At 37.7% G+C, this 60,312-nt stretch overlaps 2 protein-coding genes across 2 annotated transcripts; one reads left to right on the top strand and one right to left on the bottom strand.

Annotated features, from left to right (window-relative positions):
- Positions 1-8,024: 8,024 nt before the first annotated feature.
- On the top strand, positions 8,025-24,162 carry Mlp84B (Muscle LIM protein at 84B). Its single transcript, XM_066744479.1, has 9 exons — positions 8,025-8,254; positions 10,246-10,367; positions 11,562-11,724; positions 15,693-15,819; positions 18,155-18,251; positions 19,341-19,425; positions 20,268-20,564; positions 21,658-21,978; positions 22,117-24,162. Exons 2-9 carry the CDS (start codon positions 10,253-10,255, stop codon positions 22,391-22,393), a joined length of 1,482 nt encoding a protein of 493 aa, XP_066600576.1. The 5' UTR covers positions 8,025-8,254; positions 10,246-10,252; the 3' UTR covers positions 22,394-24,162.
- A 179-nt stretch (positions 24,163-24,341) lies between these two features.
- On the bottom strand, positions 24,342-59,506 carry LOC136784053 (paired mesoderm homeobox protein 2A-like). Its single transcript, XM_066744523.1, has 3 exons — positions 59,029-59,506; positions 45,598-45,791; positions 24,342-26,554 (listed from the first exon to the last, which is right to left on the bottom strand). Exons 1-3 carry the CDS (start codon positions 59,384-59,386, stop codon positions 26,144-26,146), a joined length of 963 nt encoding a protein of 320 aa, XP_066600620.1. The 5' UTR covers positions 59,387-59,506; the 3' UTR covers positions 24,342-26,143.
- Between the last annotated feature and the right edge of the window lie 806 nt (positions 59,507-60,312).

Below are 60,312 nucleotides of genomic sequence, written 5' to 3' on the forward strand. Positions count from 1 at the left end.
CATTACCAGTTGCCAGTCACACATCCTATCCTACATCAATAAATTCAAATATAATCAGATACGTATTATATAATTTTTCCTTGTACCTTATAAATCTATTTTTCAAAAATTTTAATTAGTCTGGATAAGAGTAATAGTATCTGCTTTTTTTATAGAAGCGCACAAATTTACTACATTTACTTGAAGGAACTATAATAATTATTTAGCCAATATTATTCACATATATTTGCATTACTTGTATTAATTTTTTTCTGGTCCTTTTACACGCAAAGTTGAAAACCCCTATAATAGACTAAAGGTTTTGTTTCATTAAGAATATGGAATTTTACGTCATCTCAGTGGAAAAAATGCAGCTGAGTTTGGAGATAACGAGCAAGATAGACAGAATAAGTTATAATAATAATAAGACCAAGGTCAACCGAAAAGAAAACATGCGATAGTAAACGGAGAGAGAGAGAGAGAGATCATAAACTTTAAAAGGCCACTACAAACAAATTAAAAAGGATAGTGGGATGATCGAGGAAGGAGGGGGAGGGGTTGAATTGTTTCATACCCCCTACAGGATGTAACCATAATTAGCATCCTACTCGATTCTAAAGGCCGAAAATCCAAATTCGAAAGGCTAAACAAAAACTTTTTCAACCTCGACTATGGGTGATACGTTATAGATGGTGTAAAAACCTAATTACCCTTACACTCCCAATCTCCCTTTTTTTGAAGAGTGTCTGAGCTGTAATACAAAAACGCATGCATTTAGACCTTGGGACAAGGAGTAATTAATGCCAAATGACCTCTTACCTCAAGGTCACAGTTTGGGCAGTAGAAGGAGATTGAGAACCAATTAGGAAGCTTCACCTAAGAGACACGTAATTTACAAAAATAAAAAAATATGGAAGTCATACGGATCTTCTCGAAGTATTGTCCTTCTAAGGGCTGTCGCCAGATGGATATGCACGAAACATTTCCTGGTTACTAAAAAAAAATTGTCACGAACCCTCATGAATATTGCAATGTTAATTTCTGAATTGATTGTGCTACAAGAACATGTGCTTCAAATTAAAATAATAAATCTTATGCTCTCCCGCGCGTAAAAACATTGAGGGTCGCAATCAGTTGTACGAGTCCCTCATAATATCTTGGAGACAGTATCGCAGGATAGAGTCGCCATTGTTAAAAACTGAATACTTCGTGAGCCTATTATGCGATAATATTATTTTAAAATTTAAAATATCAATCACAATTTACTTTTATTTATTTATTTATTTTCAAATATAATCTATTATAATTATCGACTTATATTTATTAATAAATTTTAGAGAATGAAAAATTTTTTCTGCGGTGGGACTCGCGAACCTGGAACCGATGTTAATCTCGCGCGCAGCCTCCGACATTTGGTCGATTCGGCTAGCCTTTAAGTTGTTTGACACAGGTTCGTTTATTTCACTTAAACTATACGATATATTCTTCTATTATAACTGTACACGCGAAAATAGTCTTCAATCAAAATCGAAGTTTGACTGAATGGACTGAACGTCGGACAGTTGTATGTGAGATTGAGATCGGTTCCAGATTCCAGTCACACAGTGGAAGAAATTTTTCATGCACTAAAATTAATTAATAAATATATGTAAGTCGATACTTTTTTATAATAGATAATATATGAAAATAAATAAACTAATAAATAATATGTTATCGATTTTTTGCATTTTAAAATAATAGTATCGCGTACGCCTTTGCTTTATCATTTATTTTATTCTAATATTATTTCTGTCAACATTTTGAGTTTTCAAATTTGAATTTCAGATTCATAAATCAGCGATCCCCAAAACCTCGCCTAGTGATAGTTTCAAACCGATCACTGAAATAGAAAAAAACGTGCCACAAATAGTTAAAGCCCTTACGGAGTAGTCAAATCCGTTTCAACTTTCGAGCTCAAGCTAGCTACCTCGTATCGGTAAAGTAGGCAAGGGCTTTGGTTTTCCTTGTACGTGCTGACACCTTTCCAATAAAAGTCCAACTGGCTTTGAAAAAGCAGCGGCAGTAGATCAGGAGGCTAACGAATAAATGCAGTTTTGTACTGTACCCCCAGAATCTCAAAAGCTTTTAAAACTTAACAGTCTACGCATGAAAGTCACACAATAATGTTCTTGTACACGCACTCTATATTAATTGAATTTACCGTGACAATTTAAAATCCCATAAATTCATAAGTTAATAGGAGTTATAGTTTAAGCTATCGTCAAATTACGTCTCGGTTGAGCTGTCAGAAAATTGGCATCGCGTTAAGAAATATTAAATTCGTTACATTGAGTAAGAGTGGGATATTTCGGCGTTTACCTTGAAAAGTATTCGTCATCGTTTCTCTATTGATATCCGAAAAACTGGGCCGTTTGCCTAATTTTCGCGGGTGCCTCCTGCATTATCAAGTTACGTATTTTGGCCAAACGATAAATAATAACTCGGCAGAAACGTAATGAGCGCTAGCGAGATAATAATACGAGGCATCCTGTATATACGTACGTATATACATACGAGATGCTTTCGTTTCCCAGAAGAATAGCAGCCAATAATTTCGGAGAAGTCAGAGCGAGTAAACATAAGTCTTTAATTTTAATGTGCGCGTTCACGTCCATGACCGTGACTCTGTGACGAAAACAAGCCCGGACGGTCATTGGTGCGATACGAAACGAACTGCCAGGAAATATGGCAGAGCGTAATGCATTGGTCCGGGTAAAGATGGAGTGGTTAGAAATAGGTAGGAACGCTGGATTCCAGCGGGTATATTTAATGAGGAAAGCTAAGTAATGGCTGTGTTAGCGAGGCTTCTCAGTTAGTGGCCAGGAAGTGGATATAAGTATAGATATAGACCGAGGATGGCCTAGTTACCACCGCAGTCGCCGACGAAATATTAGAATAAACCCACGCGCGTAATACAATCCCGATGGTAAGGTAACCAAATTTAGCATGTGACTGCCAGACGCCCTCGAGACACATCGGCGAAAGATGATTCATCCGAACAATATTATCTATACCTATACCCTTTCGATTACTTAATGACCCGATTGCCCGAAAAGTGTAAAACTCCTCTGTGTCTCGCTAATTTACCTCGAGCCTTCTTGCCTTCCTACTCTTCTTTCGTTATTCCTTCCATAGTTCCATCCTTCTTTCCTACAATTCTATTCTCACTCTCTAAAACACGAGCGGACGAGGCTAGAGGGCGCCACGCGGTACTCGCATCTCATCTAGCGGCGGCAGTCGGCAGTCTCGGCACACTCTCGCCACCACTCGCCACCAGTCACACACCCGCCCGACGCACACGCCTCCCTCCGATATAGTCCGATTCGAACGTTCGCCGTTCGGTTCGACCACGTTTCATGTTTTATCCAACCTCCAGTCTCTCACACGTTACACATATTCTCCTTCGTTATGCCGTTCCATTCGCGCAATATACACTTTCATCGGAACACAATGATGAAAATCGATCGTTGAACACTGGACATGCATTATCAAAACCCGTGGTTGGATTCGGGTAAAGTAAACGGCCCTTGTCGCTTTAGCACTGACCGATACAAACCGTTGAGGTTAACTCAATTTAGGTTATAACCGATCCCTTCATCTTCATCTCCAGCAGCAATAACCGTTAGAGGGATTGCAATGTAAAATTTAGTATTACATTTAGATAACGATTGATTTTCCACGTTGCTCAGCAAGAATCCAAAGACTTGCTGGTTAAAGAAAAGCGCGTAACTGGTAATTAACACTAGATTACCGGAAGGAATCAATTCGTCTCTCATCCGTCAAAATAGGGTATAGATGGTGAGTATAGGGTAAGTAACGTATCCAATACATAGAGGATGACCAATCGATGGACGATTCACTGCCAAAATGATTATCGCGATATAAATTTAAGAAAAATTAAAGCTGCCTTATAGTTTTTCTTTTGTTTTAAACAATGCCTTTAACTGTTAATACATATCAATTACTTTTCCAATTAAAATTAAATTTTAATACTTACTACCAGTAGAGTGGTCCATCTATTGTTGTTTTTACTTATTTGTGACAATTTTGTCTGATACAATCCATTTCACACTACTTACAATGGGTTGAATTATTTTTCATTTGATTAATTAATAATTTGTTTATTCAATTTTAACATTTGCTTCTAAAACGAGACATTATATTTTAAATATACAGCTTTGATGCACAACAAAATGCTAAACAATCTGTCTGTTGAGCATGTTACCATATATATGGATTTTTTTAACAACAGGGTGAAAAGGGGAAGGAAATAGTATTTATTGTATGCATTTTATAATTTTATTAAAAACCAATACACGTCTTTAAGATAATTTTTGAAGTTTTTCGAAATATCAGTAGTAAAATCGTAAATGAGTAAAATTGACTTTCTCCGGCAATCTATAAGTGTTAAGAAAACGGATATGTATAGTAAGAGTATAAGAGCCAGAGTATAACGATACACGTAGCAGTGTCTCGAGAAGCAAAGTAAAACTGCACTGATTTCTCGTTACCTGACATGTCTATGATTCGATTAGCATCGTCGCCTATTCTCTCTGCATCGTTCCTAAATCAAGTACCCCATCAGGAGGACTCGTTGAACAATTCATTCATCCGCCAAATTCGGATGGTTTATGTATTCCTGATACGACGGAGCGAGGGGGCAATGATCCCGGAATCGATACGACATCCGTTTTCCGTTCGTTTTTATTTCCGCCAATTCCGTATTTGATTCTAAATCAGATTTGTGTGTGTGTGTGTGTGTGTGTGTGGGCGTATATATAGGCGTGTGTCGAGATTATCCTGCTTCGTACTACTTCAAAAGGCATATTTACTGTAAAAGAGAACCTGCCAGAAATAATCCAGTTGATTATTAATCGCATCGATTGCTAACCTCTTTAAGATTCTCAGAAATAATTAACTCGCAGAAGTTCACCATTTTAATTACATCACCGTTTCACTCTGGATATACAGCGAGCCAGAACATTTTTCACTTATAAAATGATTCTGCATTATTTTTTTTGCACATAATTATGCAAAAAATGCAATGATCAGAAGACTTGAGAAAGGAATATTAAAAAATCATCCGAACCTACTAATTCTTTATCCCCTATGATGAAAATTATAAAAATAAAACGTTATCTATTTAGAGAACCTTAACGATAGAATTTCAATAAATAACAGTTCTTCCAAAGTAGCCCCTGTATAGCGTAGGCTTAAGAGTAACGTAAATCGATGGTCCAAGCATCGTCGTAGACCGAGAACATTTGCATGGGTACGCAATTCGTAGAGTCTTTTTCTACGAAGATGCAGCATTGGGTCACTTGAGACTATTATCGAGTCGAAGTGTTTTTCCGAGCACGAACGGCTCCAACGAGTCGATGGCTGCACGTCGATGACAAGTTGAAATTTTGACAAGGAAAGCAGCCTTGACCAATCGTGCAAGGAAGAACTTTGTGGGTGCGCGTAAGTAAGGGGTCTGGTATAACCGTCAACCTCTCTATATAAACCCACGTGCGCGTATACACATTCGACTAAAAATAGAAATTTGAGCAAGTTGGTATTAATAGAGGATGAGTGTGTTCTCTCGCGTCGAGTCCGTCGTGGTTCTCCCTGCTTTTCTCATTTCCTGCGAAGAGCCACGAGAGCCCCTCCTCTTTTTCTGCTCCTCGTCCACCCACCGTCAAAAAGGATCAGGGCCGAAACCACGTGTGTTTCCCAAAAGGCGCACCACACTCACTCGAGCTATTTTCATTTTTAATGCTCTCCCAGCATTTTTTTTCTCCCATTCAGTTCTCCTCCCCCTCCTCCTCCTCCTCCACTTCTTCTTCTTCTCCCTCCTCCACCTCTCAATCTACACCAGGCTCCCCCCCCCCCTCCCAGCTAATAAAAATGGCTCCGTACCAGCTCAGCTTGTAATATCATATTACACGGAATACACTCTCGTGTTTTGTATCGTGCCAGAATCTCAAACGGAATAAGCTACGATTTTCCACGGTTATTTTGCGTCCGCCGACTCGATACTCTTGTGAAATAGTAATCGACGTTCGTGGCCAAGGTTCTGAGTGGCCTTAGCAACAAATTGCTACGACGACCAGAAATCAAGCGGGGGGGTCTCTCTCTCTCTCTCTCTCTCTCGCGAGAACGCGAGTCGCGCGTTGCGAGACCGCGGTCCGCGCATTGGCTGGATCTCTCGATGCTTCGTTCGTGCGTTATCGTGGCTCGGCTCGGTTCGGCTCGGCTCGACTCGTCTCGTCTCGAGTTGAAAGCAACGAAAAGGGGCCAATGCATAATCGAGGATTTGGCCACGTTTCCTTCATCATCCACTTTTATCAGCTACGACTCGCGTTCCCGGAACCACCCTGTCACGTTCCTGCCACATTCCTTGACGAACGTCGCTGGAACTCTCTACCAATATATTCGTCGCATCTATACGCGAACGTTCCAATCTCACCAGTGGCCACACGAATTTTAATTCCTCGATACGACATTCTTCTAAAAATTCCTACTCGACTCATACCTCTAATTTTAACTCTTTAAAAATAACAGCGTTCATATAAAAATCCGAGGGATCGTCGACTATCGGAGGATCCAACGTGTACAAAAAATATTATATAACGTTTCTTCGGAGTATTTTGTCAGGATCCCAAGTTGCTCTTCGTGAATTATACTTTTTATTGCCGACTCGGATTTTCATCGGATCGAATGTTCTCCGGCTCGCTCGCCTATGCGACAAATGTCAGACGCTTTTTAAAGAGATTATACTGCAGGTATACAAGCCATCTCGAGAATTATTATTGCGAGGTGATAAATAAGCACCCTGTTTTTCATACGGAATCTCTGGTCGTCTTAAAAACGACAGGGGTCTGACAGATACTCCTCCTCTTCTACTTAAAACTGGATGAGTTATCAGCGACGATAGGTCGACGCGAACAGCTCTGACAAATATATCGTTGGAGCAATCAGACTTTTAACACGAGACACCGAATAATTCTTATGAATTTTCTCGGATAAATAAAAAGCTTCTTCCCTAAATTGGCCTCATCGCGTGACATTTCATTAAGGATCAACGATAAAAACTAAAGACGATGCATTTATAAATTATCTTGTTTAATTTCAGGTGAAAAGCTGTTGCTGGTCTTCGAAGATCGCTGTCGTGTTGATTGGAGGTATAGCTGCTGTTCGGCTGGTGTTCGGAGCAGACAATTTTATATTTCAGAGTGTATTAGTCTGCGATATGAAGAGAGAGAGAGAGGGGGGGGGGGAAGAAAGTGTTTTGTTTCTGCACTGATGCAGTAGTGAAATAATCTAGAATGAGAAAACATATGCTTGTCTTATTTCAACTGATTGCACCATTTCAGTAGTGCATCGAAAAATAACAAACTCATAGAAAAACAGATATAGATATAATTATGTAGAGAGAGAGAGAGAAAAAATGGAATAAAACATAGAATACATGATTATTCAGCAGCAGTTAGGATATCCTCACTATACGAATAAAATATATATATATATATACTTTGACTAAACTAAGCCTCTATACAATACTAACATGATATTAAATTAACAAAATAAATAAGGATACGATATGATGCAGCACAGACCTGAATCACTTGTATGTTTCTCTATAACCAAATTAAACGAAAATTAAAAATGTGTTATAAAAATAATTACAGTAATAGCAATAACATGAGCAATGTACAATAGATTTAAGAAATAACAAACGCGTTATTCGTCGAAGATTAGAAACTCGCAGTCTAATCTTAAATAAGCGTTGTGATACGAGAGAGAGAGAGAGAGAGAGAGAGAGATAGAGAGTAATCTAGCAGTAACGTGTCACCATGTTGAAATGGTCCCCCTGAGAATTCACGAGGGTTTTCTTATAGGTGAATCGCCGGGTGCTCCGGTTTGCTTGGAAGATGAGTGGCGTTGCTCCCGGCGTAGACAGCACTGACGTTCCGATGCACACGTGCCGTGTGCAAAGTTCGGTATGACTAGGACGGACTCGACGCGAGTTGGCCCATTCGAATCCAGTATTAGTGCGGTGTAGAGTGCTTCGTGTTGTACCTATCACCTCTACCTCTTCCTCGAGAAGTCTCTCCCGTTTATTTATCACTACGAAATAAAAAGAAAAACACGCGTCTCGCGCACGCAACTTTATCCTAATCTTCAAACAACCCTGTTTCTCCGGTACCGGTTTCGGTCTCGGTTTGCTGTTTTGTGTGTTGATAACGTTCTGGTGAGTACCTTTTAGCTGAGATGCTCTATTCTCTTATCTCTGAAAACCTTTCGTTCGACGATGATAAAGGTTGCTTTGTTATTTTTAAAAACGTTGATGGTAAACCGTGCTTCAATTTCTATTATTATTATTCGAGAGAGAAGGGAGGATCTCAAGTGACGCAAACATGTCGATCTTTAAAAGTGATTTTTCGGCCGTTTTTTCGTGTGGCTTGCTATTAAGGAACTCTATTAGAATCTTTGGAATGGCACTGATTGTAAAGTGTAAAGAAGAAGAATACTGCACGAACAAGCGGAAATTGGATATATATACGAATAGTGTGAAAGCGGATGTAATCGTAAAGAGGAAAGGGATTGAGATAATTCGCTGGTGAATCAAGTTTACCATTGCTTAAAATATTTTCTAATCGATAAACATCAACACGTTGCATCAGAATTTCGCTAGAGTGACGGCCACTCTCAGCATCTGCTTCCCGTTTTATTACGTTATCATGGATCTTCCACTCGTAACTCGAGTAAAAATAACCGCGAAAATATCGCGTCGATTGCTCTTTTGCTTCACGACGAAATTCTCTCTCTCTCTCTCTCTCTCTCTCTCTCTCTCTCTCGATAGTTAATAGTTGAACAATAAAATAGGAGAAACGATAGTATTTCTGGTTTAATGGTGAACCGTTCCCAGGCAAACGCGCAATTTTGCTCATAGGCCAGTTCATTTAACAGCCGATAATACGATTAATCCTATTCGATGGTGAAGGGGCTTAAGAGGTAGGGGTGGTTTTCGGCATTGGGAAGCTCTAAGGGTAGGGATGATTCGGAGGATGAGGGAATATGGTGGGAGTATAATGGCGCCCGCGCTGTGGAGGATCTGCCACCTTCCCTAATACGGCCTCGCCAGCCTTGCATTTGCACCAATATAGAACTCTCTCTCCTCTCTCTCTCTCTCTCTCTCGAGTTACTCCGTCTCTCTCTCTCTCTCTGCTTTTCTTAATATACATAATCTCTCTTCCCTCTTTTTCGTTTATTGCTTTAAACGATTACTCTGTCTCTGTGTTAAACTTTCTGCTATACCCCACCCCCCCCCCTATACTTCCCTTAATACATAATCCCCCCCCCCCCCTTTTCTTTTATTACTCGTAACGATCACTCCATCTCGGTTTAACTTGGTGGAATATCCCTACCCCTTTCTCTCCCCCCACCCAGAGTACTCTAGAATATATATATATATATACAAATGGTGTGGTGTTAGTTTTCGTTGGCTTCCCCTAAAACTTTCCTCCCTCTATCCTTCTTCCTCCTCGCTCCACAGCGCTTTTACCTTTTTTATTTGTTCTCCACCCTCTTCCCATCTGTCTCGAGTAAAGCAGAGTGTCTCGCAGCATCCCCACCCCTAAATTCCTCTCTTTACTCGATCCTGCTTTCTTCATCTCGCGCATTCCTCCTCTTTCTACCTTTTTTCCTCCACCCCCCCCCCCCCCCGCGCACTCCCTCGTACCCTCCCTCCCTCTTCCTTTTTCGGAGACTCGCGTGTACGCGAAGCAGCCGTTACCGTTAAGCTGATCACGGAAATAGACACGACTGCCCCGACGTTAGTGTAGAAACACGGATTGTTTACGTTCCTAAGAGGTGATTAGGTAACAACCGGCTAACCGTTCCAGCGATGATGCCTCGCCGCCCTCACCCCGCTCGACATCCAACCACCTCTCTTATTAAAAGACACTTATTTTCGATATCTGATCTGATTAAGCGTTTATTTAATTAACTTGGATAATTACATGTTATAAATTTAGTTTTATTCGTGAAATAATCGCAGGAAGAACGATGGATAATAGGCACCACTAATCTATATACAGTTTTGATTGATATATACTTAAAACAATCGTATGGGAGAAAATGAATGATAAATGTTTATGGAATGTTTTAGAGTGACGCTAATTACGCACTTTTATGGCAAAGTTTATTTGATGAAAATTCATATCGATGGGTTATTTTCAGAAGGAAAATGCCTTTCAAGCCAGTAGAGCACCCCAAGTGCCCGAAATGCGGCAAATCTGTGTACGCCGCTGAAGAACGAGTAGCAGGAGGACTGAAATGGCACAAGATGTGCTTCAAGTGCGGTGAGTAGCTTGGAACGTGATTATCTCTCCTTATTTTATTACAATTTCCCACTGACTATCTACCACATTCAACCCCTCGTTTAAAATTCAACCCTTGTTACGGCTTCCAACCCTATATTTATATATTTGTACAATTATTGTTACCACTCTCGAGAATAGTAATTCTCCCCACGATTTATTTTACTTAACAATAATTATTATCGAAGAGCAATAAACGAATTTGTTAGGTTCAACGAAAAAGTTCCTGTAATTACAATTATAATGATTATAAATTTGATAACGAGTTTAACAGCCACTTTAATGAATATTACGGTCAAAGTTTTTTCACTGTTTTTCAAAGTAACGCAATTAATGGTTATAGGCTCGATAAAAAGTTTAGACTCGCGATGTTACGGCTTGGTAGGATGGAAAGTTTTGAGTTTAACGCGAAAACTCGAGTTAGTCCGTTAGCCCGGTGTGTTTCGTGTCGGTAAACAATTGGGATCTCAATAGAGTATTACGCAAAGCCACAGCGGGATTCTGACCCGGCTCTATTCTTAGCCAACGCTATTAATGTCCCGCCTCTGCCGAGGAAAGTTTATGTTGACCTTAATTAGCATTAGTTGGTGATAAAACATTTTCAGCATATACGATAATGCTCGCTTTTAGGGGCAAAACTAGAAACACGAAGCAATTATTTTTTCGTCGTAACAATTGTACGACTTATTTTAATGTCTTTCCCTTAGGGAATAAAATAAGAAGAAGAAAAATTAGATCCCCTCCTTGATCGATAAATCGGTTGGTTTTAGACTTTTAATTAGACGAACTCGTAACTGCCCCACGTCCTTTCAACCATACACCAAATTCAGTATAAGAAAAAACGATCGGCAAAGAATCTTCGCTCCAAGTCCAGTGGTTCAAAATTAACGCGTCTTCGTTTCGGCTGCATCTGCAAATTCATCGAAAGAAACCCCTAAGAACACTAAAATCACTTAGCACAACGGTAGAACCTCGATTGTCCGAGCTTCGTTCGCCAACTTGAGGAAGCACCCCTTTAATGAATAAAGTTATTAAAGAGGGAAGTGACGATTTTTCACATAGAATTGGATTAGGCGAAAAAGTATTTTTATCGATGTCGATCAAGTATATGTATAGGGAAATGGAGGTTCTACCGGTGTTTGGAGGAAAGTTTGCTAATCCAGAGGGGTGTTGCAGGTCTTTGTGGAAAATTGCTCGACTCGACAAACTGCAGCGAGCACGAGGGTGAGCTGTTCTGCAAAGTGTGCCACGCTCGCAAGTTTGGACCGAAAGGATACGGTTTCGGCGGTGGTGCCGGTTGCCTGTCCATGGACCAAGGCGAACACCTGAAAAGTAGCGAGTGAGTGCACCTGCGGTCGTCCGACACCCCCTGTTGCCCCGCACCCTGCTGCCCACCACTACACTCACATACGTACCCCCACACCCCCTTAAAACCCACCGTGCACAAAACGAGCTCCAACACCAAAAACCCCCTCGTAGCGGTCTCCATGCTACTATCATCGTGACAGCATGATCCTCTTAATGGTACACGAAATAATCCAGGAAGGAGCAGCCAAAAACTACCAGCAAATGGGACACTTGTTCGATATATAAATATATATATTTATATAGAGATCTATGCTTAGATATATATTTCTTACTCTCCTTTCTCTCTCTCTCTCTCTCTATCTCTATCTCTATCTTTCTCTTTCTCTTTCTCTTTCTATCTTTCTGTCTCTTTCTATCTCTCTCTCTCTCTCTCTCTCTCTCTCTCTCTCTCTCTCTCTCTCTCTCTCTCTCTCTCTCTCTCTCTCTCTCTGTCTCTCTCTCTCTCTGTCTCTCTGTCTCTCTTTTTCTTTCTATTTATATATCTGTCATTCTATCACAAACACACATAAGAACGTGTAATATCGACTAAAATCCCACATATAAATCACATATACAAACATATTGGCAGCTCTGTCTCTTCTTTTACCATATACAATCTCTCTTGTTTTGTCATTATCATTGTTACTGCGAATTCATCTTCAGTCAGTTATCCCGTTACGTGGAGGAGATCCCATTTTGCACACATCCCACTTTTATCCCCTCACTCCCTGTGAATTCTTCTAATGGTCAGTCTAACACTCGCAAGGATCTCTAACGATCCATGCGTTCTTTTACGTTGATCCATGATTTCCCAGTCTTACTTGTAAATTGCCACATCTCTGTTACCTTGCTATAACGTGAAGGAGATCTCATTTTGCACAATATCCACTTTTTTCCTGGTCCCAGGGAATTCTAAAATTCTGTCTTGAATTTGCGCAAAGATCTTTAACGATCTATGCGTTCTTTTACATGGATCCAAGGTTCTGGTTTCTCTTAAAAACCGTGTATCTCTCCATCCTTCTTTTTCTATATATTTCACATTTAATATTTTATTATACCTTCCTAAATCCAATTTATCCTTTTTATCTCTATTTCTGCCTCCCCCCCCCCCCCCTATCTCTATCTCTATCTCTCTCTCTCTCTATGCTGCACAATCATACACAAACATAAACACACACACACACGCACACACACAAACACGAAAAGAAACAAGCACCCAACATATAAACCCTTGCCTGTGCGACGGGCTCGGCACTAACTAGCCGAGAGTCCCTCGATAACCCTTCAATTTTGTTCTTCCTCTCTGTGCGAATATACACAAACGCTAGTTTATAGGATCATTTGTACCATCTGTAATAAGAATCATTAAACGTGAAAAAAAAGATGAGAAAGAAAATCTGAGAAAAAAAAAACCGTTGTGTCTTGTCATTGATGAGCTACACAAATATGTTTTTAATCTATATAATATAATACTATTTGTCTAATCTATACGGTATACCCTGCGTGTACCATTTATGTGTGTGTCCATATATGTACAAAGACCAACGTGCCGCGACCCTGTGACCTTACGACTTTTCTGTGAGCACGTGTATGTGATGCGAATCTTCGGCGATAACCCAAAATCCACCACCCCAGAAGCCCCATGGAATGCGGCACGCACCTTGTGATTGTGACTGACAAAAAAAAACAGACCAGTCTGAAAAGAAAAGATAAAAAAAAAACACAACACAACCTTTCCCGCCAGCCCCGTCGAGTTCGAGCCACCCGGAGAGGTCAGAAAAAAGACTGAAAGTTTGGTGAACAAAGAAAGAGCGCGAAAGGCGCCCATTCATGATAAGAACGATAAGAGATGTGCGATATAAAATGGTGAGCACCGAGATTCAAGATTCCGCCTCTCTTTGTCTTTTGATCTCTCTATTTTCTCTATTTTTATCTATATCTTTTTTCATTTTCTTGTATTTTGTTTTTTTGTTTTTTATCTCTCTCTCTCTCTCTGTTTACCTTATTGGCGCGTGATGGAAACAGCTTCTTTCTTTTGGAGTTTTTTTTTCTCTTTTTTTGTTGTATATCTTTCTCTGTTAAGTCTACAGTCCGAGACAGTCCTGCACGGCCTCGAGTACATAACCCCGTAACCCTGCTAACCCCTAACTTACCATTGTAGGTGCTTCTTTTCTCTGTGAAAAAAGAAGACGCAGACACATACGGGCAAAGTGCCTCGACGGCGCTCGCACAAACGCACACACACAAATGCACATCCGAAAGCACATTTTTATTAGCTCTTTCTCCCTCTTCTCATTTGTTCACTCTTGTTTTTTTTTCTTCTTTTTTTTCCTTCTCTTATTCTCTTCTTCCACCTCCCCTCCTCCTGTCGCTCTTCTTCGTGTTCTTCTTCATCTCCCTAATTCTCCTGTATTATCTGTATATTGCTACTATTTTTGTTGCTATTATTTTTTACTCTCACGTCAATATTATAATTTGTCAAATCATTATTACTACACTTTATCTATATCTTTCCTCCGTTTTGGCCTGGAAATGTTGCTCTATTAGCACACTTTGTTGTTACCCGATCCGCTTCTCGGCTCTCCTCTCGGGGCTCGGCGGACGCCACTTTTGTGTGGTTGCAGGGGAAGGGCGCTAACCCACTACTAACCTGCCTAACACCCTAACAAACTCTCAAGTAAATTCAAGAAGTAAGGCGTGAAATCGCAACAGCCATCCGAGAATCAAGTCCAAATTGCCGCGTGACGTCGTATACATATACATATGTATATATATATATATATATATATATATATATATTATACAGGGTGTACTAAAATATATAGTAAAATAATTCCAACGCATATCCCTAATGTCGTTTAAAGTATAAAAGTCCTTAGTCAATTTTTTTCTAAAACATCTAATTACAGAGGGTATAGGAATAATTGATCGACAGAGAGGGGCGTCGCATGAAAGGGGTACTTATATAAATTGGTGGAGAGAGTTTAAATTTATTATTGTTTTATAATTTTAATGGAAAAAAGTGAATAAGTTATGATTAAATATTAATATTTAGTAACTTTTTGTTTATATCTTGGCATAGTTTGCACAAATTTTTCAAAATAAATTCGAATGTTTGCTATGGTTTCTTTTAAAATAATAATTGTTAAAGCCGTGCAGAGATGCTTTTTAAAAGCGAATATTTCCAATGTCAAATAAGAAATATACATATTCTTAGTCATTCTATTCTGCAACGTAAAACTTAAATAGCTTTGCAACGCCAAAGTCACATACGAGTGAAAACATTACGAAAGAAACAACAGTTATATACAACTTGAGATTGACACGAACAACGTGTGGAAAAAGCAGAAAAACATTTTGCAAATTATGTCAGAATGCAAAAAAAAAATGCTTAATAAATATTAGTTTCTAAGCAAAGTTTTTCTCACCTTTTCACATTCATTTGAACAAAGATAAACTGTATAAAAAGGACTACTCGCTCCACCGATATAAACTCGTCCCTTTCATGCGACGTCAATGTCATTGATCAATTTGAATGTCCTCGTAATTACACATTTAAGAAAAAAAGACATTAGTATTTTAAAGAATATTAAAAATATGCGATTAAAATGATTGCCCAATATTTTGGTAGAGCCTGTAAAAATTGACGAGAGGCTACAGCTGTCCGTGACAAAGTTGTCGCGAAAGAAGTGTCGAGTTACTGGCGAACAATCGATTGCTTCGATTGAAAAATAACATGTACCGTTGATTCGCGATAACTCGGTTATTGTCGAGAGTGTTACATTGGACGATTGGCTGGGCAATTTCATCCGAAGCTTCTTTGTAGTGGTGTGAGGTTTTTCAGCTTTGTCCAGTCGGAATTTCCGCTTGTAGCGACGAATAGCGGGGGTTCGAGGCTAGACCGGTGCGCCGAGGTAGGGTGTGCCAATAGATGCACGGATTAATCCTTGTGTTTTTTAGGGATTTCGCGAGAGGATCCAACGCAGTGCTGGAATCGCGCGCGATCGCAAAAGCTCCAGAGGGCGAGGGCTGCCCCAGATGCGGAGGTTACGTCTACGCGGCGGAACAGATGTTGGCCCGTGGAAAGGTAAGTTCGCTTCAGGGACGTTTCTCCCCCACCCCACCATCTTTCGATGCCACGACCACTCGACCTTTCTACCAATATCGTGCCTCGATATCGATCTTCCCCTCCCAAAACCATACACTTCGCTACGCCATGAAGGATCAATTATATAACTACGAATTATTTTCAATTAAAACACACGCTATATTTCTATACACTGCTATATACAATTTTTAACTTTTATTTTAACACAAATTCTCCATCAGTTGCTCAGTAGAGATTTTCAGATTCATTGTTTCTAGCAGAGAAACGTGTTTAATTGTTCGTCATTTTTATCGTGCGGTTGAAAACATTGTATTGCATTATGATAATGATAACAGATTTATGGGACAGAAATATTTGTGTTGGAACCAAACGATTTTTAAACGGGAAACGACGTATCTGAAGTACATGAATTAACTTGGAGTTTAAGTATACGTATATTGATGCTATAGAAAAAAGAATATTGGGTTTGTAGCGTAGCAGTGATCTTGAGCGAAATTGCGTCGATATATGAACGAAGAGTAATCGCGCAAGTAGTAATCTCGAAAATTGGGGAAACGTTTAAGTGGTGCGTGATTCTCATCGTTTATAGATCTGCCAGTGATGGAGTCTCGTTTTTATCCGATTTGTCTCGCTGCCAGGCTGACGAATCGTGACGCGCTAATATAATTTCGAATGTGATGAAACTAGAGTTTCGTAAGAAGATTGGAGAGAGAGAGAGAGAGAGAGAGAGAGAGAGATGCAACTACTGATAAAGAACAATGCGAGAAAACCAAAAAATGAAATAAAAAAAAAAAATGGGAAAATAAACGAAATAAGGTGGTGGGGGGGGGGGGGGAGGGGGTGCACGCAAAGGAGCGAAATGATTATGATCAGCTCGCAACCGTTGATAGCGTCCCAAAGAGCTCTCCCGGCGTTATATCTGGCACGGAACCAATGGCGTCGGTCTCCTGAGCTTGGAAAATAGTACTTGAACAAGGAGAACGTATCGAAGATTAATCAGCACAGCTAGCTAATTGGCCCAGCTGTTTGCCAGTAGCGATCAGTAGCGTCAATGTAGCCCCTCCAAATCAATTTAGGCCACTGTCCAGCTCTGACTCATCCTAAACTTGTACCCTTGCCACTCCTCTCTCTCTCTCTCTCTCTCTCTCTTTCTTACAACTCCCCCACTCTACCCCCTCATATCCTATCTGGCCAATCTTTCAATTTGAATTCAAAATATGCTACTGTATGGTTTTGGGAAGTGAAAAGATCAATGACTAATCAGACCAATATATATTGTGACCCTTGTTAAGATATTTTTGCTACAATCTTCTTGAAATATTCGAGTTGTCCTGGCATCGATCCCACGTTACCCCTATTGAATTGACAAAAACGGAAGACCCCCCCTCCTCAGGCTCTGGTGCAAAGATGCTTCTTGTGATTAGGGTTACCATAGAGCATGCTTCAAGTGCAAAGTCTGTCAGCGCTCTCTGGACTCTACGCTTCATTGCGATGGTCCCGATCGCGAGATATATTGTCGAGGTATCTTATGCCCAACGAATTTCTGCCCGATAATTACCCCCTTTTTTTACCAATGTATCTGGAATGTATATATATATATATATATATACGTCTACTAAGAATATACTCAAATCTGGCTGAAGACACATTTTTGCGGTCCATAAGTATGTGACTCATTTTATTTGACTGTGATACAAATACGTTTGATTAATAATAGACTCGAGAGAAAAATCTATAGATATAGGAAAGTAATCGTTAACCTAAATTTCTTTTACAAATCAGAGTCACACCATCCTTATATAAGTAAACCGAATCGTGTTTTTGATCTATTACGATGAGACGATAGGAATGAAGGAAAGAATAATGATCGATATATTCAGCCAGCTTCGAAACGTTAATCTAATTGTCGTTGGTGTGTTCCACGGATCCAAATAATAATGGCCAAGTATCTAATAAAGTCCAAAGTCCCTTGACCCTCGCGCAAAGTGTTCACCGATATCTATATATCAAGCCTTGCTATTCTTGATCCCGTTGGTGGTGCATGTCGAAATAATCCGGGATCGAGACGAGGATTGAAAAGAATGAACAAATTTTTATAATCGTACATCGATAGACTCGTTTGATGGAAAGAATCGATGGTCGTCGCACTATCAGTCTACTCGCTCGATTTATTATTTTCCTTATCGGTCGTGTCCACTCATTTCCCTTACAAGAACAACGTACGTTGGACGATCGATTGACGCGACGATAGAAAAACTTGAGAAGCTTTGACCTTGGTAGACCTGGTAATTAACCCTAACCCTTTGTATGTTAGCCGTGGCACAAGGAATGCTTTAAATGTGGTTGCTGCTCCAAGCGGTTAGACTCCGTCAATTGCTGCGAGGGTCCTGATAAGGATATCTACTGCAAAGGTGAGAGACAAGTCCGAAATCGTCTTTACGAACATCCAATATGCTGGTTCGCTTAACTCCATTCGGCAGAAATATCTCGCACGTTCGACGCTCGTCCCGTTTATTTACCGATCCAAATACGTGCCCGATCGATCAATTAAACTCTCCGGCTATTTCGTGTTTCCCAGCGCGAAAGGGATACAGCAATTATTCGCGACACCGAACGATGATGAATCTCTTTGCATCAATCTTTTAGGCGACCAATCAAATCCTTTCATTTCGCCTGACGCGACGTTAAACTTTTGGCAACTGTTCGAAAGAGTTTGCAGCTTGACTTTATATTCGATTATAAGATGTCTTCGTTCTGGGTTAATCTGGAAGCAGATGCTTTGTTTAGGTCTATATACAGCAACGCGTAAATTATTCATTGCTTACAAGAAAACCTACCCGATAGTCACTCTTGTATTTCGATGAAACTTTGCACACTTGTATAGTGCTATGAAGAACAATATAGATACGTATCTTTTTATGTCCATGGAGAAACAGTTTAAAGGTTGAATACCATCTTTATAGGTTTACGTAAAAATGTTGGAAAAATGTGGAAACGATGTAACATCTCTCGAAAAACAAGTGTTTTGTGACAAATATGTTATGGATGTATTTTGGTATTTTTAAAAATCCACTGGATAACAGAGATATTACATAATCCTCAGATTTTTCCCTCAATTCGTGCAAACTTAAAAGAGTCGTTTCTCCATAGCCACTAAGTTCAAAATGTTTCCTCTATTCGATATAGAAACGAATGTTAATCAGTTATTGTCCATAGCACCAAGTGCAGAGATTCGTTAAAACGAGAGAGAAAGAGACAGAGTGACAATTAAGTAGATTTTCTTGTATCAGTACGAGTGAAAAGACGCAAATTTCCTTTTCGTAATTTATTGGTTAAATATTGCCTATATAGAAACGATTATTTCCCGAAGTAATTTGCAATCAAGTACTAGAAAGTAGAATAAGAGCGGAGGCGAGAGGATTACGAGGAAGAACCAGCAAATTAGGTGTTCGCGAGGAGGAACTGTCGAGAGACGATGGTCTAATGAAAATTTTCCACAGTCTGCTATGGGAAGAAGTTCGGGCCGAAGGGTTATGGCTACGGCCAGGGTGGCGGCGCCCTGCAGAGCGACTGCTACGCCAATGGGTGGGTTTTCACTTGGGACGAAACGGGCGAACCGTGAAAAATTCCGCTTCTACATTCTGACTATATAAAATGCGCTTGTTTGCTTAACAGCTTGCTATCCGAAGAAATTCGGTCCGCGAGGTATCGGCCATGGCGGCGTCGTGTGGATAGGGCTGCAGTGCGATATCGAGGACGAGGGGTACGACACCCCTAATCCCTTTATCTCTCTCTCTCTCTCTTTCCTTCTTTTATTATTTATTTTTTCTTCTCTTTCTTATACTATTCTCTCTCTCTCTCTCTCTCTCTCTCTCTCACTCTTTCTTTCTTAACCACCGATTCAATTGCGTTTTCTCATTGCACCACATCATCAGATATATATACACCACATTGTCCAGACGACGCCTTAACGCTTTGCGCTATTACTCACCTTCAAATCATTCTCTTCTTCTTCTCCCTCGTCTTCTTCATGGAAATTCATTCTCTCGACCTCTCTCAATAACAACGATTCAACATTCATACGAATCTATCCGAATCTTTAACACTTCATTAAAACGCATCGCATGTGAGATATTTGTCTTGGAATTTTGCTCTGTTGTGGTCACTTTAATTCTGTAATTTTCCACGAGTAAATAAATATAAGCGAGATTTGCATGGAGTTTTGTCGATCTAACAGTTCGTTCCTCAAGGAGCTACCGAAATATCGTAGCGTACCGTAGAAAGTATCGAAGAATAATTGACGACCCTGTGAGGAAGGAACTTTAGAAGTTTGGCAGATTGAGTGGTTGTTGCTTTTATTACGTTATTGTTTTTGAACGCGAGTGACATTGGAGAGGCTGGAGACTAATCGAGCGATTTGTAATTAGCGATGCTGCTCCACGTACCACCGTAGTCGATACGGCGATCATAAAGGCACCACCAGGCAAGGGTTGTCCCCGTTGCGGAGGAGTGGTATTCGCTGCCGAGCAGGTATTGGCCAAGGGTCGCGAGTGGCACAGGAAGTGCTACAAGTGTCGTGATTGCACCAAAACCCTTGATTCCATCATTGCTTGCGATGGTCCAGACAAGGATGTCTATTGCAAGACCTGCTACGGCAAGAAGTGGGGTCCGCATGGCTACGGATTTGCTTGTGGCTCTGGATTCCTCCAGACTGATGGACTCACGTGAGTGACTCCTTTCGCTCATTTTCTACTTGATCATATCCTTCGTCGAAAGCTCACAGTCATCAATCGTGATAACCTTTCGCTTCGCTATTTCAAATCCTTTGAACAAAGCATACAGCTGATTATGTTCTTGCGCGAATTCTCATTTCCAACATTATTTTCTGCGCGTGATTGAAAGATCCGATTAACAATTTGATAAATTCCTATTATAATGCAGTAACGAGATAAAGAAGTAATAGTTTTGTAATTTCGGTTAATAGAATGTTAATTGGTTACGGTGATTTTACAAAAATTATGATAATTACCCAAATAATAGTTTTTTATTGACACGTAAAATAAATATTTCATGATAATATATTTCGACTGTACTCTCTAAACGTTAACTGTTGTAAATATTGTAATATTCCGAGTCATCAAGAATTACACATTCTTAAAGTATAAACTTTAGTATATGCACGTGCGTGGACTAGTTTTGTTTATTTTATAATAATTATCCGCGTATACTACCACCGGTTATCAATATACTGTGTTATCGACCAAACTTTTTTTCATACGTAGTTGAAACGAATAAATATTAAGAGAACGGTAGAAATTTGTCTAACAGCGAAGTGATCCATTCAGGCTTTATCACAGGATTATTTTGGGGAAACCTTCTCAGAATGTTGAGCGTTTCATTAATTTTCATCCGGGGCAAAACGTTTTCATCGCGAGTCATCCATAAGTAATACGGTTTGTCAACGAGTATCCAACGACTACATGCAGCATTAATTAAAATTAACGCTGCATTATAAGACGAAATTTCCCCACAAGTGCGTCAGTAGTATATATATATATATATATATGTATAATTTGAAACTAAAACTGACGAACCAGTTAATATTACGGATGACGTAATATAAGCTTTTAAATGTTGAATTACTGCAGACTAGCATACATCCCCTATGTAGGATATAACATTAACAAATCCCTATTCGAAATAAATAAAAATGTGCAGAAAGTCAAATTAGTATAAAATGGTCGCGTGCTAACGTGTTGTAAATAAATGTCTGAAAAGAAGGGAAAGATTTCGAAAGGATTTATATGAATTTTTCAGTGAGGATGAAATATCTTCGCAACGTCCATTCTACAACCCTGACACGACTTCCATCAAAGCTCCGGCTGGTCAAGGCTGCCCTCGGTGCGGTGGAATGGTATTCGCCGCCGAGCAACAGCTAGCCAAGGGCACCATGTGGCACAAGAAATGCTTCAATTGCGCCGAGTGCCATCGACCACTCGACTCCATGTTGGCTTGCGATGGCCCTGACAAGGAGATCCACTGTAGAGCCTGCTATGGCAAACTTTTCGGACCGAAAGGCTTCGGTTTTGGCCACAAGCCCACCCTCGTCTCCACCAATGGCGACCACGCTCCATCCTAGTCAGTATAGTTCACCCCACCCCCTAAATTCCATCTTTGTTCCGCCCCTGGACCCCTTATCACAGAAATGTTTTTTAAACGGTCCAAAATCGAGGCAATTGTCAAACTAATTGTGCATGTCTTAATGACGTATTTCAGCATCGACGCGAAGCCTCAGGTTGGGCAGAAACGCAACGACGGCCACGGCTGTTCCCGATGTGGTTACCCGGTGTACGCAGCCGAGCAGATGATCTCGAAGGATCGCGTGTGGCACAAGCGTTGCTTCAGCTGCGGCGAGTGTCACCGTTCGCTCGACTCGACGAATCTCAACGACGGTCCCGACGGTGACATTTACTGTCGCGGCTGCTACGGCAAAAATTTCGGCCCCAGGGGCGTAGGCTTCGGCATGGGCGCTGGCACCCTCACGATGGCCTAAGAATCAAGGCCACGCACGCACACACAACCAATATCCCGTATATCCATCCAACACGTCCCAATCTCACTCGTCCGTCCACTCGATTCCGATCTAACCCCCCCCCCCCCCTCCCCCTCCACAGCCCCTCACTACCACACTTTAACACAATCTTCGATCCGAAAACTTTACGTATATAGCTATGTATAATCGAATACTCGTAAAACACCGTGCACCATTGGATTCGAGCGATTTTCTCGTCCCACGTCGGACAATCTCGAGTTTTCCCTCTATTCACCACCGTGCTTTATATGTATTACCGAACTGGCTCGCGATTATCAAGCTCACTACTGCAACCTCCCCCCCCCCTCCCCCTCCCTCCCCTCCCCTGTCCTCTTTCAACCCACGCACCATCGCCTTTAAACAGACTCAACAATCGCGCAGCCTCTCTTTTATTTCAGTTTTACTCTCGCAGATTTCTTTTTCTCACGTCGATCAGAAAACATCGCACATCTACGAACGATCGAACCGGACTGGAACGAAGCGCGCGAAACATTCGCCGAGCAATCTTACAATTTTTGCTCTCTTTTCTTTTATCACTCTTATTACTATTATTATTATTTTTTACAAATTATCACGACCCACTGCCGTAGAAGCAGTGAAGAAACGATGTTCTGGTAGCTTTTGCCTTTTTAGGTTTACGAAAAATAAGGATGACTCTTGGCGAGCCAAGTCGATCCTCCTCGATCGATTTGATCCGCGAGACTCGTCGATGCCTCATTGGTCGATGGTTGTAATTAATTGACTCGAGAAGGATCGATCGGTGCTCCTCCGAGCGGATTTGACGGTAACAATTGTGCAACGCGAAGGATCGTAAGGATTTTTACGAATCGAGTCGACCGATTCGATTCATTCGCAAGACTCGACGACGATGCTTCGATTGACTATTACAACTGATCGATGATCGCGATGGAATATTCGATTCCTTTCCCCGAGAGGATCTGGACGATAAGCAATATGATAGAAAGAATCGTGAGTTTTGCGAGTCAGGTCGACTGTTCGGATCGATTCGAGTCGCAAAACTCGACGATGCTTCGGCTGACAATTATAACTGACCGATAATCGTGACGGAATATTGGATTCCCCTGCTCGAGAGGACACGGACGATAAGCAATATAATAGAAAGAATCGCGAGGAGTTTTGCGGGTCAGGTCGACTGTTTGGATCGATTCGCAAGACTCGACGATGCTTCGGTTGATATAGTTGTGATTTATTGATTCGAGAAGACGAATCATCGATGCCCCTCCGAGTAACAAGGATGATAACGATCGTACGAGGAATGCGAAGAACAGCGAGGAGTTTTGACGAGCCACGTCGGTCGTTCTTCGATCGACTCGATTCGCAAAGCTCGCGCGACCTAACTCTGGTTAATGATAATGATAATTATAGAACGATGAATCGATTGGCGAGGAACCCTTTGGTGGCCCTCCGAAGGGATATGGACGTCTTCTCTCTTTTCTTTCCATTTCCTGCCACAGGGGCCACCAAGCAAAGGTTCTCCTATCTTAAGATTTTCCATATATTTAAGCAAGATGACGAAAGTCGAGGGAGTTTCTAGCCTCGAGGTTAAGATCGGAGAGGAGATCCCATCTTGCGGTACGACCTAGTGCAGGCAAGCTCGAATTTTACGAGCACTGCAAGACGAAGGAGCGTCTCTGTACAGGAGCTATACTGTAATCTACGACTAGGACAAGAATATGATATATTATTTTCAATAAATATATATCCTAAAACGTCTCTTTTATCATTTCAAAATCCCCACCCTCCTAACTCCTCCTTCTTCTTTTTGATATCGCGATGCAGAAAACAAGTGCTGAATAAATGGACGACAAGCATGGATTCTCTGTAAAACACTAATTTAATGTATTTGTAGCAACAGCTGTACAATTTTCGATGACACATATCATATAATCATAATTAAATTAATCTTACGGATAATGGCGGAAGCAACGATCGTGTTATATTCAAAGACACTAAAGTTTTCGCTATTATCTTTGGACGTGGCAGGTATCATCGGTACAACTTCTTGCTGTAGCTTTCAGTTTCTCTCCATGGAAAACTTTCGCGAACCTTCGATATTATCACATCGTAACACGATCTTCGCTCCTTCTTCTCTCTCTCTCTCTCTCTCTCTCTCTCTTTATAGTACCGTACGTTGCTTATCACTTTGGCCTCAAAGTTTCCTAAATCCTTAATTCGCATTCGTAGAACATTGACTAGCTCTCAACACTCGCAATTTCTTTATTCGTATATTCCTTGTCTCAGCACAAGAATTAAACATTTTTTTCGAGAAGATTCGTCAGGACGGTGCAAGCGCAATTTCGATCCTCGCGTTCGATCGACAGTGGTGGTGCATCGGAGAAGGTGGTGTGCGACGAAGGATTCCCTGGTACCATCGACATCCCATCGGTCCATTTCTTCCAGGTGCCATCACTGTCTACCTTTATACTTTGTCCTTAATTTTGCAGAAGAATCAGAGGTTCTTTCGAGAAGATTCATCAGGACGGTACAAGCGCAATTTGAATCCTCGAGGTCGATCGACAGTGGTGGTAGTACATCGGAGAAGGTGGTGTATGATGGAGGATACCCTGGTACCATCTATACCCGATCGGTCCATTTCTTCCAGGTGCCATCATTGTCTTCCTTTACTTCGTCCTTAATTTTGCAGAAGAACCAGACGTTCTTTCGAGAAGATTCATCAGGACGGTGCAAGCGCAAGTTGAATCCTCGTCCGATCGACAGTGGCGAATGATTCATTGGTGAACGCAGTGCAGGTAGGACGACTCCCCTTCTTGCCATCGAAATTGCCCCACTTGGTCGAGATACAGTAACTGTCCATGGACCACGAATTTCAGCCTCGTGACTTTCATATACGAGAAACACTTGGAAATAATTGCCAGTTTTAGACAGGCACACCAATAATGATTTATTTACAAGTTCTTGAATGGGGAAATGCAGTGGGTAGTGGGGGGGGGGGCAAAGGGGATAGAATTTAAAACTGAGCAACTACTTTGGAACATTGCGAGGAGAGGATTTCGAAATAGCTAACGATGTTGGAGAGGGGGTCCATTTACGCTAAGTATACGAATGATTGGGAAAACAAGAAGAGGGATCCGAGTTGATATTCTTGAGGAGAATGACGGTTTTAAGGGTCGTAGTGGATCCAGCAGAAAGAAGAATGATGCTGCTTTAAGAAGGATCTGGAAGTGCAGGGATTGACCAGCTGGTAGATTCAGGAGGTATTACCGGTTCATTGCTGAAGGTGAATCTATGTACAACAAGTATTCGAATCAATGGATCAGGAAGTACTTGTGATGGTGCAACAGTACAAAAATTGGTGGTTTGACGAAAAAATGGTTGATTGTATAGACAAAATATTGGTTCTATATCGAGCACAAGTTCCGTGACTGCACTACGACCAATATAGAAAGATCCAGGAAATATGGTTTGAGATGGATACATGCTGAAGAACCATAAGAATGATCAGGGAAAAAAGAAAGTACTCAGGATGGTATACATAGAGATCACTGCAGATTGTACATAAGGAATTGTGGATCCTACTAAAAATAATTTGGTCCTCGTGCTTGAAAGTTTTGGGAGTGCAGAATGAACAGCTGGGGGTAGATGAAGAGGTATCGATGGTTCGTTGTGCTGGAGGGCTGGATTTATTCACATAAAATATTCGACTGAGCAGGGAAGGGATTTTGGATGGTATTAGTAGAGATTGGCAGTTTTGAGTGGTAGTGGGTCCAGGAGATACGGGGGTAGTGCTGCTGAGAAAGGTCTGGGACTGCAGGAAGACCAGCTGGTAGATCCAGGAGGTATCGCTGGTCCGTTGCTGCCACGTCCGTTGGGGGAATTGGCCTCTGGTGGGCCGTCGCTCGAATGCTTCACCAAATTGTTCACCAAACTCTGATTCGCGATCGGCTTTACCTCGCTGCTCGACAAAACACTGTTGTTCGGTGGCGTCGCCGGACTTCTCGGCGAACGACCTTCCGCTTTAACGTTTCCCACTGGGCTGGAGGCTCCACTGTCCACTCCAAGTCCGCCCTGGGATCCCGTCGATTTCTGTTGCGCCAATCTCTCCTGCTTCCTAAACTTTGCCCGGCGATTTTGAAACCAGACCTGAAATGCAAAAAACACTCGTAAATACGGGAGTATCTGGGAACGAAACGGGAGGATTGCGTTCTATATCGTGTATACAAAGCGTTAATCTCGTTTGGTAGATCCTGGAAAAAATCTTTGATGCAGCGAGGAGCGAGAATTCCGTCGAGCGGCTAATGCCGCTAAGTAGATAATCCCCGTAAGGATCATCTCTGTAATAAGAAGGAGAGAGGGGTGAGGGGAGGCGGGGGGGGGGGGGGGGGGTTATACGACGTGCAAAGTCTTTAGGAAAAATTTTCGTCGAATGATGGTTGGGAAGGGATGAGAAGGGGGTGGCTCGTCAGAGTCGGTAGCTCGCGTGGGAGGGGTTCTCGTAATTGGCCGTAGTTGGCCAAATGAAATATTTAACGAATAAAACAAACGGAGCGGTGCGACGCTGACCTGCATGTTCAAGCAGCGGATTTATTTGCTTTAACGTTTGTCCGAGCTACCCCCTTGTGCCACCTTCGCTTGCACCCCCCACACACCCCCTTACGCTCCGCCGGAGCCATCCATTTCACCGGGTCCTGTAGGGCAGGCACAGAGCTGTGTCCCCTCCATCCCTCTTCCACCTTGGTCGGCCACCCTCTTCCTTCCCCCTCCCTCCCACCCTCGAGCCCATCGCGCGCACACGAACACCGCCCTCTCGATGTGTTTTACGGGGGCGTTTCGGGGCTACTGGCTCCAAGGGGCGAGTTACCCCCGCTGGTGGGGGCAGAAGCGTGCGCGAAAGAGAGAAAGAGATAGAGGGAGGGGCTACAGGACACCATGATGAACGTGATTGCCCTTTCCGGACTGCAAACACTGCTATTGGATTTTTATCAGCCGCTGCCGCTATGCTCAGCGCGACGAACGCAATCGAATAACCAACCATCACCTCCCCCCACCCTCTCTCCACAATTTTCGACCCTCCGATTTTTCCGACTCCCCACCCCCCTCCTTCCTCGTCTTCTCTACCCCATCCCACTCTATCCTTCCGCGTACACGTGTCTGCGTATATGCCAACCTCTCTCTCCTCACCCCCTCCCCCCCCCCCCCCACTTCACCGTCTGTGGCAGCCTACCACCGTGGTAAAAAAAAATCCTCACTCTTATCCTCCCTTATTAAATTTCCACTTTTTGATATTTTACTCTATACGTGTGCCATGAATTGTTTTCAGGCTGAATTCCCTCAGGTATTCGCAGCTTTTAAAGTTTTCCTCGAATTAGAATTTCCTGTCGAATTCTCTGGTCTCTCGTCCCCCCCTTTCCTTCCCTTTCTTTTTTCTCTTTTGTATATCTAGATACAGAGTTTCTCTTTAATGTCGGTATATATAGATGATTTCGTGTTATTTGACTATGCAGCGTGTGGTATTACCATATACTTGGCGTAATTTCGCCTTGAACGTATTGAGCAAAATTGAGGATAGTTGCAATTGTGCGATGAACAGCATTGCATGGTTATTAAACTAAAAAAGCTGTGGAACACACCAAGCTTTAAGATTCAACTGGACGTCATAATAGTCAGTGTTACAGTCGATTTAACTTAAACTTGTACAGGGCTTATCGGAGATGACGCATATATAGCTTAAACCAAGTTTTTTTCAAGGTGAACCGGGCCAAAAATTCCTGTACTATTTTTTCCACAAAGGCATCGTTATCGACATAATTAATTTTTAAATCGAGGAATCAGGAATTGAATTCAACGGAATAACGTTACTTTGCTTTCACTTTCGTTGACGTTTTCTTTTTCAATAAACAAATGAAGCTCATACTTCTCACTTTAGGCCCTTCTGTACCGCCACACAAACAGATACGTGCGTAACTATAGGGGAGACCGGGGACAATTGTAACAAAAAGTGAATCTCATTTTTTCCGGAGATCCTAGTAGTGTTAAAAATCTCAAAAAAAATTGTAATACTTACTACATATGTCTAGAATGCAAATATATTTTTATTGAAGCGATATTTTAATTAATCCATATGCAAACAATGAATATAGTACCGCGTGTAATTTGTTACAATCGACACCACACAGGGGTCAATTGTAACACACCGATTTTCAATTGTAAAATGTGCGTAATTCCCATAGTGCATGGATAAAAAAGTAGTTGAAGATATACTTCAATAAACGGAGTATGTTATCCAAAGGTTAACATGCATGATACAATGAAATTTACTCGTAAAAAATCAAAATAACCACCATTGACTGTTTTATAAAAATAAAATTCTTTGTATGAAAATTATTTTTATTTCTTGTAACATTTGAACATTTACTTGATCAGAACGATGTTTATTGCAATATGTAATGAGTTATTGAAGACGCGATAGAAACATCTATGATTTTCCTATTCAATTAGCATGGTACAATCGGCATCAGTTTACTTGTTACAATTGACCCCACACGCTCCAAATTACTACGTAGTAAAATTTAGCCAAGATAATTTCATATTTAAAAATCGTTCGACATTGAAAAATTTACTCAAAGAAATGACGATTTCAGTCATGTATTGAATTTTAATATTTACATAATAGTATTTGAGCAATACGCAGAGTTAAAGAGCAAGTGAAATAATGACAAAAGAGTGCCTAAAACTGATATTCTCATTTCTACGAACAGTGGCTTAGCATTGGCGGTCCTAAACTATTGCAACTACAGCGTCTTGTATACAGTGTTTAAGAAAGGCACTGAACGATTTTAAATTTCATTAATGGACGGAGCCACAAATTTGAATGTTACAATTGTCCCCGGTCTCCCCTACTGATTATTAATATATTATCTCCCGACGTGTTTTATATTCCCTATCCAGGTGCTTTACGTAAAATTTAATTTCTGCGCATTTTTAACGTGACCCCTCAAGCACCTATTGTGTTAAAAATCTTGGACAACAATACGGCCTTATTTATTGATGTGGTCTATTTTTTAATTATTCCAACTTTTCGGTGACGCAGCACGTGAATTGCTCCATCTAATGAAAAGAATCCAGAAGAAATAATTATATTAAAATCATAATTTTAATGAAATTGTTTTTCTTTTTCGATTTTAAATATTTTTGAATTGTTTACCAGATATAGCAGTTTGTAGCGTCATTGATAGGATAAAATTACTTTAATTGATCTTCAAATAAGGCTGTATCATTGTCCAGAATTTTTAACGTAACAGGTGTTTGAGGGATCTCGTTAAAAATGTAGAGAAAACTCATTTTGTACAGCGCCTGGATCAGGAATGTAAGATGAGGGTAAGTAATATTAACACAATCGGTGTAGTCGAACGTGAGTGTGTGTGTACGGTGATGCAGAACGATGCTACGGTGTGAAATATGAGCTTCATTTGTTTATAGAAAGAGAACTGTCGATGAAAGTGAAAACAAAGTAGTTACTCCGTCGGATTCAAACTTTGATGCTTCGATTTAAAAATTAATTGACTTGACAACGATGCCTTTGCGGAAAAAAAAGGTACAGGACTTTTTGGCTCTGTTCACCCTCGAAAAAACATGGTTCAAGTTATATTCATTCGTCGACGATACACACTGTATAAATTCTTCAGGATGTCCCATTTGAATTAGTATTGTCGAATATTTAATAAGTGATATCTATATATATATATATACGTCTATGAAAAAATGTTTTAAATACGTAAGTTTCATGATTTTGAAAAGGCCCTAAAATGATGTAATTGGTTTGACACCATTCAAGGTTATTCGAAGGTCTTACGAAGGTCAATCTTGAATTTTAAAACGAAGCCGATTATTTTTTATTATATATTTTTATAACTTATCCAAAGAGTTTTTTAAAATAATATGTATAAGTTATCATTTCACCAAGTCGTTCAGTATAGATATTTCGATTTGAAATTTTAAATAGGGGAGCAAGTGTGTGCGTATAAATTTAGCGGTCGAGCATACTATTTGAGCCAAATTCACAAAATATATGTATATGCAATTGCAAATTGAAATTGATAGTAAACTACCGATTAAAATGACAAATTTATTCATTGTTTTGGAAAGATCTTGAGATAAGCTACAAGAATAATGATGAAATAAAAAATAAGTGCTTGCGTTTGAAATAATTCAACCTTCGTGACCTTCAAATGACTTTTCCATGTCAAACTAATGAAATCGTTTTACATCTTCCTCGGAATCATCAACTTTTTGTTTGAAACATCGTTTGTTAGGAGATCTCTCTTGGAAAATATTCGACAGTACCATGCATCAAATTGGACACCCTGTATGTAGTGTTTAGGATCCTTGCTCGAATATAATCTATTCGATTATACACGATAGCATCTCGAGATAATATGGGCTCGTATTATCAAAAATCTTAACTCAACAACCATATGAAGAAGGGACGAATCACATCACTCTTAATATTTTTTCACAAGTTCATTAATAATGTCTATAGTAACTTTCGATTTTCCTTACGATCTGCTTTGTGCTATCGATCTAGCTAAAGAACCTCTAAAAGGGGCTTAAAAAATCTATACGAAACCTTGCATAACAAAAAAAAAACAGTAAATCACCTGCTTCATACGATATTCATTTAAAAATGTCTCTTTATAGCGTGATATCGTACACACACTTTCAAGTCCATTAATCTTTGCAGATTTTTTACCCTAGCATACGGTTATAGACATAAAAAGTATAATTACAGCCGGAAATTTTATTCTCATTTAAAAAGCACGAGAAGTATCTCATTTTGCATTCTGAACGCTGAACATCGCAAGTTTTCATGATGCAGGAATTTATTACACAGAATGTAATAATTATGTGCATCGAAAATTTAGGATAAGGCAGGTCGGGCAATTTGGAGTAGGAAACCATGCATTATGAAATTTTTTAATATTGTCAATATTTTTGGAGTAAAGCAACAATGTGTTTAAGTCAAGAGTGTAGAAATTGTTATGTAGCTCGATAAGTATTAATAATATGACAAAAATGCACGAGTTATTGGTAGATATGCTTATATAACGATATAAAAATGTTTATTATGTATTTTCGCATTGTTGATACTTTTCAACTTAAAAAACAATACATTAGAACTTAATTCGCTAGGTCGCAGCCCTATGTAAATTGTTATGTAACTCGCTTAAAATGAACAATATAAAAAATGATTTATAATTATTTTTTAAAGAGAAGATAAAAGCAACAACAAAAATTGTAATATTTTTCGTATTGCTGATGATATTTGTAAAGCCACAGAAGGATATTTTGCAGCTATAAATGCAATCTTATGTAACTCGATGAATATCAATAATACCAAAATAACTTGTAAGACTTTTTGATTGCCTTTTACTTTATCTTTAACAGTATTCATATTTAACAAGTTATTTAACAATTTATACAGGCTACAGTGATCTAAAGAATTTAGACCTGAACATATTGTTCTGTCAGTTGAAAGATATCAATAATACGAAAACTAATATGAAACTTTTTTCATCATTATTATTATATTTATAAAAAGCTCCAATAGAAATTATTCAGAGTGTTGATATTTATACTGAGCTGCGTAACAGTTTATGTAGACTTGGTCCAAACACTTCAGGATACATGACATGGAAAATATTGAAAATATTAAACAAATTTCTATAAGAGTTTTCTACTCCGAATCATCCCACCTCGTGCACCCATAAAATTTTGACCGCACGTCACTGTTACACCCTGCATAATTATAATTATAATATTTTGCTGGGACATTTCACAAGATACTTGAGAGAAAATTTTAATTGAAGCCGTTTGGATGTAACAGAAGCATTGTGTGGGGTAAAGTGCGCACCACAACATTCTGTATTATAATATAAGAAAAACAAGATATTTCGTGGATTGGAATTTCCTATCGAAGTTTGATTGTCCTCTTTGTTATTGTCTGTAGAAATTTACTTGGGATCATTGTTACTCTCGTTCGTTTTCAAATTCCCGTATATAAATTTTCATCTTATAGGTAATAAACATTCCACAACAAGGAGAAAATAAAAGATTATTAGAACTGCCATGATGGTATGTATGCTGAATCAAACCTCTCTGATTACGAGATAACAATATTTCACAACTTTTCAATGCAGAATTTCGATAAAATAATAAATATTACAGTGTAGAGTCAGTAAATTTACTGGACATTTTTTCAAACAAATAATAATTGTCATTTGGCGATCGAGAGGAAACTTTTGCTTTTTTTCGTGTACAGTAAATTATACCATTTTAGAATCGAGAAAATTTTATGCTATATATATACCTACGTAACAATCGAAAGAAAGATTATACCTTTATATTAGAATAATATACAATTGTAATAATTCATGCAAAAATTCGTAATTATTGACTTGATTGTCAAAACCACTTTTTCTCGTGAAGATTGCAAAATTTGCCAGTATATAGAAAAATTTATTATCATAACAAGTGGTCCTCTTTGTCGTTGCCTTTTACGTGCACATAGAAATTTCGATTCGCTACAATATTACACTCGTTATCGTTTCGTCTCGTTGTTATACGCATCAGATATACATATATATATATATATAGGATGACTGGAAGAAATTTTATTCCAGTATCGAAAAAAGTCATATATATAGATTCTAATCTTGGGCACTGCATGAGCATCGAATGGTGCAAGATTTACAGAGAGAGAGAGAGAGAGAGAGAGAGAGGCAGTGGAATTTATTATTATATAATAATTTGACGCGACATTTCAAGACACCGGGGGCCAAAAGCGAAAAGTAATTGAAACGGTTCGGAGCGTTGATCGAATCAAATCGGATGGTGGTACATATATTCTCGTGCATAATTGAAAATAGATGTGGCGAGACGCGAATACCACGATATTGGTGCTTCGTTAAGAACAACCGTCGAATTTTCGTTATTAATAAACGACCGAGCGACGCGCGCGGTTGGACGAGAAATTTTCCATTTCCAAGTTGAAAACGCCATTTGCAGAGCCAAGTATACGATCCTTCGTAAATTTGATTGGATCTATTAACGCAACCGGATTCACAGGATAAGATTATCATTTCGTCAATTAGCCTATCCTCGGCTGCTACTATTTTACCCACCATCCAAATTACTCTCCATCGATAATTTCATCTTTACACCCAATCGAGTCTCAGCCGACAGAAATTCGCCCAATTTCACTCGGCTATTCATATCTCGAGAGATTCGACAACTGGACGAACCAATAAAAAATCTGCCTATTAATGGCCTTAATTATACATAGATAGGTAATTTTATTCCAAGGACGTTCTCCTCTAATCATTCACCACTGTGATAACCAACCTGCAATTATTTCCACTCGTCTCTCCTCCCACCTTGTTGCGCACAACGTCCGCATTTGCTCGATTTAAACTCGTCGTGCACATTTCTCGTTATTTATTCTCTAATGAGATTGACAATATTCTTGCGTGGTTCGCTGATGTTCAATCGACTTTCCTATGAAATATTCGTACAAGGGAAATAATTGCCGTGCGTTCTGGTCGAACGATCTGTGAAAGTCGCAGCAACCATCACCATTCGTGCAATCAACTGATGCATTTCCACCCCAAGGACTTATCTCGTTAATTGAACTGCTCGATTTCTGGTTAGCGTAAGTAGATGAGACGTCGGAAAGACCAATTCCAGACTCCAATGCCTACTAAAAGAGATTTAATACTTTGCCATTCTGCGTGTCCTCTTATACATCTATACTCTCGATTCTGCGTCACTCTGGCGAAACAAATAATTTCTGATAATCGATCAATATTATAATATTAGTGTGCGTGAGGGAAAAAAGGAATAATTTATATAGGAATTTTTCAAAGTCTCGTAGAACAGATTTTTCTCAAATTTTCAAACGGACAAAAATGAAGTAGTGTTGGTGGATTAACTGCAGGAATTCAGACTATAATTGCGAAAATCAATAAATATTTCATTAAAATCAATGTGTGGCGAAAGAGAACATAATTTGTATATGGATTATTAGAGACTTGAAACAATTCAATTAGAGAACAAAGTAATTAGAGGAAGTATCGAGCAGTATTATGCTGCACTCTGGTGAAATATTTATATTTATATAACGACTTGTGAGTCTATTGGCAGTTGGATCAACACAGAAAGCCAATAAATACTTATATTTATAACAACGATATTACGAAGTAGAGAAAAACTTTGACGATTTGTTAAAATATTTATAAAACTGATTATAAAGATATTTGGGAATTAGAAAAGTATGGAATATAATACCGTTGTGTATTTTGATGAAATATTTATATTTATATAACAACTTTTGAGTCTACTGGCAGTTGGATTAACACAGAAAACCAATAAATACTTATTTATAGCAACAATATGACAAAGTAGAGGAAAATTTCGACGATTCGTTAAAATATTTAAAAAACTGATTATAAAGATATATTGGAATTAGAGAAGTATAGAATATAATACTGTTCTGTATTTTGATGAAATATTTATATTTATGTTTCACCTATGCTGAATCTTTTGGCTGTTGAGTCGATGGTGAAAATAGATGAATAACGTCAATTGAAAGAATTTGACGAAAGAGAGAATAATTTATATATCGATTATTATATAAAAATTTGAGAAAATAAAATTAGATAAATAAATTGCAATGAGAGAAATTGAGAATGGAGTTGTGTTGGTGCGTCGCGTCGGTGGAACATTTATCAAGCACCTGCCGAATGTATTGGCAGTCGGATTGAGAGTGAAATGCTTGGCTAGACATGGCCATGTGTGCCGTTGTTTACAGATGAGACACGGACGCCTCGCCGGACTAGGAATTAGGGGACCCCGCGACGCGGCGCGTTAATGTTGAATAAATACACTCCGCTAAATAAAACGTAACGGGACTCAACGACAGATGTCCCCTACTTTGCGAATAAATATTTAATCACTACCCTTCCAAACGTTTCAGCCCTCTCACCCGAGGACTTTTCGTGGCTTTCGAAACTGCGAGAATTCAGCAATGAAAATATACAGGGCGCCAGCAGCTAGTAATTCCGATCACTTTTCATATTTTTTATATCGGTAAAAAAGAAGAAACGCCCAAGAAAATAATTATTTTCCTTAAAATATACGATAATATTTTCGTAAAAATTTTCTTTCTCTTGTAAGGTCAATATTTTTAAATTGGAACTCAGTGTTTGCAATACTTATTGTATTTTAAAATGTGCCTAAATGCTGATAGGATTGATTCGATAAATAACCACCCCACCTCCCCCCCCCCCTCATAATAGAAACTCTTACACTCACCTATAATTCCAAATGCATATATCTCACGAAAGTCTGAATATAATGGTTGATGACGACTAAGAATAATTTTCAATCAGCACACCTGTCAAACATTTATTTGCACAACCCCTTTATCTTCGTAGGAACGAGCACTGTGCGAATCAACCTCCAATACATATCCCTCCCCTTCTCGACAATTTCCATGTATACATCGATAATAATGAATTAATCGTAAGCAAGGATGCTCTCGTTTATCGACAAATATAAATTCATAGCTAACGATTAGAGGCTCGGAAGGAAAAGGGAGGGCGAGGTGGTTGCGAGAGGAAGAAAAGTCGATGCATTCGGTAAGAAGAGAGAGAGAGAGAGAGAGAGAGAGAGAGAGAGAGAGATAAATGTGCGAGAGAGAAGAGTCACAGCCAGGGTGTCTTAATGAGTTAGCGAGCGAGTTTGTTCACGTTAAGGAAAAGTTATGCGCGAAAGTTGGAAAGGAAGTTGAGTCAAGTGGTAGGCAGGCAGTAAAAGGCAACAGGATCAACACACAGAAGCAGCTAGTAGTTGAGGACTGGTGTTTGGAGGGGTGAGAAACACTGCAATCGAGCGTAAGTATGCAGCAACATGGGAGAGGTCGTGGGGCAGGACCAGAGCAGGACTGGTCCCTTTCGGCTTCCTGGCGTGCGTGATGCTCAGCAGGACAGTTTTTAATCACTGTAAGTGGATCTACATAGAGCTACCAATTACCACGGCTCGTCCTGCCATGGGCCCCTTGTGTATCCGACACCCCTCAAGACCCAACTCTCCCTCCGCCTTACCCCCAAACAGCTACCCTCCGCGTTGATTCTCTACCCGCTCACCCTTCGACCAGACATCTTGCAATATTTCTCCTCTCTGACTTATATCGCATGGAATCTCCACCCCCGTCATCGCTACTACACCCCCCCCCCCCACATCCCTCGTTCCTGTTATAATTTTTACGCGAAACCTTTCGGAAAATATAATAACGAAGAAGCGAATTTTCGCGCAACGATCATTCGTATATATAAACTTTCGGAGAGCGCTTCGTTGACCATTGAAATATTCGCGCAGGACTTTTTGGACGATCACGGAGAAATATGAATTTTCGCGCGACCCGCCCGGGATCATCGAGAATTTGTTCAAACTACAGTTTATCGACCCGTGTAAATTTTGACACGGTATACATTTTGGAAAGTGACGGAGGGAAATATGCGCGAATTTTCCTGTAATAATCATCGCGAGGCATTTTTCAGAGGGGTTTTTTTGATCGGCTGTCGCTCGATGCTCTTGGGGGAAATTGAAATGTAATTTGCTGCACTGGATCACATCTGGGGGTGGCGCGTGCCGCCACGTTTACCAGCCTGATACTCGCACACGTTTCGCTCCGCATGAATTACGGTGCCATTACACACCGCGACTCGCTGCATAACACTCACCAGTACACTGAGCCATTGGGATCCATTTACGAGCGACACTCGTCAACGTTTACACAAGAGGATTGTGGTGGCTTGGTTTTTTCTTAACCCGCTAGCCATCCCTCGATCGTCCCTTCGCTCTCATTCACTCCATTTCTATCCGCTTCTTTATCGATTCTGCTAATTTGGCAAATTAGGCGTTTTTTCTTCTTAATCTCTTAAACGAATCGTCCTTGTTGCTCGTAAGCCTTTCAAAATTACTGGTAACAGCTGTAGTATCCCCTTAAGATTATACGACAAATTTGTGCTACAAAAATTAAAATCTCTGATTTGTCGGGAAATCGATGAATGTTAAGCAACGAGTCGATAATCGTAATACAATGCAAATTTTTGTAGGAGATGTATAGTGAAAAGCATATAGGATAAGATTATTACTCGTGTAAAGTTTATGTTGATTAAAAGAAGCTCCGATCGAGCTACCTTTCCGCGCGGACAAGGTATCGAGCAAAGAATAATAAATTATAGCGATTGGGGTGTATAAAGAAATGATGAATAGAATTTCTGCTGAATTCTCAACGCATATTGTTTCTCCGGATAAGCGAGGTAGAAGCGAGATGAAATTATTGGGTATGTAAAACTTTTGTTGATTAAAAAAGCTTTCAGCTATTTTTCAGAGTGAGGCAGATGAGAAAAAAGTGTCGCATCGGTCGAAAATGTGATCTAATTCAAAAACTCGATTATCTTACTTATTGTCGCAGCATAGAGAAAATAAATAAAAAAAGATGTCACGATCGAGAGTTAAAATTGATTTTCAGGTAAACGAAGCTGAAATGAGATGAGATTATCCGATGTGTAAAATTTGCATCGGTAAAAAGAGAAACGAGCTATCGTGTCTCGTGGGAGGTAGGCGAGTAATAAATCGCTCGACGCGTTTTCAGTATCGAAATTCCAATTGGCAGTGGTCGCTTCTGCGCAATACTAAATGTACGTGCTATTTGCAAATTAGATCTCTGCTTGTTCAACCGCTTTCTGCAGTTCAAAGTATATAGAAATATACTTGGCCTGCCTATTCTCGAGCCGCCTCGCCTCGGCGAAAATATTGGAAAAATTATTGAAATTTGCCCGACATTTGGCTAATATTATACATATTTCTCGCTATGATTTCATTGTAGAAAAAAAAAAACTTTATCCAATTCACACTTACCATCGCTGCTTTTTATTTATAATTAAATATTTTAATTTATTCCTGGCTTGCTTTTAATTTGATTGTTAAAACTATACGTTAAATTGAGATATTGCGTGGTGTTATGGGCTAATTTTGCAAGCTTCCTAATTTATGAACTCGATCGAGTAGTCGAGAAGGAATTACGTAGCTGAAACACTAAAACAATTCATTTGTGATTAGTCGGATATCGTAAATAACGAAGAATATTAATCACGTGTTCCTCGTTGATAGATAACAGGTGAACAAAGCATGCCAGACTTCTTTAGGATGCCAATTAGCAAACGAGTGATCGGTGCATGGCGTTGGGCAAAAACTAGTATCAGGCCACGATATAAAAATTTAGAGTGTAAAACTCTTTCGTGTTCTCTCTCGCGTTGCTACGTTTCTCCCTATGATTGCCAAGACATTAATTTGCCAGTCTATATACTAATAAAGACAGTGAGCACAATTGTCAAGTGACACTGTTATGTATTGTTCACCGCCAAAAATCCTGAGGAATTAATTTCGATAGCAAATTCGAAGAATTAGCTGCGTTTGCCAATTATTTAAGTTACTATCGATTTCAACATTATTAAATCACTTTGTTAAAAATGTCCACAAGCTGATTGACGTTCTTTCGTATTATTCCTCATTTATTGATAAAGATAAAATGGTTAAAATGAGTAATAATTATTACCAGCTACATAAAATAATTAAAGAGTAAAAAAGAGCTTTACAGGGATTTGGAGTAAAATTAAAAATAAGCGATATGACATAATAATGGTATTGGCAGAGTGAATTGAATATCCTTACTCATAAATACTAATATGTGAAACGATTGAAATTCATAATTACTACTGTCACAAGGGATAACAAAATTAAGGTACTTTCTAGAAATATATATTATGGAGACGAGAATTTGAAATAAAATTAGAAAATGCGATAAGATATGAGTATTATATGATATTAGGAGGATGGAAAGAATTGTCTTACTTGTATAAATATTAATAAAATGGCTAAAATTATTAAGTATCACAATCATGTAATATAAAGAATCAGGGAATTTACTATGGATATTATCAATGTCGAACATAGTTAATTTTATAATATCATAGCTGAATGTTCCTGTCAACTAAAAATTATTAATGGCCAATTGGAAATAACTACATGATCGACTAAATTAGTTGTTGTTTCAATTTAAAACTAAATTTTCTCAATAATGTAGCTGTAATTGAAATAATTAACCAAAAGAGTTTAAAGAAAAATTTAATTGAGTCCATAATTAACAACTAAATAGACAGTTGCTAAATGCTGGCATAAATAACTAATTTAATTTTCGTTGTTAGTTGTTAATTGCAACTGATTTTTGGCCAACGCTGTACATTATCCATATAGTGTCGTGAATTTGGAATAAAATTCGAGGAAAGAATGCCACGTAAGCGTGATTTTCGATAGAGCAAGGGAATTTATTCCTATTTTGTACAAATCAAGATAAATTTATTATAATCGATAAATACACGTACGACATTAACTTGAAAAAACATATACAAAGTGATTTTGTATAGGAATATTGTAATGAAACGCGCGAGTTTGGAATGAAACTAGGAGAAGCGATAAGGGATGAGTGTGACACTGGAAGAACAAGCGTGGGGGGGAATTTTTGAGGAGAATGGAGGAAAGGAAGATGAGAGTTGGGGAGGAAGAGTAAAGGGACCAATCATGGGATAGGCATGGGGGAGAGGGATTCTATTGTTGGTCGGAGGGTTGATGGAGGGTTTACGGAGGGTGGCCCAAGCCTGGCGAGAGGTTGTTACGGTCGGGGGGGGGGGGGGGTGGATTTTATCGAGCTAAAAGATGGACGGACGTGCAGGAAGAGAGGAGAAAGGAGGAGGGGGGGGGGGGGGAAGATCGGTCAGGAAAGCAGGAAAACAGTTGCGTGCAATGTCGAGGAAGCGCGATTCGAGCGAATCACAGCGGAAGGGCAAAGGGGCAACTCTGTGGCATTCGGGATACAAAAGGAACCGACAAAGGACCGCCGACGTAACTACCCTTTTCGCGCGGTATCTCAGTCAGAAACACTGGCGAACCACAAACTAATTGAAAATTCATAGTTTCTACCACCTTAATTATTCCGTGGCTTTTCTATGCCGCCAACCTTCACCCTCTCCGCACTCGTTCCTACATCTCATCCTCGCTACTCTCCAAATGATTATTTCACCCGCAATGCCAATATTCAACGAAAAGTCAAACATTGTTTCTGCACGCCAAACGAGGAAATTATATATCATTTCTGCAAAAAGGGTGTGGATGGTATATATATCATTTCTTTGTCAATGCCATCGATGTATATGGAATTGTGTACGAAGGATCAATTGTATAAAAATACTTAATATTTTTATTGGATGATTCGTGGTTTTCGATGAATAAAGAGGGCAATTTTGCGCAGGAAAAGAAAAATCTCGACGAATCGATGTAAGATGGCTCGGGGATACTTGCGGAGAATAAAATTTACCCCTTTCATCCGACTCTTGGTACACAACGGTATTAAGCCTTGGATAGGAATCGTATGTCCAGGGGGGCTTCCATCGAATCGGAAAATGCTTTTCCTCCAATAACTGAGATTTAAGCCCCCTTTTCCCTAACTAAATTTGTATACGATATTTCACTACGCAAAGATAATCATCGATTTAATTAATTTCAATAAAGAGGCCAGTTTCATTTTAGTCCTATATATATATAATTTCATATATACGTTCGACGAAAATTCCGAGAAAATTATTAAGTTTTTCCAACAGCTTCTGTCTTGTTCGCAGAAAATTAAAGTCATCAGTCGTCGTTGAATTGATTCTAAATTATGCGTCTGTCTCAACGATAGCAGTTTATGATTTTAACGAAAGACCTTTCGAACCAAAATTTCACTATATTCATCTCATTTCAATTTCGAGCGATTGATGGACCCTCTACATTTTAGCTTTATAGACACATTTGAATAATTTCTGTGAAATTTAGGTGATTTTGGTCATTTTTGAATAAAATATATATTGCTTTAAGCAAACAGATAAGAGAATTAAAACTATTACTCTATCAAGCAATTGATAGATCCTGGAGTCTTATGTATGGATATGCTTGAATAATTTCAGCTAAATTTAGATGGTTATGCAATGAATATATATAATTTCAATGAAACATGTCTTGAAGCAAGAAGCTGAATGAATTGATTTTCTGTTAGTTTTAAGTGTCTTTGGATAATTTCAATGAAAGACCGTTTCAATGGAAACTTTGAGTGAATTGAATTTCTATTAATGTTAGGTGGTTGGTGAATAATTCCAACAAATGGTACCATTTCAAGAAAATATAACCTAGAATAAATTAAGTTTATTTCAGTTTCCAGCAATTAATAAATCTTCGAACTCTTAGGTCCGAATAATCTTTATTACTTTAAGTTAGTTGCAGACACTTCTATAAGAGTGTCTACACACACAATGTTTGAACGGTGAACCAAGCCTCGTTGCGAATCGCACTTACATGCTGTCGGTTCGATGTGAGACAATATTCACATCGAACTGCAGGTAGCATACAGGTATGGTGCGTGACGATGCTCCAATGATTCGCCATTCGGTTGCAAATATACACACTTTAAAAAAAAATTCCATCTCAAACAAAATCCAGAGTGAAATGAATTTATTTCACTTTTTAAAAACTGACAAACCGTTGACTTCTTCAGGCACGAATACGTTTCAATAATCTCCTTTAGTTTCACGTATATATATATATATATATATAGCCATAGCATAACAAGTTCCAATAAAATAAATGATTCCAGAAGAAACTCCAGAGTGAATAAAATGTATTTCAATTTCCAACAAGCAATGGCTCGTCGATCTCTCAAGTTCAAATATATATTGAAATAATTTCTCTTATTTTTAGGTGACTATGGATATAATTTCAGTGAAATTCCGTTTGAATCGAAAATCTGAGCGAACCGAATTTAATTCAGCTTCTTCAAGGATGGATGGTTCTTAAATTTTTCGACCCCCCCCCCCCCCCCTCTCCACATGTTTGAACGGCAGTACGATTCACGATGCTAGGGATTAATCATGCACATCGCACGAGATCTAAGATGCTAAGTTTAAGTCACGGTGTGTCTGACACCTTGGCTAATTGCGTTAGGGAAGCTTTAAAAGCACTCGTGTACCTGTCTCTCAACCCGAAGAGAATCCAACAGACAGCCATTTCCTGCAAACTGTAACCTAAACGATATTACAGACACATTCTACCTTCCGTCCCTCTCTCTCTTCCATCTTACCATCATAATGCCATATTCTCAACTTTTATTTTTAATTCACTTGGCTACCTCGTCATTATCATCCCAAATCAAATTCTTCCCTGTCAAATCTGGTTGCTACAGTTTTTTCAAAGTCTTAAATAAATTTCAGCATCTTCGTATACCATAAGAGAATCGAGATTTATTTTCTGTCGCAAAATCGAGACAAACACAATTTACGACCGGATGGTTGTCAATTTTTGATGGCGATGTCTAGTATCATTTTAAATAACGCGACATTCTCTCTCTTTATCCCTCTTCTTAACTCTGTATTTGACTGTCAAGTTTTCGAATAGCTACTCATTTTCCAGTTATTTCGGTGCTCCTCAGTTAAATTATGCTACAATACCGTTCCAACGAGCAATGACATTTTTCAAGATGTCTGTGCGCAAATGTCGAACCAAAAATAACTCTTCCCCGATGTAATTAATGCACAACCAGCGCAATTTTACCAATAATAATTGCGCACCGAGCAACTCGCGATCGTTCATCCTCCCAAGTAGGTAATTTTCACCAAATTTCGTATGATTAAAAAGAAAAAACTGCAATGAAAATACTGTTCGTTATCCAGTAAAATATACGTATACTAGCTTGGTGATAATTATGACTGGAGTGTAAAATACCAATCTGCTTTTTATCGGGTGAAGCGATTAACCCAGAGACAGGTTTATAGCATTTCAAAGAATTTCGCGAAAAACTATGGGCGAATAACGCTCTGCACTATAAATATTTAGCTAAATTGTACATGGAGTTTCAATGCACGTATTTGAAGAAATTAATCCATGCATCCATAATTATTTCCGCCAATCAGTCACGTTCTTCTAAACGATAATTTTTTTTTCATAAAAAAGTGAAATGTAATACAAAGCAACATATAACGCGATCGTTGATCTTTTAAATTATTTTTTAACAAACTTCAAATGTTTCTTTAAAACAGCTTCGATATTGAACATTATTTAGTTAAATTTAAGTATTATTTGGAAATAATTATGACTGAAGCAAGATATTATGTATTTTGCTATTATATATCAAAGTGAAAATTATAAAGCGTCTATAGAATCAGTTTTATCGTATTTGGAAGTTTTGCAAAAAGCTACAATGTATAACACTTGAATTCAAGTTTTCAGCTAAACATGTGACATAACGAAGCTCAGATTGGCTTATTTGATTCACAAAATCACTCACAAGCTCTCCATTACTTTTTCATCAATTTCTATATCTAACGTGTTTTAAATACACGTTTTTTGCAGTAAATAAAGATGAAATGAAAAGCGTGATTTTCACATACGAGCTTATAAAGGGATTACGTCGAGTTGAGAGGGTTGGAAGGGGGTGAGAGAAAAAGAAGAAGATGAGAAGTATATCTATGCAGGAGCAGTGCTGGTTTTACAGGAGAGTGTGTGTGAGAGAGAGAGAGAGAGAGAGAGAGAAATATGGAGTGGATTCGGAGGTGGGAAAGAGAGACGGAAGCGGGGATAATGTAATTACAAGCCCCATTTTCGTTTTCATGGCACCTGCAGTCGTGACCTGATGGATTATACTGTCTAATGCTTCTGACGGATTATCGTTGAAGCTTCCCGAGCCGGAAGAGCCTCGGGAAAATCGTGCGTGAATCAAGGAGCACGTCGCGAGGGAAATTTACGAGGACCTCGCTCGCCATACGAATTTTATATGCTGGCCGACTTCCGGCGATTGGATCGTTAGCTGCTCACTTTATTTTCACGAAAGACCTCTATATGCACGGTATATCCGAGCGAAATGACTTTTCCACATATTTTCCAACCCTACGCGAAATACAGCCTCCATATACTATATATTGATTCTCGTTTCTTTACTGTCAAATTATATACAGCTACAATTTCTACATTTTTAATGGTGGAATCATTTTTCTTTAAAAGTAATAAAGTACAATGAAAGGATTTTTCGTGAAAAACGCCTATGAAAGCTGTCGAAAAGCCAAACGATTTTTTTTTTCGTCTTTTTTGTTTGAATTTTTCATCCCCTCGAAATGTCGTCCGTGTATCTGTCCCCTATTGATTCTCGTGTCTATATCGACAATTTAATCAGCTATGACTTTTAATTGTCCAATAGTACAAATCGATTTTATATAAAAATGATAACAACTACAAGATTTTCTACGAAGCGTACTGTCGAGTAAGGCTGCTGTTAAGCCACAATTGGAGAGTTTTCCAGAAATTTTCCATTCCCTCCGAATTTCCCCCTCTACTCCTTCTATCGGTTCTTTTAAAATTTTATCGTCCAGTTATCAAGCTTCGAAATATAATATTTCAGTCTTAAATATCCATATAAAAGTAATAAATAATTTAAATTAAAGTATATTCTAAGAAACATATATTTCGACGAACGTTTATCAGAACCCCATCTGGCAGGCATGTTCTCTATAGAAATTTTCCATCCCTTCGAAATATCCTCTTTATATCTTTCTCTTGCTGGCTTCCTAACCTGTCAAATTATCAGACTTTAATATATAATTTTTCAATCGTAAATTTCTATTTAAAAGTACAAGAAAAATAAAAGAGTTTTCAATGGAAATTCGTGCGTTAATCAAGGAATAAGTCGCAAGGGAAACTTACGAGGATCGTTGACCGCTCGATTTATTTCCACAAAAGATCCTGTTAAACCTTATCCAAGAAGCTTTGCAGAAATTCTCTACTCGGGCCTACACGAAATCTCCTCACTGTCCATCTAATCGACTCTTGTTTTACTATATATAACAAAGTGATCGTGTCAAAGTACCACGTTTCAAAAGTCTAATTTCTCATTCGTATATATATATGCGTTTCTTTATTTAAAAGTAAAAGAGAAAATAAGTATTCGCTCCATAGAAAATTGTGTTAAATCGATTCAGGGATTCTCCTACCTGCACCCTCGCTTCCGTCAAGTCGATCTTCATCGCTATCTCCTCCCTGGTGTATATGTCGGGATAGTGTGTTTCCTGGAAGGCACGTTCGAGTTCCTTAAGTTGGGCTGACGTAAATGTCGTTCGTATCCTACGCTGTTTCCTTTTCTCCGCCAATCCGTCGTGTCCCGAGTAAGCCTTGTATCCCAGACCACCTGAGGATCGACAAGAGAAACACAATTCAATATTAACATTCAAAATCATAACCGCGAAATGGACCAATGGTACACCCATTTCCTGTTGATTCATATTTCTAAAAACGAAAGTCAAGCGTACATCACTTTTAACACTCGCCAATTCTCCTGCTTTCGACTTTCCTATAGAAAATCAAAACCATAACGTTTATAAAATCAAATATAAAATATGCCTATAACAATATATAATTAATCTTCGTCCCGTTGGTCCAAACTTAATTTAAAATTAATTTTCTAAATAGTAGCATGTCCGCCCTTGGCCAATAATTATCTAAATCGATAATTGTAAATAAATTCCGCAAGAAGATCTTGTTTAGTTTTAAACATCTCTGACGAAGAAAGTGAAAATTAAAATTTCAAATGAAAAGTATAAATCTAGTCAATGATGTACGACCATTATTCTCTCATTATAGAAAGGTGTACATTGTATAGTTTGTCGCGTGGGGAGTGGATGGAAATTTAGCAAATGTCGAATAGTTGTGGGAGCTGCTGGCTAGACGGGTAAATTTTTCAAGTAGAAGATATCTATGAGGGGCAGAGCGTGAGAGAGAGAGAGAGAGAGAGAGAGAGAGAGAGATTCGGTCGAATGAAGCGAGGCTAGGACGACGGAGGACGTTACCATAGCAATGAGTGACGAGAGTAAGAGAGCGAGAAGAGGAAGGAAGAAGCGTGTAAGAGGGATGGGACAGCGAGGGGTGTAGCCAGAGGGCTCGAGAGAGCGCGGAAGAAAGAGGGTGAGATCGACCAAGAGGGAAATAGAGAGCGAGGTAGACGCATCCATTGATTTTCAGTGCCATCTTGTCGTCGCTTCTACGGAAACTTCCTTCGGGCACCGAACAGCTTCGACGAGACATCCAAATTTTGACGCTCGCGCAAATCCCTCGTTTGCCTCTGGCCTCCTCCGCCATATACGATCCAGCACCATTCCTCTCGCGAGAGCTTCTTTCATTTTTCACAGGGACAATCTCAAACGATACGATTAAATATGAAAACTTGGCGAATTGGTCGAATCACGGGAAGCTAATTTGACAAATGGACGGAGGGCTACGCTGCCAAAGAAATATCCCAGTCTTCTAATTAAGACTGATTGGCTTAATTGGCTGATTGGATTCAGACAGGCCATTGATTTCGTGGCTCTTCTCCAACGCTGCTCGCCCCTTTATTCAAATAAATCTTCCGTGAGATCAAAGTCAACAAACAACAGCAGGACTGATTGATAAGCTCGATCGATGGATACTCATGAACGAATGTAGCAGATTATTTCGGACACGGTGTCAGTGATGTTCCTGAAACGTACACCAGAGACCAATTTGACACGTTGGAACATTTTAGGAATCTTTCTGACACGTTTCTGCGACATGTGTGAACTAGAGTTGCCAAAAATTCCTCTCTTACGGCCAAAGCGACATCGCGCACTCCCTCTATATATATATATATATATATTTATATGTGACATGTGATTGTGATTTGGCTCAAATTGGTTGAAAAAGTGCAATTTCTGGCAACTCTACAGTGCAAACTGCTTTTTTAACGTTGCAACCGTGTTACGTTCCATCGGGTCCCCATTACTAAGTGTCTGTCTCGTATTTGTTTTAGAGGTCCAATAAATTTCCCACGTAGATTTTTACGTAAGATAATTCTTTTGGAGGTGACGAAAGGTTGGGGGAGCGAAGCTGGAATTGCAAAGAAAGATTGCGAGGTCGATCGATGTTATAATGTTTAAACGAGAAGAGCGACTCCTTTATAGCGCACTTTAGTTAATATAGCGAGTGTGTTGCTGACCCGTTCCCAAGACTCTATTTGACACATTGGAACGTTTCAGGAACGTTTCTGACATTTTCTTGTCGTGTGAACTGTTTGTTTTTAATACTCTAGCCATGTTACATTCCATCGAGTCATCAATCAACACTATCTATATAGTCATGTTATCGTTTTACAAGGCCAATAAATTTTGGACGTAGATTGTTATGTAAAATAATCCGTTTGAAAGTGACAGAAGGTTGGAAGAGTGAAGCTGGTGGAGCAAGGAAAGGTTGTAGGGTCAATTGATGCCAATTGTCAAGCAGGGTGTGTATAGAGGGTGCAGGGTGCACAAGTGACAATACAACAGGGGAAAGTGTGCAAGGTTGAATGTGAGCTCGTACTAAGCGGTTCGCGCCAAGATAAACACGGGGGACCACTGCTCGGCTTAAGCATGTTGCGTTAGCCTTTACGAGCATTTGCTGAATAAAGAACGAATTAAACAGCAACGAAAACCTCCGATCTCAAATTTAAACGTCAGGGAAGTTTATGATGGACTCGGAATAAAACAATTTTCAAAATATCTGCACTAAAGTTCGATATGAAAGTTTCTACTAACAAAAATAGACGAATTGCAATACAACTGTAAGCTATAAAAAATCATTTCTATAAATTAAGAGCTCAACGTTTTGGTTTCGTTGATACAGGTTTAATTATCGCATTAATTGATATTATGATCAATCTCAGGATATAATTTGAGCAGTAGAGTTAAAAATAATATTAAGAGAGAAGGATTAATTGTAATTTCAGGAGAGAGTGAATTAACAAAGATAATTAAAAATTTAGAATGCGCGTTCGAGAATGAAGTGAAATACAGTGTAAAAACTCTTTACTCAGGCAGGCTCAAGAGCTTTTAGATAAATAAATCATACGAGATAATGTAGGTTTGTTTTCTGCTGCTACATTGCTGTAGTGAAACAATAAATGTTATAACAGGATAACGCATACTCGTGCACGTGTATTTCGATAACCACCTGTGTAAGAAATGTAGTATGGTAAACAGTGAAGCCACACAGTTTGGGTCTAAACGGACCTTCCACTCTGACCTCCCAGCTCATACAATTGTATGGGCTTGGACGTAAAAGTGGTGGGATCATTTAGACCCAAATTGGCTTCACTGATTTTAAATAGTCTGTCCGGACCTATTTCCCAGAATACCAAAAGACGCTGGACCAGACACGATCTTCTCTTCGAATCTAATACTGTACTCCCATTCTATAGGAATACAGGTAAAAAATTTAATCAATGTACTACTTTTACACGCGCACACACACGCGCACACACACACACACACACACACACACACATATATATATATATATATGATACATTCATAAACTTATTTTGGTGGATTTCTTTTCCGACGATGGGAGTCGAACCTGCAACCGATGGCAATCTCACGCTCAGCTGTCCGACACTTAGTCCAATCAGCTATTCTGTGACTTACTTCAAGATTACTATTTGAACATATATAAGAACAATTGCGAAATATCTTATAATTTAAGATTAATGAACGTCTACGTGAATCGAGTCGTTAGTTAGCCCAGTGGACCAAAAGCCAGGCAAGTTGAACGTTAGATTGTCATTGGTCGCAGATCCAAGTTGCATCGTCAGCAAAATAATTAAACTGCCAAATTAAGTCAATTAATGTTATTATATATATAGATGTATTAATGTAAAAGCAAAATGTGTCGATAACAATTTTTCCATCGTATTCCTGTAATTTGGGAGTATTCGTATCAGATTTGGATATATCCATGCAAGATTGTCTGGTTTAGCTTCTTTTGGTACTTTGGGAAACAGGCTCGGATAGACTATTTATCTTTCTACATTTTTTACATGGGAAAGGTCAGATTAACGATACGTGATCGACGGAGGTATTAATAGCGAGAACGTTAGGAAAAATGCATTTCTTTTTAAAGATATGAAATATCATGACTCTGAAGTTAGCCACAACTTTGCAGCCACAAGTTTGGCAAAAATCAGAATCCAAGTAAATTGACTGAAATAAATGTTCTGACCATTATATATTAATGCAAACTACTAAAGTTATTATACTTAACGTTTGTTTGATCAAACAAACAAAAATTAACTGAAATTTGCTTAAACGAGAAAATTAAATAAGTACTCTTATAAAGCAATTTTCATATATCAGTGAATTTTTATAATTTGTCTCAACAACACAGCATTGTAGCCCATAAAATTTTAAAGAAAATAAAGATGGTTTCATGAGGGAGCAAGACCACCTTAATCATTTTTATAAACAAAATGACGGGAAATGCATCAGCGAAACTACGTTTTTCAACCATCTCTTCAAATTTTACCATATCAGTGAATTTTTCTAATTTTTTTCACGCACACAGCTTGAAAGGCAATAAAATTATGAAGAGAATAGTGTAAATTTCGTGAGGGAGCAAGACCCCCTTAATGTTTTTTTATAAAGAGCATAAACAGAAATGCGTCTGCGAAACCACGTTTTTCAACGATATCGTCGAAATTTAAGATATCAGTGAATTTTCCTAATTTTTTTCACGCATACAGCTTGAAAGGCAATAAAATTCTGAAGAGAATAGTGCAAATTTCGTGAGGGAGCAAGACTCCCTTAATGATTTTTACAAAGAACATAGACAGAAATGCATCTACAAAATCCACGTTTTTCACCGATATCGTCAAAATTTAAGATATCAGTGAATTCTTCTAATTTTTGCAAACCTCGCAGTCTTCAATGCAATAATTTTTTGAAGAGATTAGTGCCTGCTTCATGAGGGAGCACCAATGCCCTTTCATTTGTTATTCACAAGAGCGAGGGAAATATATTTAGCGAACCTGCACTGTTGAATAATTGGGGTCTTGCTCCCTCTCGAAATTTGCACTATTCTCTTCAGAATTTTATTGCCTTTTAAGCTGTATGCGTGAAAAAAATTAGAAAAATTCACTGATATCTTAAATTTCGACGATATCGGTGAAAAACGTGGATTTTTTAGATGCATTTCTTTCTATGTTCTTTGTAAAAAACATTAAGGGGGTCTTGCTCCCTCACGAAATTTGCACTATTCTCTTCAGAATTTTATTGCCTTTCAAGCTGTATGCGTGAAAAAAAATTAGAAAAATTCACTGATATGGTAAAATTTGAAGAGATGGTTGAAAAACGTGATTTTTCAGATGCATTTCTGCCTATGGGCTTTGTAAAAAACATTAAGGGAGTCTTGCTCCCTCAGGAAATTTACACTATTCTCTTCATAATTTTATTGCCTTTCAAACAGTGTGTGTGAAAAAAATTAAAAAAATTCACTGATATGGTAAAATTTGAAGAGATCGTTGAAAAACGTAGTTTCGCTGATGCATTTCCCGTCATATTGTTTATAAAAATCATTAAGGGGGTCTTGCTCCCTTATGAAACTATCTTTATTTTCTTTAGAATTTTATGGGCTACAATGCTGTGTTGTTGAGACAAATTATAAAAATTCACTGATATGTGAAAATTTCTTTAAAAGAGTACTTATTTAGTTTTCTCGTTTAAGCAATTTTCAGTTAATTTTTTATTTGGTTAAACAAACGTTAAGTATAATAACTTTAATAGTTTGCATTAATATACAATGGTCAGAACATTTATTTCAGTCAATTTACTTGGATTCTGATTTTTGCCAAACTTGTGGCTGCAAAGTTGTGGCTAGCTTCAGTGGCATTGAAATATCGTTTACTGGATAAAATAACGGAACAATAGAGATTATGAGAAGTTTTGAATATTAATAATTTTAAAAATTATTAATTTCTTATAACAGAGAACTAGATTACACAAATAGTTAATATTAGGCACTTTATTCTATAAGAGCCTTTTTACTAATGATATACAATATGGTGATATGTAAATTGAAATTGATTTTAACGAACACTTTAGGGGGGAGCTTCGTATAAAATATTGAAAAAATCGTTTTGTGTTTTAATAATTAAATAGTACAGGGGAGGCTGGAATCAATCGTATAACACGCTTCAATTGTAACATTCAAATTTATGGCCCAGTCCGTTAATGAAATTTAAAATCGTTCAGTATACCTTTCCTTCGATACTACAAGACGTCGCGTATTTGCACAATCCTATACAAAAACAAGCTATGCCTGTAATATAGGGTGGCAAGTACATACATCGTCCAGCTTAAATAATATAGTAAAATAAAATATTCAAATTAAAAAAATTTGTGAAATCCAAATGTTAAGCAAATATGTATATTTTTACCGTGGCAAAAGTTATAATTTCTAAATACAAATAGTAACATAACAATAATGACTTGCCGGGCACATAATGTTCATACCTAAGTTGCTATCTTACAATACAAGCGTTGCTTTTTGTAATTTTAAAATGTGGCTGTTTAATGCAATTGCATACAACAGGCTCGACAAATAACTCTGTTGGCTTACTATTTGATTTTCGAAATTTTAACTCTTGCCACGGTAAAAGTATATACTGGTCTAACATTTGAATATTTTATTTTACTATATAATTTACGCTAGACGATTTATGCACCTGCGCCTTTTTTTACAGGCGAAGCTTGTTTCCTGTGGGATCTTATAATGTTTTGTGATAATATTCGAGTTGAAACTAAACAATTTTTTCAACTAATTCAATCTAGCCAAACATTATCCAATGTCCTCATCGTTCCAAAATGTAAAGCTTCAAAATTCAAGATATTAATTTAATCGTCTATTTAATAAAATACAAAATAATACAATGACCAATTTTTATCATAATTACACTTTTGGAGGTTTCTCTTATAATATTCACTACTGTTTAAATTACATTCCCAAGATTTTATGCTCAAAATCACCTGCAAATTTTTCTTATAATACGCTAATTAATCAAAATTTAATGCATTTTGAAAAGAGATTAAACTACTAGGTCCTAAATGCACATAATCATGATATGAATTTAGTAATTTTTTTATATTTTTTCAAGGAAAAATGGGTCGTAAGATTCTAAATGTTCATAATATTGATGAAAATTTAGTCACTTTTTAATATTTTTAGGGGACCAGCTGTTACACATGAAATGTTAATTCTACCTAATTTTATGCAGAAATTAGAGCATTTCATTGTAGTTTTAAGTTTGCTACACCTGAATATATAATTTAATAACTGCAAGATGGATAAGAAAGGAAAGAAATACAGTACCTATTATGTCCATAAAGATTTATATGGTCTAATATCTAGTAGATTTTTGTTAGGTATTAAATATGATATATTTAACACGTTTTCTGAACTCCGTTAAACTTATTACAAATTATTCGTCAAGATTTTTTAATATCAACTTAAAGATGCTTTTATACTTAAATCATACACCGTACATAATCCTAAAGATATTTTTATTATCTTTTAGCCAACTTGATGGTTAGATGTTTTTAAGACTGCGTACAGTATGTACTCTTTGCAACCTATTAATTTCAAAACCATCAAATTTCATTTTGGTAATAGTAAAACAGCTATTTCTACAGTCTAAATTTTTTAATCTCAAATGTTTTACTGCTTATACTATTTAATTTCCTCAGTTTATGTAATTACTGACACTACTAGCTTTATTAATTGTTACAAATTAAATCTAGAGTTAACTGTATTTATTAACCAACTACAGTTCTTTTCCAAAAGATGTATTTTTATGAAAATACAAGCTCTTGTATTTATTTGATAAAATCAGAATGCTCGATTATTATTTATTAATAAAATATTCATACTAACTTTTTGAAAGATCATATCCCAAATCTGGAAAATTTTTGTGGAGTCGATAATAATTTCTTTTTACTCTGATTAGAGATGTGTAGATAAATATTTGGTTTAAATGTTCTTTTATATTATGATTGAATATTAAATAACGATTAGCAAATATTCATCTACTTCTCTCTACTCGTAGCAATAAGAATGATTTATTGTCTCCTGCAAAATTATTTGAATATATAGATATAACCTTTTGGATAGTTAGTATCCATATCAATTTAAAGAAAAGAAAAATTGAATTATGCATTATGTTAATAATTTCAATGCCTCAAAGTATAACATATATGATTTTTAAATACCTTAATAATTTCTGTGAATTTATATACTCCTAACACTGATCGATGCATATTAATGTTACACATAAACTTCCTATTGGCAATGTTGTAAATATAAATCTCAATGAATGCAGTCAGTTTTATCCTTCCTAATGAAATAAGGGCTGTTTTATTTTAATTTAATCTAAAAAAAAAACTCCACAAAGTACCACAAAGTTTACTGCATTCTTTATTGTAAAATAGAATGTTATACTTATCTAATTGTTGATTCCTTTTATAATAATTAAATAGATTTATTTGTGGATTTGCTAAATAGACACTATCCCACACTATCCTAATCACATAACTTAACCTTACTACATCAGGTACACAACACGTTAGATCAAAATTCGCGCGAAACAATACTAAATAGAACCTCATCATCAATAGCATAGCGAGTAAAACTGCCAAAGTCAAAAATGGGTTGGCTTGGCAGCCCAGCAGTAGAAAAATGACGTCAAAACGACTAACTGCAGGGCGAAGACATCTACATACGAGAGATTGAAGAAGAAACCGAAGGAGGAGAATCCTAATATTTTAATTAATATATATATATATATATATATATATATATAGATAAGACACAGTATGAGATCTCTGGATTGCGTGAACCATGTTTTATGTTCAAGGTTTCATTTGAAAGCATTTTTAAAACATATTTAAGAGAAGCTTCGCTCAAATCATGATAATACATCATTCATGGAACATAATCGTTTTGAAAATTCGGACGGTAAAACTTTTGTTGTATAGTTGTTACACGGTAGCACGCGGTGGTATGTATACATATATGTACATACAGATGTACTTGCTGCCGAGATACTACCGTGTCTCTTGATAGTGTAAAAAGTCGCCAATACTAAGTCAGTATTTGTAAAAATGAGAAAGTAAGTTTACCTGCACTCGTTCCTAAGTATTTCACTCAAACCTCCAACTGTCTCTAGTTAATATTGTGTAAATATTAAAATTCAAAACATAACCAAAATTGTTGTTTATTTAAGTGAATAATATTTCAATGTGAAGCAATTTTTAAACACGAAAATGTGTTGACGAAATATTACTACGCGTATTTTCGAACAGGTGGTTTCAATTCTAACAAGCAAATTGGTGTCGTTTGTAATGTGTTATTTGAATAGGAAAATGGTATAGATACTTCTATTGCATTGACAATAACTCATAACATATTGTAATAAGTATCGTTTTGATAAATCAAATATTCAAATGTTACAAGAAATAAAATTATTTTCTATAAAAATAATATTATTTTTTAAAATAGTTGATCGTTGTTATTTTATAAATTTACAAGTAAATTTAATTTTTTAATGTATGTCAATCTTAAGATAACCAACTCAGTTTATCGAAACATCTTCCATTGTATATCCATGTATTATAAGAATTAGGAGTATATTACAATTGAAATCTACATTGTGTCTAATATAAACAAATTGCACATGATATTGTATTAGTTGTTTGCGTATGGAATAATTAAAACATCCTTTCAATAAAAGTTAATTTGCATTCTAGACATATGCAGAAAGTATCACCATTTTCTTGAGATTCGCGTAGCAACAATAGGTTCCTCAGATAAAATGAGTTTCATTTTGTTACAATTAATTCCTGTCTCCCTTATAGTTTCTAAATGTTATGTTTAAACATTTACTTCGAAATTCGCATCGCTTACAGAGTTATATAGAGACTTTTGTAGCTGTGCTTAATGTAAAAGCGCTGCCTATGGAGTGCGCGTTACTTTCTTTTAAAGGAAACTTTAAACGTGCTTTTCTCAAAACGATTTCTTGAAAGTTGCCATGGCACATAACTCAAAAAGTTCTCAACCAATTTCGATTTTCCTTCTTTTTGGTTTTAAAGGTAAAATTCCCTGCAAAATGAAGCTGTTCGTTTAAAAAATGTTTACGAATTAATATTAAGAATGTTTTAAAAGTGATAGCACAAAGAAAATGAAAATTGCACAGTTTTCTTCAAAGTTGATATTTATGTTTACTTTCACTATAGTTTTGTATGAAAGAAACAGCTTAAGTTTTAGGGGTTTTGTATTATAATTGTAATGATAAAGAGCAAACATGTGTTTCTTTTTTTCGATGAAGCTATACGTCACGCTGATTAATAATGTTGATGCGAGCAGTATTAAGTTTGGATTATATAACATTTTTGTCTCTGCGCTATTTCTATTTTAAAAAAGAAATGTGCAACTACTGCTATAGAATTAAACACAATTAATTGAGAAAACAACAATGAAATGGTTATATACTTATTTAACACAGAAAAAAATATAAAAAATAATTATTTTATCGAAACTACTGGAGGCTCGTCCTTTAATACTTTTTCAATGATATAGGTACACGTGCATATTTATTAAAATATGTTATAATAGCCTCTATAATCGAAAATTAGAAGAATTTTCTTAATAATAATTTTATTTAATAGTAGAAATAAAGATTATTATATATAGTGATTTGGCTCAAATTTATAAATATATTTTTAATCGTATAGATACCATAATTTAGTTGTGACGGGCAACATTATTCATGAAAACTCGTTAAAATCGTATAAGAAAATCTTTTTGTGGCAGTCAGAAATGGTAAAATAAACATATAGAAGTAACTGTTGCATTTTGGCCACAGTGCTAAATATCTTTAGTTTTTCTCTTATTAAGAATATATAATTTGTTAACTATAAGAAACATGTATCTTTTCATCATAACACACGTACGTCATTATATAAATACTTTTCGATTGTTTCAATAATTATGTATAAGCAAACAAATAACAAAAAGCAAAAAATATACCATGGTAGAGCAGTAGCCTTACATAATACATAAAATTCAAAATCAGTATCAAACTTTTTAGCGTTACTGGAAAGTTGACTGTTTTTAGATTTGCAATGTCACTTAACGGGACAAAAATCGTAGTGAAAATTCGTAGAACATTGTTGCATGCACGATTCATCAATAGTGTATAACTCATACGAATTATATTTTCTTCTTTGACCTTTATATAGTATTAATTTACTTTCTTGGATTCTTAGAAGTAGAAATTATTGTCGAAAATGACGACGCTGATTGGAAGAACGATTCTTCGGAAATCGAATTATTCTCCGCTGATAGTTTTTTTAAAATTGAATCTGAATCCGAAGCTCTTTCAGCATCAGCTTTCAGCATTGAATTTTAGAATTCACATGATTTTTCAAAGAGTTTCCTATATGTATAACACACATACTTCTGGACACGTGCCTAACACGTTGCTAGATTCAATTTTATCCGCTCAAATGTTTTGAAAACATTTTTGACACTATATATAACTATATAAGTGTTTTTTAAGTAATACACATACGCGTCTAAAACTTTATCCCTTTTGAAGTATCAAAGTAATGGTAACTTGTACAGCTGTTCTTGTGCAGTATATCTTGCAGAGAATAATATAGTTTAAATATCGAAAAAAATAAAGGAAAAAAAAAACAATGACACACAGAGCTATAGATTGTGAAAACTTGTTGGAATTGATTCTATTTTTGCTATGGATCCAACAAATTAAAAGAAGCAGGAGGAAGGTGGCCAAAAGCGGGTCGCTTAAGTTTTACAGATCAAGAAAATTATATATATATATATGACTGTAATTGATAATGGAGCATTGACGATATAATTAGTTAGTGCAATTATCCAGCTATAAAATAACAAAACATTCAGCGATATTTAATATCATAATTTCTTTTCATGCGAAAAACAAAAAGAAGTATTTTTGACCCGCTTTGACCCATAGGTATACCTAAGTCTAAAGCGAATAAGCCTGTTGGTCAATGTGCAGAATCTCACGCTTTAATAAACTATAAAACTCATTTGGTCTATTAAAATGTCACCAACTGTACAGAAAAATATAAATAAATAAGAAATTTGACAAGTATAGGTCATATATTATAATTATTTCAATATATTTCAAATTAAATGAACATTTAATAGTTATCATTAATATTAATTATATTACTAAATAAAATGTCGAAATTAAAGCTCATTCGTGCATGACAAAAATCACAAAAATAAGATCCTCTACCGGTATAACTATAGTACGATATTCGTTAATCCAATTTTTACATTCCCAATCTAATAACTATATAGTCTCTTTCTGGGGAGTCAACGTACATGTTATGACAAATAATAATAAAAAACTATTGTTCTATTGACTGTTTTTGCCTTTTAACTATATGGCAGACCGGAGCAAAACGGGGACTCTTGACTCTAAAAATTAAAGCGTATAACTTGTAAACTGTATGAATGAAATAGTCAATCAAATAATTCTTATTTAAAACACAAACATTGATTTTACTATTAATAAGTAATCAAAAGACTATTTTTTAATTAAATGGATAAAATGACAAACTGAAATATCCTTGTAAAGCCCGGTTTTGTCCCGGTCTTCCCTATTACCTTTTGCATTATTTCTTGGCTCCAAAATGCCTGATTAATTTTCTTTAGATATTTATTCACCATTGACAAAAGAACCAATCACAACTGTTAATTTGGCCTTAACCGTTTCGTCCGAGAGAGTAAACTATATTTAGTTAGATAATTGCAATTGTAAGAAAACTGCAGTTAAAACTAGTTTTTTTATACATATTATTTGAAAGTTAAACAATACTGATTCAAAATGGTGCTAATAAGAATAAAGAAATACCTCTATTAGTGGAGTTTTTTATAATGATGAAAATAAACTTACCTCTTTGAAATTGTTATCAGCGTCGTTAAAAATAATTTTTTTGACGAAACTTTTATATATGAGCCATCTTCTCAAAGGAGATATACAACTAATTTACATTCGTATATGCATTGGACTAATGTAGCCAAATGAAAATATTGATATTAATTATTTATAAATAATATGGTATAGGATCGAGCAACGGCTCGCTTTGTGCCAGCTTCCCCTCTAACACCTATATATATCTATACCTACCGAACTGTATATGTATACGATCAGTAATGAAAAAACTACCGCTGATATGAAAGTCGCGAAATATAACTATTAAACGTATATAAAGATACAATACTAAAAAAATGAAACCTTATTTTTACTTGAAAAATTCTGATGAACCAACGGTTAGCTTTGTGAATAAATAAAATTAAACAAAAAACATGCAATTTTTTAAAAATTGTACCATTTACTCCCTGAGCGAGCTATATAATTGATCGAACGGTTTAGATGATAATGACTGCGGATTTTAGGTGGTAATGATGTAAAAATGGAGAAATTTCAGTAGCAAAGCGATTGCACCGTTCGATAGCGGCGCGAGTGTTTTAGAGATATGAGCGAACGCTGATACCTTGAAGGTTGATGGCCGAAGGGAAAATGGAAGCTGCGTGTCTGTGGACGTCTTGCGATCTAGCGGCCATGACGGAGCAGGGACTCGCATGAGTCGCGTGATGCGCGTGTGCGTGTGCGTGAGGATGGGCCCCGTGATGAGCGAGGCTGGCGGTTCCTCCAGCCGTGGCTGCCCCGGCGTTTCCTGGATAGCCGGCAGCTCGGGCCGCGGTGTAACGATAAGCCGCTTGACTCATTTGCGAACAGGAGCTCAAGTCCCCGTAGCCACACTGCATATCACCAGCGGTCAGTGCACAGCTCGAAGCGTCGAATCCTGCCGCTGCGGCCGCCGCGGCTTGATTCAAATACGAATAATCCATTTTCCAGTCAATTTCGATTATACAATTGTATCCTTCGGCCGATAACTCCCCCTCCCAATCGCCTATATATATGCTCTTGCCGGAGGAATTTTCTTCGACCGATATAAACAGTAATTATTCTTCAAGGTTGACAATGTCGAAGACCATGCATCTTCTTGGACAACACTAATGAGATTGTTCGATCGAGACGAGCTATATAGGGTAATCGATCGAATAGATCGGCCTGTTTCCTCTACCCAAAAATAGAGTTTTCTCTTTCGTCGCTCATCATATTGCTCTCCGCGTGCAACAATTTAGCTCAGCAGTCGATGGAATCTCTTGGACATCTCTGAATAGGACGAATTATTGGCAAGAAGAAACTCTGCTCTTATTTATTAACGCTACAACGTACTGTACCGACACACATATTTTATATTATTCGTTTAGGGTCAATACTGCATGGTCATCCGATGGATGAATGGTACAGCGTTGGGCTGATTCACGAGTATGAAAATTATTTTCGATACTCTGTAACCCCTTTGATGTTCTCTATCTATTATCGATACTTTAAATTTCTATTACTATTTTTGTCCATGTTAAAGCAATGATACTCGAGTACGCTCTCTGATGTTGAAAGTTCCTTTGGTAAATATATGCAGGTATCAGCGATAATATTAGTCTATTTCGTAAAATTCTAAAGAATTATTCGAAACACACGTACTACTCCCTCCAATATTATCAGCCTTTTAAATCCACTTTACAGTTTTCAAATGTTACAGCAATAACGTTGGAGTATCGTTCGATCTTGAAATTTCCCCTTGAGTAAACGGTAGAGGTATAGGAATCCACGACGTCTATCTCGTAAAATTTCTATTACATATATGTTTGGTAAAAGTCTCTTTCTCAACTAATTCACAACAGTACGATGATTATTTCGAATACGCTAC

This window comes from Prorops nasuta, unplaced genomic scaffold (genome assembly GCF_024137725.1).
Source record: "Prorops nasuta isolate Cenicafe-Biocafe unplaced genomic scaffold, Cenicafe_Pnas_1.2 PNAS00045, whole genome shotgun sequence".
In the NCBI taxonomy this organism is placed as follows: domain Eukaryota; kingdom Metazoa; phylum Arthropoda; class Insecta; order Hymenoptera; family Bethylidae; genus Prorops; species Prorops nasuta.

Excerpts from the sequence above, each read along its gene's own strand:
- LOC136784053 (XM_066744523.1), bottom strand. The coding sequence starts at position 59,386 with ATGGATTATTCGTATTTGAATCAAGCCGCGGCGGCCGCAGCGGCAGGA. Across the intron at positions 45,792-59,028 it reads TTCGGCCATCAACCTTCAAG|GTGGTCTGGGATACAAGGCT; the intron begins GTATCAGCGTTC and ends GTCGATCCTCAG. Across the intron at positions 26,555-45,597 it reads TGACGGAAGCGAGGGTGCAG|GTCTGGTTTCAAAATCGCCG; the intron begins GTAGGAGAATCC and ends TTTGCATTTCAG.
- Mlp84B (XM_066744479.1), top strand. The coding sequence starts at position 10,253 with ATGCCTTTCAAGCCAGTAGAGCACCCCAAGTGCCCGAAATGCGGCAAA. Across the intron at positions 18,252-19,340 it reads TAAGGATATCTACTGCAAAG|TCTGCTATGGGAAGAAGTTC; the intron begins GTGAGAGACAAG and ends AATTTTCCACAG. Across the intron at positions 21,979-22,116 it reads GGCGACCACGCTCCATCCTA|CATCGACGCGAAGCCTCAGG; the intron begins GTCAGTATAGTT and ends GACGTATTTCAG.